The following is a 68,884-nucleotide window of genomic DNA, read 5'->3' on the forward strand; positions in this document are numbered from 1 at the left end:
GCCCCTACCCTGGGGGTCTTTAAGAGGAGGCTGGATGTACACCTTGCTGGGGTCATTTGACCCCAGTACTCTTTCCTGCCACAGCAGGGGGTTGGACTCGATGATCTGCTCAGGTCCCTTCCGACCCCAGAAACTATGAAACTATGAATCTGACATAATGGAGAAGGGGACTGGTGGTTTAATATGACAGCACTTCTTCCTGCTCTCCCTTTCTTCCCTGCCTACCCTTCACCTCTATTTCCTCTTCTCTCTCTCACTATCTAATTAGTATCGTGTCTTTTTCTATTGTTTACAATCTGCAGTCATTCTCTCTCTGTCTCTCTCTTTTTCAAGATATAGTCTCCATCAAGCAAAACACCAGTGTTGAGGGAAGATTGGGTTATCTCATCGCTTCTGTAGTTTCCCTGGGGCTTCAGTCTCTGAAGAACTTCCCAGGAATGCTGAAAATGGACACAGCGGGGTTTCTTGGGAAGCCAGTGGAAGAGGTTGAAGTGCTAGTCTAAGGAACAATGATTTATGCTCCCCTCTGGCAGTTCTGCCAAGTTACACATCAAACTTCACATATTTAGCTCATGCTGAAATTCTGATAATTTTTAAATTTTTTTCTCTGTCCCTTTCCCTCCCCTCCCCTCCCCTCCCCCAAATTCTACCTAAAACCCATGGAATTGAACGAAAAAAATTGGATGGACCTCAGTTCGCCTGCTTCATGTCTTTGAGCTCTCAGAGGAGCAATTCCCATCAGGCTAACACCCATTATTAACAGGCACTATCATGATTAGAGGCTGTCAAATATTACATAGTATTTGTAATACAAATTACTGTTAAGTTTCATCCTATTTGTACAATTTTCCTCCGATTTTTGGTAAATTAGCACAAGACGCACACAGGGTACATTTGACCAGAACCTGAGTTTTATTTCTTTTTGTGTGTCATTAAATTAAATAAGTTTATTACATTCAAAATGATTTGTTTTAAATCAGCGGTCACCAACCAGTTGATCGTGATTGACTGGTGGATCCCAGAGTCTCTTCAAGTTGATCCTGGACTGGGGGGTGGGGCTGAGCATGCATGTGAGCGGGGACGGAGAGCACACAGTGAACACAAGTCAATCCTGGGCTTGGGGAGCTGAGAGCGCACAGCAGGTCATTTTGTGGGAGAGGGAAGGGGCAGAGGCCTGTGGGGCACATGCAGTGGGGCTCAGGGTGCAAAGTCCAGCCCACAGCTGCAGCTGCCTCCGCCGTGAACAGGTCAGGGGGCAACGTGTCTCCCCCGCAAAATGCGGGGCAGCACCAATGGATTCAGGTAAGGAGTGGGGGCAAGCCATGCACAGCCAGGGCAGGGTTGGGGATGGAGTCATGAGTGCCTTATCGGGGTGGGGAGAACAGCCTGGGAGGGCATAGGCAGGGCACGTGCCCCTGGATCTACATGTGCAGTGGAGCAGAGCAGAGCAGGGCAGGGCAGGGGCAGGGGCTGTGGCATGGTTTGTTGATCCTAATTTCATGCTGTCTTCAGCATCCTGTCCCACCACAAACCTAGTTCAAAGCCCTGTGTAGGAGATCAGCCAATCTGTAAGAGAACAGACACTTACCTTTTGAAGAGAGATGTAGACCATCATATCCCAGCATGGGTGACTAGTGCCTTTTGAGTCAGGGGGGGCATGTGCCCACCCTAACACCTATCAGCGACTGGAGGGGGGGGATCCCCAGGGCAGCCAGTGACACTGACTGGGGGGGTGTCCCCCTGTGGCTGATCGCGCTGACCAAAAAGAAGCCATGCTGCTTCTGGAAGTTCTGCAGCCACTTCCGGAAGTAGCGTGGCCACTGTTGCTGGCAGCCCCACTCCCCAGCTGGCACTCGCGGGGGGGACACTGGTGTTCCTGCCTGCCACCCTGCCCGCCAGCTCAACAGGGAGCACCACAACTCTCACGGGGTGCACGTGCACTCCTGTGCACCCCCTATGCATCATCACTGCATCCCAGTATGCCCCTTTCATGGACGTGTGGATTGTGGTTGAAGCATGCGTGATGGCACCAACTCCCATGCAGCTGCTGTGATGCTGGCTGCAACTGCTGACCAGGAGGATAGACGAGAGGACTACTTGTACTCCCAAACTCCTAAGCCTGGCCCCCAGGCCCATGTAGTCACTCATGACCTGGCTTGGACTACTCTGGGCCATATCATTTGTATCCACATTGATGAGGACCATGGGATAGTAGTTGGAGGTTTGGATAAGGTCCAGAATCCTTCAAGTGATGTCCTGAATCCAGGGTCCAGGAGGGCAGTATACCTCTCGTGGAAAAAATCAAACTTCGCATTGTGGTTGAGTCAGAACTGACAGAGCTAGCTGTTCTTTATTTAAGGCTATGCTGTGATCACAGGGAGGATTCCATACAGCAAGGGGAATCACCCACTTGTCTGTTTCAAAGGATTTCTCAGACTCTCTAAGTTTACAAATGTATTTATACTTAAGACAGAGAAAGAGATAAAAAATACACCTTGGAGAAACAAAACAATAGTCAATTACACAGAAATTTAGGAAGTTTACTTAAACAAACTATCTATGCACAGGGCAAAATATCAAGATAACCTAAGAATAACCCAAGGTGTGCAGGATTCCTTATCTCAGAACATTTAACTGAATTAAGCAGTATCAAAGACTTCTGGTCTTTGTCTGTTTTTCTAGTCAAGTAAGCTAATTACTTCTACACTCCCATACCATGGGATCCAGGTGATAGATGACTCCCTCTGTTCCTCTCAGGAGGGAGTCACCCACCACAATAACCCGGAGTTTTTTCCTCCAGCTGCCAGTTGACACGCAGTCCTGCACTCTCCCCCAGTGACACCAGGGCCTCATATCTGTTTCCCAACTGCACTGGAAAAGTTGTCCCAGCAGTGCAATGTCTGGCTCTGGAGGTAACTGTCTTCCATCCATCTATGCCAGGTCCCTCCCATGTTGTCTTCCCACTAGGTGTGAGGTCCTACAGAGAATGGAAGTACCCATCAATTTCATTCTCAGCAGCCCTGATCCCCTCCAGCCCACTAACCTCTACCTGGAGTTCCCTCACCTGACCCTCAAAGACCTCAAGCTGGGCACATGTGGGACTCCTGGTCTCCCTTCCCCCCATAGACCCCAGAGGACCTGCCAGGCAACCCTGCCATCAGGGGGCCAGAGTGCCACCAGCCCCTCCAAGGGCTCCATCTGGGTGGAGGCCTCAGAGGAGCTCCGGCTGGGAGGCGCACCAGGGCAGGGTCTCTGGCCGTGCACTGTATCTTTATCATGATTGAAGACACCTTCTCTTCTACTCACCTGAAGACTCTGTCTGGGGCTGGCAACATCTAGAGTTCAGGACCCCCTGTGTGCCCTACTGTGCGAACTCCTGCGCAAACTCTACCATGTCCCAGAATAACGCACCTGTTTGCACAGTCTGTTTCTACCTCTATTCTGTTCTATCTCTACATATCTACATATATTCATATCTCTACCCTATATCTATGTATCTATTTTTCTCTCACGGGTGGTGTCTCCCATGAGAGACCTTCCATCACTTGAGCCTGGCCCTGCTCTCTGGTTAGTTGGGGGTGTGTCCTGGCCTACCTCTCATGGTGGGCATCCTTTCCTTTTGGCCACTCTGGTCCTGGCCCCAGCTTGGCCATTTGGGAGCCACAGGACCAGAGAGGCCTGTGTAGTTGCAAGTTTTATACCTCCCAGAGGAAGTATAAAACTACATCTTCTTCCCAGAATTGTCCTCTAACTACCAGATTTCAAGGCATTTAGTACCCAGCCCTTTCTTCAGTCTTCCTTTGGAAATTAGATCCCACTGAGGAAACATCTACATGAGATGCTTAACTGTGGAGTAGCCTAGTTTACTGCACAGTACATGCATATATCCACATGTGCACATGCTTACTATGCAGTAAATGACCCTAACTGACAGTCCATTTGCTATCTGCAAATACAGGTAGCAAATTTACACATGATTAATTACTGTGCAATAACGCATGTGTAGATGTGACCTAGGGACATGTTTGCTTCCATGTCAGCCCTGCCACTAGGGGGGTGCTAGCCTGAGGCTAGCCCCAGAGCTCTGGGCTGGGAGCCTCTCCTCCAACAGGGTTGCCCTGCCTCTATGGAAGCCCCTGCCATAGGCTCTTCAAAGCATGAAGGCATTTTGAGCCCTGGGGCACATAAGCAGGGATCTGGTGTCATTCCAGGCCCCTGTGGCCCCCTGGACAGGCCACAGACTATCTGTGCTAGCCTGCTTGTATCTTAGTGCCACTGCCTGTCACTGCAGTGCTGTGTGGTTGCCAGGCCCAAACCATCCAGGCCTGCAGGGTGCTTCACACTGTAGCAGGTTATTGCAGGCTCCAGCCAGCCAGGCCTGTCAGGACCCAGGCCCAACTGCAGGCAGCTTCTGGCTCCTGGGGTCAGTTCCGGGTCCCCATAACCCATCACCAGCAGCCTGCCCTGAGCATGCAGGTGCTGTGGGGCATTGCTTAAGCTGTGCTTCTGTCAGTCCCATGCTGGGCCTTGTGCTGGGCACTGCATGCAGCTAGCCAGGCCCGAAAGCACACGGATAGTCACAGGGAGATCCTAGACCCAGCATGGAACCGTCAATGATGCCATCTTTGTGCACGCCCAGGCCCATGCCCACCACCCAGAGACCCAAGTGGCGGCAAGAGAAGACTGGCAACCTGATGGCACTATGGGACAAGGTGGAAGTGCAGCAACAGTTCAAGCAGGGCACTTACGCCAATGCCCACTTTTATGAGATGCTGTCAGGCTGGATGTGGGAGCATGCACAAAATCTGTAGGCACGGCAGTACCACATAAAGATCTAGGCCTTGTGGGCACAATGGGTTGACATCACCAACCACAATTGTCAGTGTGGGAGTGTCCATAAGTCCATGCCCTTTGTGCAGCAACTGACAGAGATCCTTGCACCCTGAAACACAGGCCACAGGTGTACTATTTACAGCATCATCAGTGGTCTGCACCCCAGCCTGGAACTCACATTGACAAGTCACTAGAGGCGGTCCCCTCTGGCCTGCAGCCATCCATCCCACCCAGCTTCCACCTAAAGCCTCCACCAGCACCTCTGAGAGCCTGAGCCAGTAACTACCTCAACAACTCCGCAGCCTCAGCCCCCACCATGAGGCATGTCTGGCCATGTCACCAGCACCTGGCAGCAGCACCTGCTCCTTCTCATGGGGGACCCCCGGCTGGGTGTGCCCACCATCTGAGGATACTGCCTGCTGCTACCCACCATTGCTGACAACCAGGACAATGTGAAGCCTCCAGCCTTGCTAGCCCTGCAATGAGAAGGCCCTCCCTGCACTGGCACCTACCCCTCCCTCAGACCTCTACCCCTGCTAATGCTCTACATCCCAACTTGGTCCTCCCACATTCCACTGGTCCCAGGTTCCCCACCACAGAACAAAGAGAGATGGGAGACAGTGCTAAAGCTTACTGAGCAGCTTGTGCCCATGCAGCTAGGTTGGCATGGGTCTCTCACACACCGAGAAATGCACTGATACCAGCAGTAATTTCCTTTTCAGCAGTGTGGGGCAGGTATGTGTAGCACAAGCACAAGTAGCCCTCCAGGCAGTGGTAGAGGTTTGGGGTAGCCTAGGTTCCCCCCCTGCACTGTCATAGCTCAAGGTTTCATGCCAGGTATGCAGGTTTGTGAAGGCCACCATGGCCTTCAGTAGAAGCAGGGTGTACTGGGTTGGCATGAGGTTGGACTTGATGATTTGCTCAGGTCCCTTCTGACCCTACCAACTATGAAACTATGAGATATGTGTGCTTGTTTTTATGAGCAAATTGCTGTGTGTGTGTCGGGGGGGGAGGAGTCTGTGAGCAGCTTTTCAGCTGGGCTAGAGGGGAGCTCCCCTCTAGATCAAGAAAGGGCAGGGGCAGTTTGTGTCTGTGCCCACTTCCAGGAACAGGGCCAGGAGGCAAGGACAGCAGTGCCCCTCTGTGGGCCACACACAAGGCACCCAGACATCTGGAGGGGAGGTGGGACACTCATACGTGGTGGCCCTGCCCACTGCTGCTGCACCCCACACTGCTTGCCTGTGGAGCCATGTGGACATGGAGCTTGCCTGTGGAGCCATGTGGCTGGCTGTGGGAAGGCAGTGCGGGCTGCGGCAGCAGTGGCAGCAGTGAGGCGGCGGTGGCTCTGTAGGCAAGTGATGCAGGGCACACAAGCCATCTGGCCAGCCTGATGGGAGTGGGGGCTCACACACGGCAGCTGCCACCACCACCACACCAACTCCAGGCTTGGCAGGGAACTGTCCCCAAGCAGGGAGTTCTCTGCTAGTGATTGAGGAGCAGGGTCTGGAAGATTTCCCTGCTTCCAGGGTAGGGTGGGGGCTGGGTAACTTATTTCCCACCCAGCTCTGTGAGTGCAGAGTGGCAGGGGAACAGGCTGGGGAGCTTCCCCCTCCCCCCAAGACAGCTGCACACTTGCAGACCTGGGCAGAGAACAAGCTCCTCAGCCCCCACCAGCAGGAAGTTCCCAGCACCAGCTCCAGGACTGTGGAGAAACTGCTGGGGGATGCTTATCTCCCAGCCCTAGTTCTGCGGTCATGGGGATCAAGGTGAGAGACTCTTGTCTATCAGCCCAAGCTCCTTGATGATGGAGCTCAAGTTGGGAGATAAAGATCTCCCACCCCTCATTCCCCCATCATGTTATGGGAGCAGAGGGTTTGGAGCTGCCTACTGCTGGGGCAGGGGGACATTCATCTGTAGGTAGCAAATTTACCCAGGATTAGGGAGATTTACTGTGAAGTAAGCATGTGCATCTATACATGCACAATAAACTATGCTAGTTTGCCATTAAGCATCTTGTGTAGACTCACCCTTTTACTTTATCTTTTGATATCTCATCCCTCAGCCTGTCCACTTCCTTATCCAAATAATCCTTTTTTAGTTATTTGGCTGAAGCTTGGTTTATCTGTGACGATTGAGGCAAAGTTATTGTTATGTAGCTTCACCATCTTTGCATCTTCTGTTAAGACTTCCACCTAGCTATTTAACAGTGGGTCCAGAGTTTCCGTGGTCTTTCTTTTATGGCTAAAATATTTCTAGAACCTCTTCTCCTTGTCTTTAGCCCCCTGACCGGGTGTAGGTCTTTCCTTATTTTTGCCTTCCTGGTTTTGTCCCTGGAGGTTATTGTAATTTCCTGGTATGCTTCCTTGGTGACCTGTCCATTCTTTAATTGCCTGCATGCTTTTCTTTTGCATTTCAGCCATCATAGAAGCTACTTGTGCAGCCATATTTGTCTCTTACATTTTTTCTTGGGTTTCCATTTTGTTGGAATCATTTCTTATTGTGCCTTTTAGAAGCTCCCAGTCCACCTGAGCACCTTTATCCTTCAGTCTGTATTCCCATGGCACCATGCCTATTAATTCTTGAGTTTGATGAAATCTGCCTTTTTTTGAAATCTAGCATCTTAATGTTTTCTGACCGCACCTTATGATCTGGAATTCTATCATATCATGACTGCTACCTCCAAAGCTGCTCATCACCTTCACATCCTTCACCACTTCTTCCCTGTTGGTTAGGACAAAATCCAAGATCCATGATAGATGATCCCATAGATGTATCCTCCATCTTATGGACACTGAACGTTGTCCCCCCTGCAAGTTGGGAACCAGCTCAATGTTTTTAGTTGGGCTCTATTGTTTTTTCCAGCAGGCGTCCACAAAATTGAAAGCACAAAATTGAATATCATTCCATAGCTTTTGGATCAATTTATCACCTCTTTGAAGAGTGCCTCATATGCCTCTTCTTCCTAGCTTGGTGACCAGCATTATACCAGTGCTGCATCTTTTACCTTTCATTTTTAACGTCTTTAACCAATTCTTCACCTCCGTTTTCTTGTGCAGGGACCAGGACTTCCCCACCATGATGCAAGATGGACTTGAGGGGAACGCCTCCAGACCTCAGGTTGGGGAGGACCGGGTTAGAGAACTTCGGGAGGGGCTGGATGTGTTCAAATCAGTGGTTCCAGATGCTCTCCACTCCAGGGTGTTGAGGGAGCTAGCAGGAGTTATTGCAGGGCCCTTGGCATGGCTTTATGAGTGCTTGTGGTGCTCAGGCCAGGTGTAAGATGATTGGAAGATAGTCAACATGGTCCCCATCTTTAAAAAAGGGAGGAGGGAAGACCCAGGCAACTATAGGCCCATCAGTCTTACCTCAATCCTAGGGAAACTCTTTGAGAAGATCATCAAGGAGCACATCTGTGATGGACCGGCTTCAGGGAAGATGCTCAAGAGCAACCAGCACAGTTTCATTAGGGGCAGGTCATGTCAGACCAACCTGATTGCCTTTTATGATCAAGTCACAAAAGTATTGGATGCAGGTGTCGCCATGGACGTAGTCTTTCTGGACTTCAGCAAGCCCTTTGACACTGTCTCCCACCCCATCCTCATTAAAAAACTAGGCAACTGTGGCATTGATGCCTACACAGTCAGATGGATTGCAGATTGGCTGAAGGGTCATACTCAGAGAGTGGTGGTGGATGGGTCATATTTGTCCTGGGGGGAAGTGATAAGCGGAGTCCCCCAGGGCTTGGTCCTTGGGCCCGCACTGTTCAATTTCTTTATCAGTGATTTGGATGACGGGGTGAAAAGCAACCTGTTTTAATTTGCTGATGATACCAAAATTTGGGGTGAGATGAACAGGCTAGTAGGGATGGAAAGACTGCAGCAAGACCTGGATAGGTTACAGGGGTGAGCTACCAAAAACAGGATGCGTTTCAATACTGACTGTCAGGTATTGCAGTCCCTTGTGGACCTGAAGGACCCCGCCTGCCACTTGACTAGGATGTTATAAGCACTAATTGAGGATCTTACACGCGTATGTTTCACCTGCCACAACTTGATGTTAATGGAGTTGGTTCATAAACCTTCACGTGTAGTCCAATTATTAGTCTCACCGGCGTCCTGCGAGGTCCCAAGTTTCTGAGGGCTCCGCCACCCCTACACCCTCGCCCGTTCCACCGGGTGGTGGCCAGCCATTTGGTCCAGCCATGTGTCCTCAGTTCCTCTCGAACAGTCAACAAAAGGAAGGTCAAAAAGAAAACATGAAAACAGAGAAGGCTCTCCCGGCCTGTGTCGCTGCTCCGGCTGTTTGCAGCCACACTTGAAACCAACCTGACCTTCGTGGGTCAGTCTCTCTTTGTTGGCTCTCTCTCTTTCTCTGAAAGCCCCTTGTAGAGCTTGCCACAATTCCTTTTAACAGCTTAAGTCCATACTATTGGCTTGTGCCACTATTACATGTACTATGGTACCCCAAAGTCAATAGTACTTGATATTGACTTTATAGTCAACTTTATTGACTATAGTCAATATCCTTCTATTAGGGTTATTATGGTATCCTTCTCACGCGGAGCTCAGCCAGCTCCTGGCCGGTAAACAAACAGTTCTACTCCCTGCAGGGGCCAGTCAACTGGGTTCCAAAACCCCGCTGGGGTTTTTCTTTCTGCCAGAGGCTCCTACCAGCACTCAACGTCACTTTTAGAGTTCCCTGCAGCGTGTACTGGCGTGCTCCACCTCCTCCTCCTCCTCTTTCCAGTTCTGTGTTGTTGCCTCTTGCCTCCCTGGCTCTTCTTTATACCGGCAGGGGAATTCTCGGCCCCTCCCTTCCCGATACACCTGGGTAAGGGGAATTTCTGCCGGGCTCGCTGGGGCTGTGGACCTGGGGCCGCTGAACCTTTGATTAGCCTGGGAGCCTTGGAGCCTGGTGGCTCCTTCTCTCTCTCACACTGACAAGTGCAGGGTGCTGCACGTGGGCAGTAGTAACCAGCAGCACACTTATAAGATGGGAAACTCCCTTCTTGAGAGCATGGAGGCAGAAAGGGATCTTGGAGTCATTATTGACTCCAAGATGAACATGGGCTGACAATGTGAGGTCACGGTTGGCAAGGCTAACCGGACCTTGTCGTGCATCCACAGGTGCATCTCAGGTAGGGCCAAGGAGGTGATTCTCTCCATCTATGCACCACTGGTCAGGCCACAGCTGGAGTACTGCGTTCAGTTCTGGGCACCGCACTTCAGGAGGGACGTGGGCAACATGGAGAGGGTCCAGAGGAGGCCACCCACATGATCCGGGGACAACAGGGCAGACCCTACAATGAGAGACTGCGGGACCTGAACCTGTTCAGCCTTCACAAGAGAAGGCTGAGGGGGTACCATCTATAAACTCACTAGTGGGGACCAGAAGGGTTTGGGAGAGACCTTGTTTCCCCTAGTGCCCCCTGGCATAGCAAGGAATAATGGCCACAAGTTGTTGGAGAGGAGGTTTAGATTAGACATCCATAAGAACTACCTCATGGTCAGGGTGGCTAGGATCTGGAACCAACTTCCAAGGGAAGTCGTGCTTGCTCCTACCCTGGGGGTCTTTAAGAAGAGGCTTGATGTCTACCTGGCTGCAGTCATTTGATCCCAGTTTTTCTCCTGCCCAGGTGGGGCGTCAGACTTTAAGATCTACACGGTCCCTTCCAACCCTACTTCTATGATTCTATGATTCTATGTTTTTCAGCCATATGCACTCTGCTTTGCTGTCTTCTTCCTTCTGACTCAGGGAACTAGTATACTACTATCAGGGAACAGTGTGCTATTTTTGGCATACACTGAGGCAGTCAGGGAAGCCAATCCTCTGAGGCTACAGGCAACAAGCTCTATATGCAACAGCCTTTAAATGCTAGGCTAAGCATAATGTAATAGATTACTGTGCATTGACCATTACTAAAAAGGCATTCAAATGCACTACTGTGCAGTACTGCATCATAGAAGACATTAATTTAGTACTTCTGATTGGACGTATTAAATTTAATGCACATTAAGGGTGCATTCATGTATGTGTAGATGCACAATGAGTGTCATTCTTTTCTACACTGCTCAAGACTCTGAAAAACAGTAAGTGCAAAACAGGGGGGTGGTCTGCCTTCTCGCTACTTTTTTAGGACTCAGTCTTAGAGGCCTGATAATGATGTATCACAGAAGCAGATTTATTAATTGATTTTCAGGACTTGGAAAAGGTGAAAAGGAATTTTGCTTAGGAACTTAATTCCACCTACATGCCCAAAAGGTAGGACAGAATCCCTAGCTGGGTGCAATCCTATTCCACTGCACTTAAATCCCAGAAAAGCCATCAGCATGTTTACTTTTGTAATAATAGTCATTCATCCTAGTCTGAAGACTAAATCACCAACATGTTCCAGGAACCAACAACAATTTGTTTTGACGTTCTTTGGGGGACTTGAGCATTTCAATTTTTATAGTCTCATTATCAGTAGAGTCTCATATTAGGTATTCCATTTTTGTGGCTTTCATCAAAGTCAAGCTAACCAAACGAAATGTTCTCAGGTACTCTTTTACTGTTAACTAACCCTAACTTTAACCCTAACCCAAACCCTAACCCTACTCTTTTACTGCTTTTCACATACTGGGACAAAATTAAGTCTTCCAGTCCTCTGGAATTTCCCTGTCTTACAACATTTGTTAAAAATTAACATGAAAGACCCTTGGAGACTTTCATCTAACTCATTTAAATTTACTTGATGATGTATTTAGTAAGTTAAAATTCTATGCTGCCAACTATCATTGCAATGTCAGATTCCATGTAAAATGACTCTGGGGCCTGGGTTGGGAGACACCTCCCAGCCTAAGCCCTACAGTCATAGAACTCAGGCTGGGAGATAAGGGTCCCCCATCCTGAACCCCACAGGCATGGAGCTCAGGCTTAGATATAAGGGTCTCCCAGCCCAAGCACAGTGGTTGCAGAGCTTAGACTGGGAGATAACAGTGTCTCAGTCTAAGCCCCACAGCTGCAGAGCTTGGGGTTCAAGATAAGGGTCTTCCAGCCCCCAGTTTCTTGATCATGATAGTAGAGCAGGGGCATGGGAGATAAGGATCTCCCAGGCAACACTCACCAATTGTGATCTGGGAGCAGGGGGCTTGAATCTCCCTGCTGCCAGGGAAAGGTGACATAGTACCTGCCCAGGCTCTTGTAGTGGAGTCCACCTCAGCAGGATGCAGCTTCCAGGGGGAGAGTGCAAACTCCCGCTCCCTTGATGGATAGCTGCCTGGGAGCAGATTTTGCTCCCAGTCAGGGGTCTACATGAGTGCTACAGCACCATTACTAATCCCAGGTACATTTGCTACTTGCATTTGCAAATTTACTCAGGTTTAGGGAGGTTTACTGCAAATTCAGCATGTGCACATATGGATGCACATGCTTACTTTGCAGTAAACTATGCTAATGTGAAGTTAAGCATCTTTTGTGGATGCACATTATGTTCACTTATTTTCCTTGGAAATAGAATAATGAAAATATAATCATGTGCTATGGAATACACTGCAAAAGGCTTCCTTCACCTCCCTGTTTCTCAGAGCATAAATGAAAGGATTTAGCAAGGGTGTCACAATAGTATTCAAGATGGTGACTATTTTGGTCAGCTCCAATGAACTCCGGGCAGATGGCTTGACGAAAAGAAAAATAGTGGAGCCGTACCATATAATCACAACAGAGAGATGGGAAGAACAAGTGGAAAAGGCTTTCTGTCGTCCTTTGGCTGATGGGATTCTCAGTATGGTAGATATGATATAGATGTATGAAAGTAGAGTAATCATGCATGAGCCAAGGATGACAAATGCTGCGATGATGAAGGCTACTGTCTCAACTGTGTGCGTGTCTGTGCAAGATAGTACTATCCAGGAATCCATGTTGCACCAAAAATGGTTAATGACATTAGGACCACAGAAGAATAACCGGCTGATTAGAATGATTGGTACCAAGACAACCAGAAAACCACCCACCCAACATGTAATTGCCAACTGAGTAGACAAGGTGTTGTTCATAATAGAGCTATAGCGCAGTGGGTGGCAAATGGCCAAATAGCAATCATAGGCCATGACTGCCAAGAGGAAATGTTCTGTGCAACCAAAAGAGAAAATTAAATACAGCTGCAGGAGGCAGCCATGGAAGGAGATAGTTTTGCTTTTCCCTAGGATAATTGCAAGGGTCTTGGGAACAGAAGCTGTTGTGTACCATATTTCAAGGAAAGAGAGGTTGCAGAGAAAAAAGTACATGGGGGTGTGGAGGCGGTGATTGGTCATCACAAGGGTTATGATAGCCATGTTTCCGGTGACTGTTAGGATGTACATGAGGAGGAAGAGCATGAAGATGGAGATCTGTAAAGAGAGGGATCCAGGAAATCCCAAGAGAATGAATTCCATCACCGTGGTTTCATTTTGTTTTCCCATTTGGTCCTTTTACTTGCTGAAATCCATAAAGTTAAGAGAGAGAAATTATTACAGTTGACAAGCTATTGTTTCCCAGTGATCTATGGGGTCATTTCTGGCACTTACCTGCCCAGAAGAATTGTATCCCTAGACAACTAGGACAAATCTATATCAGTGCAGACAAGCAAAGAATAAGGGAGAGGATCTTTTGAGATTCTCAATATTGTATCTTTTGTCCAATGCAGCTGAATGATTGGGACCTTTATCCTGGAAGCCAGGGACCCTAGGTTTTAGTCCCCCTTATGCAGAGAAGATGGGATTTGCATCTCTCTGGCTTCCAATATAGCACTCTAAGCAGAAATCATCACCAGATACCTTTTCTGGCACACCTTTTGAAACTAAGCCACAAACATCATCATTAAAGGAAGAAAAAAGAATAGAGGGGTAAACTTTTAAATCCCTAGGAAAAGAATATCCATGTTAAAACCTAGGCATTTCTCCCTTAAATTCAGCAGTTATTTTGCTTAGCTGTGCACTCTCTGACTTAATTTTGTGTGCTCCCCCATCCAATAGCTTCAATATACCTTGTGTTCATGGCTATCAAGTGGACTAGCTTCACGAGTGCCAGCAAAAGCAGGGCGCAATGGCTGAACTGTGTTGTGGTGGTTAGAGCACTGCTCTAGGAAATCATTTGAAACCCAAATTCAAGGCTCTGTTATGTGTCCAACGAGACAATGTCACTGGGCATTAAATGCTGATGAAATAAATGACCATTTACACAGTCAGGGAACAGAATGCTAATTTAAATTACTCGTGCTTTGCATTTATGCACCCACTGATTCTTCTTGGACCTTCAATAGTAAGTTAGTTAGTTGCCACAAAGCTGTGACTAGAAAGTAGACATTAATACTCCTAATTTCCTGGTTAAAAGAGACATGAAAGCACTCCCCCTGGAAATTGCAATAGAGTCCTGGACTGGCATTTTCTAGGAAGCACAATTAATTAGATAGCCTGGTCCTTTGTGTTAGGAGTAAGAGTTGGGAAACTAACTGCCTAAGTCTTCTTTGGCAATCCAAGCCTAGGAACAGCTAGAGCCCATTTACAGAACCAAGTAGAACACAAGTCGCCTGACTTGCAGTTTGAGAAGTAGAATAAATGTGTTCATATTTTCACATTTGCTTTGTGCCAGGGCTAGATTTTCCATGTTTAGAAAACATACTTTTCTAAAAGAGTGAAAATTTGTGTCAGTGTATACAAACCAGCAGGGGACAAAATACTTTCAACCAATACATTGTGGAAATGCAGAATTAAAGAGCAGCCCCTTTTCAGTTGCTTTTGTAAGCTAGCATCCTGAAAATCAGCCCGCCAGACTAAATTTATCACCAGGAAAATAATTACAGTCATTATGTTATTAGACCATGCATCAGTCCACCGTTTTCAGATTATAATCTCACGAGACTATTACAAACTGATTACATTCTGCATGTGCAACTGATTGAAGCATGGGACATAGTTCAGCCACATTGTCTTTCTCTCTTGAATTCCTAGGGCCAATAGAAAGGACAATTGGTGAACTTTTCTCCACCATATTTCCTCTCCCTCCTGTCTGACTATCTATGGAGAGCAAATCTGAGGAGGGAAAGAGGAATGAATTACATCCTCACTGCTTGAAAAGAGCCCTTACTTTGTTATAACTGATAACAGTTAGATACTGTCAGATACTGTATCTGAAGTAATACACTATATCGACTATAATGAACCAAGCAAGTACTTTTGTGGCACAAGACGTATTTAAAAATGCACAGTCACTTTACAAATGCATTTACTCTAATGTAAATAGACACTAGACTGGCATGTATAGAATTTCTGGGATGGAAGCTAATATCTTAGAGAATATACTCACATTTGGATGGGTTTGCTGAGCAGTGGTAACATCTTGAACTGGAAAGGTATTTGCTTGGACAAAAAAACATATGTAAGGAGCTGATCTGCCAGTGTTAACTGTGAGTGGATAACATTATTTTTAAACAAAATATTGATTTATGAATATACTAACCTTTAAATAAGACAAAAGCTTTGGGCTCTATAGTTATCACCATAACAGTTCTTTTCTGACATATTACAAATAATAGAAAAAATAAAAATCTCTCTCTTTCCTTCTGTTGCCCTTTCCATGTATCTCTGTCTTTGCTTTCATTCTTTGATTCATAAAGCAAGAAGAGGATGGCTTTCATTTCCATTCAAAGTTAGTAAATTCAAAAAGAAATAGAAGAAAATACATCTTCACCCATGCTATTATCAAACTACAGGAAGCCATGAAGTCCAAGAATGTAGTGAAACTCCCAAAACAGGCATCCATATGGTTAGTAGGAAGAACTGGTTATACGTAAAGATAACAGACATTTTGGGGAAGAAGTATTGAAGCACATGGTTTCTATTTAATGGAGATCTGTAATCAATTCTAATGCCAAGTGGAGGAGCAGACTACCACACACTGGCTACCACTGGCAACACGTAGCGGGTGCATGTGCACCCCCAGAGATTGGCGGTGCATCCCATCAGAGAAGTACTGCTGACAGTGCCAGCAGCACCTGCGAGAGCTCCCCGCTTGGCCCACCCTTGACACTGACACCACCCACAGCTGCCTGCAGGACCTCCCTACTCACCGCTGCCACCACTGCCGCCACCTGTGGGTGGTCTCTGTACCCCCACCACAGCCTCCGGGGGCACACGTGGTTCATGGAGGCTACTGCAGGCCTCTCACATTTTCTGCTGGAACTTCTCACCACTCTACAGACATGAGCAGCAAGAAACTGACCTTGCATCTGCATCAATATGACAGTGCTTCTTCCTCCCCTCCCTTTCGGTCCAGGCTACCCCTTACCTCTTCCATCTTCCCTCTCTCTCTCTCCCTCCCTAGGTAGAACTTTGTGTTTCTATATTGCTCACTATGTGCCTTCTCTCTCTGTCTCTCTCTGTCTCTCCTTCTCTTTTCACGTTAATAAAGCCTCCTTCAGTATGACATCATGCAAAACACCAGCGTTGAAGGAAGATTGGGTTAGTTCATCACTTCAGAAGCTTCCCTCGGGATTCTGTCTCCAAAGAACTTCCCAGCAATTCTGACAATGTACAGAGGGGTTTCGTGGGATGCCATTAAAAGAGTCTGAAGGGCTAGTGTCAGGAACAACTATTTATGCTCCTCTGTGGAAGTTCTGTCAAATCATTCATCTTAAGGCACATATTCAGCTTGTACTGAACTTCTGATAATTCTCAGATTCTCTCTGTTCTCCCTCCCCTCCCCCCCGCCAAATGTCTCCTAAAGCCCATGGATACGAAAGGGAAAAATTCAGTGAATCACAGTTTGCCTTGGATCATGTCTTTGAACCCTCTGAGGAGTTCCTCCAATCCAGCTTACACCCATTAGAAAGGTGCTGTCTTGAGTAGAATCTGTCAAATAGTGCATAGTGTTTCTAATGATGTTTTTCCTGTTGCAAATAACTGTTCACTTGCATCCTATTTATACAATTTTCATCTAATTTTTGGTAAATTAGCAAAGCACACTCACATACACAGAGGACACAATGGGCCAGAGCCTGAATTCTATTTCCTTCTGCATGTCTAAAGGGAAGTTTCCTAGCCATCTTCTTCACAGTATGCTGTGGATGCCTAAGTGTTCGGGCTGTGCAAAACGTCACCGTTCCATTTCGACTTGCATTTTGACAGAACAGAGTTTCATTCAGAATTTTGTTTTGATGCAAAACTGCTGTTTCATTTCGTTTCGTTGAAACAGTCTTGCTGTTTCAACGCTGTTTTGATGTTTTGCCCATAGGCTATAATGGGGAAGCTCAAAACAGCCGATAACCTGTCATTTCTGGCCTGATTTGGATGAAACTTACAGGAATGATAGCCCCTTCTGAGGGCGTGAGGCCTGCCAAGTTTCCAAGATAGGTGCTGGGCTTTCAGGGAAACGGCACCTCAAAATCTTGAAAGCAAAAAACTCATGTCACGCGTACGTGTTAAGCCACAGTGGGATCAAAACTACAGGGGTGGTAGCTCCTGCTGAGGTCACAAAGCCTGCCAAGTTTCAAGGAGATCGGTTCAGGGGTTTGGGGGAAATTGCACTTCAAGCTGCGGACAAGCAAAACTCGTGACACGTGTGACACTGTGAACGTTAAGGCGCAGCAGGGTGAAAGCTGCAGGCTTGCTAGCCCCTGCTGAGGCCACAGAGCCTGGTGGCTTTCAAGGTACAGGGGCTTCTGGATTCTGGCGCCTGCACCTCTGGCTGCTGACAGGCAAAACTCATGACACTGGTGCTGTGGGACTGTGTCTGTCTTGGGGCACGGGGGTGGGTGAAAACTGAAGGCGTGCTAGGCCCTGCTGTGGCCATAAAGCCTGCCAGCTGCCAAGGAAGTAGGTGCAGGGGGAGTCTGGTTTCTGGGTTCCTGCACCTCTGGCTGCTGACAGGCAAAATTTGTGACATGGGTGGGTGACACTGTGTGTGTGTTAAGGTGTGCCCTCACTCAGCTGACACCAAGGCAGAAAGCAGGGCAGTTCAAACAATGCTGCCTTTTAAGCAGTTTTTTCATCCGTCTCATAGAGCACTCGGATTGGAAGAGACCTCAGGAAAGGATGACAGTCACTGGTTAGCTACACAGTCAGTAATGAGAGCAGTCATCCCCCCCCAACTCCCTTCTTCTTACTTTAGTTTCCGTTTCCTTACAGGGAAGCCCAGCTTGAGCTTTGAAACTTGAAACATTTAGAAAATTTTGAAATGTTTTGACTTGCCTCATTTCGTTTTGAGGCTGTTTCAAAATTCTCTGTTTCATTTTGATTTTGCTGTTTTGAGCTCAAAACGAGTCGAAACAGCGTTGAAGCGAAACTGCCATTGAAATTTCACACAGCCCTAATAAGTGTGCATGGGTAACATATAGGGCACATCCACACATGCATTTAAGTGTGACTAAATTTAATGTGCATTAAGCTAATGTTCATTAAGCAATTTTTGGCAAGTGTCTACACAGGCAAGGACTTGGCACTAAAGTTAGTCCCAAGTCCCTGCAACCTTGCCATGTGCCTCTGTGGCCACCAGGGGGAGCTCAAGTCCCTGGCCACATGGCTGCCAGCACTTTTTAGCCACAGCCAGAGCCAGCTACCAGCACTTGTCAGCCATCTTGGAAACAGCCCCACCCTTTGATCCCTGGCCTGCCGCTTCTCTTCCCAGGAACTGTGTACCAAGTGCAGGGGCAGCATATGGCAGCTCCCTCCACACCCACCCTGCCTCCCCATGACAGGGCTGCTCCAGCCCCTGCCCCTGCCCCTATCCCTGCCCCTGCCAGTGATGCCCACCACCCCACACTCCTGCCCACCATGGTACTGGCTCTGCTGGCCCCAGGAGATTCCCTCTACCCAAGCCCCAAGACAGCTGCACATCCACCAATGGGGACCAGTGCACTGGCTGTGGCAGGCCCTGCCTGACCTCCTCCTCCTGCAGTGGCACCTCCAGCCTGCCTGCCTCACAGCCCACACACCCCTTACCCCCTGGTCACCCCTAGCAACACTCTTAGGATGTGCACATGGGTGAAACAAAACAAAAAACATGATTACCTTCACAATGCTCACCTCCATCCCTCCTCCCTCTCCTCTCAACAAATAGCCCCCTCCCCCCCTGCTGCTTCAACCCACATCTTTCTCTCTCTCTGGGATGTCAAGGTGTTGAGAAGTTCGTGACCCCTTGCGGAGCTATTCCCAAAGACACAGAGTCGGTGTCAATCTCAAAATTTATTCAGCATGCTGGGCACCCTGAGTGAACTCAGAGGCCCCAAATAAAACTGTTAGAGGTGATTTATAGTTTACAGACAAGATGTGCGGGCAGGTGGGAATTTTCCACTGTGAATATCAGGTTAGTGTGGGAAAACCCTTAATTATTTCAAAACTGGTTTTTGGCTACATGTTTGTTTTGAAATGGTAACTAATAGGGAGGAAACTTACTTCAGACTTCAAAGTGAATAGGATTTGGTCATTGCAGAGTCTTATCAGCCTGTCCTTGGAGGCTGAGTCTGCTGTAGAAGTTAACTGCTACACTATTATTTATGATCTTGTTAGTAAATTTCTACAAAGGTGATACTTGTTCAAAAAAAACATTACTAAGGAAACTGGAAAATGTTAAGCCTGGTGGTTAGAGTACTCTATGGGGAAGTCAAAGTGATACCTGTGTCACTAAAATCACATCTTCCACTTGATGGATGATTGTAGTAACCACTCAGCTATTAGGGTTTAAATCTGAAATTACTTGCATTCTCTTCTCGGATCTAACACAGTGCTTTTCAACCTCATCATATTCAAAGCACACCTCAAAAATGCCCACACCTACTTTCACACATTTTTTAATGCAAAAAAATAGTTGCATTATTCAGTTGCAAAGACTGCAGAAAGCCACAGCAGGCCAGAATGTCCTTGACGCTGTTGATCCTGATTTAGAGTCTCCGGGTTTATCTTTTAAATCATGTTTTCACCCCCAACAGTACTAAGATTGCATGGTACCCTGCAGCAACACTGAAAGGATTCCAGGGCATCCTGAGGTGCTGTGGCACCCCAGTTGGTCAGAATCATTTGTCTAACATCAGGCAGGCAAGGTTATTTGGGTAGATGTGATATCTTTTATTAGACCAACTAAATGGTCTAACATAATCTATTCATGGGTTTCTGGCTGGCTATGTCTTGTTGACTTAATCACAGGCTGAAAATTAGAACCAGAGCATGAAGGCAGCTGTGTATACGCATAACCCTCAGTATGTTGTATGTGAATCTTGTAGTGTTAAAGTGAGGCCATTTCCTTTTCTTTTCTTTCGCCATTCCATGAAAGCGGACACAGCACTTACAAGACGGCTGGAAGGAGAGAGGTGCTGTGTAAGGGCTACTAATAAGATACGAAACTAGCTGAATCCGGTCAACAAAGGAACCTTGAAAGCAGTACAAGGACTGTATTTTTAAGATAAGATACATCTTGGCAAGAATATATGGAGTATGCAGTCATGAGAGTTAAACTTTGGTGTTCACGCGCACAGTGCCACTTGATTAGATAGAATAGTAATTTAGTTAGTAGATATTTGGGTATTCTTATGAGCACGAGCTAATCACAAACTAATGCTGATGTACTAACAAGGTATAAAATAGTATTGTATCTGGTAGGTGGGTTCCCTCTCTGGAGGCACCTCGCTGCAGCGAATAAAGACTCTATATCTGATTCTAGGTGTCTGCTCTGCGTAATCATTGCCCCAGCCTAGAGTGAACTGCACGTGGCTTAAAAGAGTGTAATTCATAACAGTACACGTTCAGTCTACACATGCCAGCCAATGTGTGAGAAGGTAAATGGGCACCTAGGCTTGGGATGATGCTAGCAAGGGAGGAAAGAAGGCCCATCTATTATCCTAGAATCTGTAAGATCTAGATTTCATTTCATGCCCTACAACCAGCACCATGCGTGACCTTGGGAAAGTTAGGTAGGGCTAGGTTCTATTATATGTGGTGGAGGGGTAAGTGAACTTGATATTACTTTTCTTAATGACATATGTGCAAAACACCACCATTTCATTTCAACTTTTGTTTCACCATTTTGACAGGACAGTGTTTTGTTTTGAGTTTCATTTCATTTTGAAGCACTGTTCCGTTTTGTTTCATCAAAACTGTTTCGCTGTTTCGATGCTGTTTCAATGTTTCACCCATAGGCTATAATGCGGAAGCACAGAACTGCCTGTAACTTTGACATTTCTTGCCTGATTCAGATAAAACTTGCAGGGATGATAGCCCCGTCTGAGGCCATGAAGCTGGACAGGTTTCAAGGATATAGTGTAGGGGTTTCAGGGAAACTGCACCTCAAAGTCTTGAAACCCAAACTCATGTCACGTGTGTATGTTAAGGCACAGTGGAGTGAAAATTGCACGATTGGTAGCACCTGCTGAGGCCATAAAACCTGACAGCTTTGAAGGAGATAGGTATAGAGGTTTCTGGGAACCTGCACGTCAGGCTGCTGATGAGCAAAACTCATGACGTGTGACTTTGTGTGTGTGTTAAGGCATGCTCTTACTGGCACTAGGGCCTCTACACAACATAGTCATTAACCAGCTACACATTCAGTGTCAGAGCAGTCCTTCCCCGCTCTTCCCCCTGCCTGTCCTTACTTTCTGTTTCCCTACAAGCAAGCCCAGCTTCAGCTTCAGCTTCAAAACTTGAAATGTTTTGAAAAGTTTGAAAAGCCAGCAGCCCTGGAGCCTTCCTTGTAGCTCCTGAGCTGTGCATGATGCATGCTGGGGAAAGGGCGATGTTTGGAGCCGCCTATGGCCGCTTCTTGCAGGGCACACTCCTGTCTGTGAAGGGGTTGAATTTTTTAATTTTTTTTTAAATGTGGGCCTGAGGTCAGGTGGGTAATTCTATGGATGTGACTGCAGTGAAGAGAGGAGGTTTGGTAGAAAGCATGCCATTATCCTACTTGTGTGCCATAAGGGACAATCCCCCAATTCTGTGGCCTCAGAGGCACAAATTGCTGCCTGGGTGTGTGCCTGTGAGGTTTCGTCCAGGATATTGTTGTTGTTGGTTTTTTTGCACCACGACACATGGAGGCTGTCCCGGTCCCCAGAACCGAATGGAGTAGTGGCCGGGCTCCAGGGTGGAAACAGGGCCTCAACATTCCACACCATGGACCAGATTTAAGCCCTTGCTTCAATTGGAGTACTCAAAGTGTAGTTAGGAAGGCCAAGGCAGAGATGGAACTGGGGCTAGCTTCCCAGATTAAGGACAATAAGAAGTCCTTTTTTAAATACGTAGGGGGTAAAAAGAAGGTCCCGGGTAATGTGGGGCCCTTGCAGGACGCCATGGGAAACTTGGTCATCACACCAGACGGCAAAGCTAACATGTTTAATGATTTCTTTGCCTCCATCTTCCTAAGTAGGGACCAGAACAGCCACCTCCCTGCTGGGCCCCCCTCAGGCCCCGGGGGAGGCACACCTGGGCCACGGGTTAGCGAGGATTTAGTTAGGGAGCTTCTGGAGGGGTTGGACACATTCACGTCAGCTGGCCCGGATGATCTCCACCCTAGAGTTCTAAAGGAACTGGCCGAGGTCATTGCAAGTCCCCTGGCACAACTTTATGAGCACTCGTGGTGCTCTGGTGAGGTACCGGAGGACTGGAAGAGGGCCAACGTGCTCCCCATCATCAAAAAAGGCAGGAAGGAGGACCAGGGAAACTATAGGCCAGTTAGTCTCACCTCGATCCTAGGCAAGCTGTTCAAGAAAATTATGCTGGCACACATCCATGAGGGGCCCGCAGGGGACTGCATGCTTAGGGGCAACCAACATGGGTTCATCAGTGGCATGTCCTGTCAGACCAACCTGGTGGCCTTTTACGATCAGATCACCAGATCATTAGACGCAGGGGTAGCAGTGGATATAGTCTTCCTGGACTTCTGGAAGGCCTTTGACACTGTCTCTCACCCCATTCTCATTAAGAAATTGGGGGGCTGTGGTGTAGACACCCACACAGTCAAATGGGTCGCCAACTGGCTGGAGGGCTGCACCCAGAGGGTGGTAGTGGATGGGTCCTTCTCAACCTGGAGGGACGTGGGCAGTGGGGTCCCGCAGGGCTCGGTCCTCGGGCCCACACTGTTCAACATCTTCATCAGTGATTTGGACGAGGGGGTAAAAAGCACCTGTTCAAATTTGCTGATGACACTAAGATGTGGGGGACGTGGGCACACTGGAAGGATGCAACAGGCTACAATCAGACCTAGACAGGTTACAAGGGTGGGCGGACGAGAATAGGATGGGCTTCAACACAGACAAGTGCAAGGTGATGCACCTTGGGAGGAACAACCGGCACCATACCTACAGGTTGGGGAACTCCCCTCTTGTCAGCAAGGAGGCGGAAAGGGATCTGGGGGTCATCACTGACTCCAAGATGAACATGGGCCGGCAGTGTGGGGAGGCAGTCAGGAAGGCCAACCGCACCTTGGCATGCATCCACAGATGCATCTCGAGCAGGTCCAAGGAGGTGATCCTCCCCCTCTATGCGGCACTGGTCAGGCCGCAGCTGGAGTATTGCGTCCAGTTCTGGGCGCTGCACTTCAAGAGGGATGTTGACAGCATGGAGTGGGTCCAGAGGAGGACACCTGTATGATCAGGGGGCAGCAGGGCAGGCCCTACGAGGAGAGGTGACGGGACCTGAACCTGTTCAGCCTCCACAAGAGAAGGCTGAGGGGGGATCTTGTGGCCTGTTATAAACTAGTCAGGGGGGATCAGCAGGCATTGGGGGAGTCACTGTTCCCCCGAACACTGCCAGGAGTGACCAGGAATAACGGTCACAAGCTGGCAGAGGATAGGTTTAGGTTAGATATCAGGAGGCGCCACTTCACAGTCAGGGCAGCTAGGGTCTGGAACCAGCTTCCAAGAGAAGTGGTGCTGGCTCCTACCCTGGGGGTCTTTAAAAGGAGGTTAGATGAACATCTTGCTGGAGTCGTTTGACCCCAGTACTCTTTCCTGCCATGGCGGGGGGTTGGACTAGATGATCTGCTCAGGTCCCTTCCGACCCTAGAAACTATAAACTATGAAACTAAGTGTGTGTGAGGAAGGGGAAGTTGAGGGGGCCGAAATGGGTTTTTTTGGTCGTTTCTGATTCTGGGGTATCTGAGAGTTCTGAGGCCTGAGCAGCAAAAAGCCTGCAGCCCTGGAGAATTCCTTGTAGCTCCTGAGCTCTGCATGATTTTGGCTGGGGAAAGGGGGATCTTCGCGGCCACCAATGGCTGGTTCTGGCAGGACACAGGTCCCTCTGTGAATGGCTTGAATTTTTAATTATTTTTTTAAATGTGGGCCTGATGTCAGATGTGTAATTCACTGGATGTGACTGCAGTGAAGACAATGGACGTTTGGTAGAAAGCATGCCACTCTCCTACTTGTGTGCCGTAAGGGACAGACTCTGCGGCCTCAGAGGCACAAGATGGTGCCTGTGTGTGTCCTGTGAGCTTGTGTCCAGGACTTTTTTGTTGTTGTTTTTTTTGCACCATGAAATATGGAGGCTGCCACGGTCCCCAGAACCAAATGATGTAGCGGCTAGGCTCCGGGGCAGAAAGTTTTTATACTTACAGGCTTGGCAGTGCTACACTTACTAGCATCACGACCGAAAGGAACTGGGGGGTCATGGATGACCACAAAATGAACATGAACTGCCAGTGTGATGCTGCAGCCAGCAAAGCAAATCAAATGGGTTTGCATCTACCGATGCATCTCAAGCCAGACCCAATAAGTCATCCTCCAGCTTTACTCCGCCTTGGTGAGGCTGTGGCTAGAGTACTGCATCCAATTCTGGGCTCCACACTTTAGAAAAGGACATGGAGAAGCTTGAGAGAGCACAGAGGAGAGCCACATGCGTGATCAGAGGTCAAGAGGACAGGCCTGATGAGGAGAGGCTGGGGGACTTGGGACTCTTCAGCCTGGAGAAGAGAAGGCTCATGGGTGACTTGGTGGCAGCCTAGAAGTATACAAGGGGTTTGCATCAGGAGCTGGAGAAGGTCTGTTCACCAGGGCACCCCAAGGGAAAACAAGGTCTAATGGTCACAAACTGCTGGAAGACTGTTTTAGGCTGGACATAAGGAAAAACTTCTTTACCGTTTGAATTTCCAGTCTAGAATAGGTTCCCCCCAGAAGTGGTGCAAGCACCTACTCTGGATACCTTTAAAAATGCCTGGATGCTGATCTTGCTTGAGTGATCTGACCCCAGCTGACTTCCTGCCCCTTGGGCAGGGGGCTGGAGCAAATGATCTCAGGAGGTCCCTTCCAGCCCTAATGCCTATGAAATCTATGAAATACAGGCCCCTCGGCTTGCCTGTTACTAGTCTGAGAGAAGCCAGGAGATGAAGCCATGCTGCAGTCAAGGCAGCTGAGATGGGGCGGGGGAGGGTCTCCAGTCTAGAGGCAAGGCCAGAAGGATTCTCTTTTCTCCCAGGAGGATCCAGGTGACCAGGAAATGGCACCAATGTCAGAGGTTGGAGTGGAAAAGACCCTAGCAAGGAAAAGGGGGTGGATGAGAGGCCGACAGACAAAAAGAGGATTTGCAATTCCCTCCTTTCCTTGCAGTGGCAGGGCACTGGCAGTGCCCTCAGCCAGCCCCCTGCTTGACCTGGGGCAAGTGAGGGTGATGGTGATGGGCACCATGCCCAGCAGGGGCTGGTGAGAGTTTCTTGTGCAGCTGTAGAGAACAGGCTGGTGCTATGGCGGTCCCAGGCTCCATGGACGCACGACTCCAGACACAAGAATGGGAAAGTGCTGCCAGGCACCGAGTACAGGGTAGGGGGAGCGTAAAGCAAAACGATGCACTCGGCGCCCTTAGCAGATTCAGCAGGAAGAAACTTTAGATTCTCTTGTGCTCATTCAGCATTTTCCCATAGCGCAGGTTGGCAAACGTGTCCATCCCTTCCTCCCTTCTCTTGCCATCCATCCATCCTTCCTTGTGTCCGTCTGCCCACCTGTCCATCCATCCAACAATTCATCTGCCCAACTAGCTATCCATCCATCCGCCCGTCCTCCCTTCTGTCCTTCCACCCACCCACACACTCTTGCATAGAGAATACACGGGAAACAAAGCAAAACGATGTATCCAGTGCCATTAGCAGATTCAACAGAGAGTGACTTCAGATTCTCCTGGTCCTATTCAGCATCTTCCCACCGCGCACTTATGTAAAATGTCCATCCCTCCCCCTTTACCTTGTCATCTAGCCTCCCGCCCTGCACGCTCTTGCCCGCAGGTTCTCAGGGCTCAGGGCAGGAAGGGGCAGGTCACCCATCGACCCCTCTCAGCAGGGGCGTGTCCTCCGAATCATCTATCACGACTTCCCCCTCACCTGCAGTGCCCTTGCTGTAGTGCGCCGTGGCTTTTTGGGTCTCTCTTTTGGCAATAGCCCCCCCCACTCCAGCACCCACCCCAGCACCAATGGCACCCAGGCCTCCAGCGCCCACCGCTGCCCCAATCGCCACGATAGCTGCCTCTGCTGCAAACACCCCTGCGGCCACCCCCACTCCAATGCCCCCGCCAGCCAAGGCCAGGGCACTGCCCCCTGCGGCTAAACCTGCCAGCGCAGCCTTCTTCTGGTAGCGCTTCTGGTACTTCTCCAGGAATGCCTCCATCTTCCCCCCCAGGTCTTTCTCCAGCTCCCCCAGGATCTCCTGTTTCTGGGCCTCCTCTCCCTCCAGTTCAGTGTCACATTCCTGCTTCAAGTCCTGGAGTTTCTGCTCCAGGTGCTGCCTCATTTTGCTGGGTTTCACCTTCAAGCATTGCACCATGGTCTGGGTGCTGTCATCCTGGTATTTGGGGAGAGGTACTGGCCATTCCCACTGGCCCCTGCAGGTCCCCTTCAAACCTCCAGCCCTGGGCTCCTCACCCAGCCCTGTGGCTGCCCCCCACATTGACCCAGAGCCCCCTGCCCACATTGCACCACCCAGCCCTACCAAGCCCTCGCTCCCAACCCTGGCGCTGGACTCTCTTAGCTCTGCTGGTGCCCCTCAAGTCTATCAATCCCTTGTCACCAAGCACTGGGCTGCCCCCAGTCGTGATGAGGCCGCTCACTCCTGAACCATGGGCCCCTACTATGAAAGCCACATTCCCTTGACCCCAGCTAATGCCTTTCACTCCTGACTCCCAGGCTTTGCTCCTTGCCTAGCCCTGGTCTCCCTTGTGCCCAGGCAGTGTCCTTCCTTCCTGGCCTGCAGGGATCTGCCTTCCTTGGCCCTGCCAGTGCCCTTCCCTCCCAGCCTGGAGCCCCACACACTCACCTGCTCCTGCTGAAATTCAGAATACTTGTCCTTAATTCTTTGCACTGTTCTTATATTTGCAAATGACTCTGCCATCTGGAGAAGGGAGGGAGGGGCAGAGAACAGGGAACGGGTTGTGGATCCAGCCAGAAGATGGGACCCATGCTCAGGAACTCTACAGCCCCTGTAGCCAAGTGATGCCACCCCTTTGCTTCCAAAATGGAGCCCCCATGCCCCATCCTTTATATCTACCCTCTCCCCCGGTGGCATCTTCCAGGCCTGCTCTCCCCACTAACCGTGCCCTGTGGCCTTGCTGGAGCCAGCCAGATGGGGGCAGACACGGCTCTTGGCAGGGTGCAGGGAGTGGGGGACCCCAGAGCCTATCGAATGACTCCCTCTGGCACATATGGCCCCTCTTCCCCCACTTCCAGCACCTCATTTTGGTGGGACTTTGGTGGGGCGATGGAGCGGAGGTTTGAAGGGGACGTGTGTTACCGTGGAAGGGGAGCTGAAGCCGTAATTCTTATTGTTCAGGTACTGAGAGATGCGCTGTTAGGAAGAGATACATGGGGGTAGAGTCAGGGCAATGGCCGCTGTGTTTTGTGGCATCCACTGCCGAGCCCGGAAGCCAGGCCAAAGAGCATCCATGGGGTAGTGGATGACAGACTCAGTGCATCTCAGCAAGCTGAAGCAGAGGGCAGCTGAGTGAGGTGCAAGACCTGGGAGGTGACCTCCCTCGCGACCCAGCGCCAGTCAGGCCTCATGGAGGGGCTGCAGGTCTGGCCTCGCAGTTTAAGAAGGGCATCCAGAAGTCAGAGCAGGAAAGTCAGGGGCTGCTGAGGCAAGGGACAGCACGATGATGGGCGGGAAGGCAGCTCGTGCAAGGAGGGTTGAGACCGTGGCACATCTAGCTTGCTGGGATACTACAAGTCCGGAGCTGGGAGAGCACACCCAGTTCTGTTCAGCCCCCAGCTCAGCAAGGGCAAAGATCTAGACACGGTCCTATCATCCTTTCTGCCCTTCTTTGGACCTTGTCTAGCTCTGCACTAGCTCTAGCTCTGTCTCTGAGCGGCACGGAGGTGCCTCCCTGTGAGGAGAGGCTGGGGTGGGCAAAGCACAGCCTGCGGGCCATATCCAGCCCACCAACTGATCCTAACCAGCCCTCCAGCCATGGCTGGGAGCCTGAGGAGGGAGAGTGCCCAGCTGGGGCCAGGCTAGGCCACGCAGCATGCAGACCTCTCCACCTCCCGCCCCCCTGCGCACATCCGTGCCCCCTGGCCCGGCTTCCTGTTGGTCTGGGGCTGCAGAGGCCTGGCACCGTGGCTGCTGGCAGTAGGGCCCACACAGGATGGGGCACGATGCAGCATGCCAAGTAGCCATCCTGCCTTTCTGCTGCGATGAGCCACTGTCACCGCAGTGCTACTAGTCCATGCTGGCCATGGTGGGGACTTGGCCTGGGGCAGCAGCCCCCGACCCTCCCAGTGTCGTGCAGCAGCAGAGGCTCATCATGGCAGGCAGCTGGGCAGGCAAGGATGGCTCCTTGGCATGCTGCATCATGCCCCATCCCGTGCAAGCCCATCTTCTGGCAGCTCTGGTGCCAGGAAAGTGCAGCCCCAGCAGGAAGCTAGACATGGGGGTGGAGGCAGGGGCGAAGGAGTCTGCGTGTTGCCCAGCCTGGCCTGGCCCAGCCCCAGCTGCAGCTCTCCTCCTCAGGCTCCCGGGGTGTTGGCCCATCCAGGGTGCTGTGCGGCAAAGGGTTTCCTTAGGCAGCACTGGCCCTTTGGTCCCAGGCTGGTGGCAAGAGCCACCCATGGCGCTGGCCATCACTGTGCTATGCAGTGCAGGGTGGGGCACAGACTAGTAGGAACGTAAAACCTGCCATTTACTGGGTCAGACCCAGGTCCATCCTGCCCAGTCTCCTGTGTCCCATGGGGCAAACAGCGGAGGCTGGAACGGCGAGTGACAGGGTCTGAGCAGGGTTTTGCCCTGCTCCTCTCTCCCTTGCAGCTGGCAACACTGAGGGTCCAGGCAGCTCTGACGCAGAGGCCGTGCCCCTCACTTTCTGCTCCAGAGATGCCCATGCCTCTTTCCTTCAAGCGGGTGTCCCCTCCCTGGGTGAACCTGGCTGGACTCAGCCTCCACCACATCTGATGGCCAGCACTAATGGTCACCTTGATCCTCTCCATCAGTTGCCCTCCAGTCAGCATGTTTCCTTTTGAGTCCGTCCGAAAGCTCGTGGCAGCTGAGTCCACCACGCCAGTGACGTAGGCCCTCAGGTGGTGCCTGAATGGCTCACTCATGTCTGCACGAGGGAGGGAAAGGATCCAAGCGTCTAGGAGTGCTCAGGGGACGGGGCCCTCCCAGAAACAATACGAGCATGATGCTGACAGCAGAGAAAAGATACATCAGCCCCCACATGGGGTATCAGAGCTAGGGCAGAGGACAGGCTCAGTTGCCCTCAGCTGGACCTGGCTGCCTCAGTGGGCCTGGATGCTCCCAGCTGGCCTGCAGGATCCTGGTCCCTGCTGATCTGCCGTGGCCCCGTCAGTGCCCAGCAGTCTGCCCGGCAGGGCAGAGGTCTGGGGCTTCTGGCTCTTTGCCCCTGGAGCCATGGCTCCTACTTTGGATGCCTTGTTCAGCCATCCCCGGGCTGGCCTGTGTCCTGGGTCCTCTCCGGGTGCCCACTGGCTGACTCCAGCCCAGGCCCCTGTGCTCTGCTCTCACTTGCCGGCTCGCTGACCCCCAAGCCCCATGCCGCTGACTCCAGTTCAGACCCCTCTCCTATGGCGGCCGGCTGCTCGCGCTTAGCCTGACTTGGTGACGTCCCAGCCCCTGCAGCCCCAGCTGCCTGCTCTGCCCCCCGGCGAGTGACGCTGCTCTAGACCTCTCCCTCCTGGCCTTGGCCTGAGCTTGCGGCACCACCTGGGGTGACTGCCAGTCCATGGTAAGCCTCCGTCTCCTGCTCAAGCTGCTCCTGCTCTCCTGACTCTCACCAGGATTTTTCTTCTCTGACCTTGTCTCTTCCCAGTCCCCTGGGTTGTTACCCTCTAGGGACAAGCTCTGGTTGTACCCCTGCCAGGGGTCCAGTGGGAGCCACGTAGGATCCCAACAGCACTCAAACCTTAGAGTAGTCAAGAAAGAGGAGGCAGACAAGGAGATGGGGTCAGACTCAGGGTCTCTTACCAGCTAAAGTCCCTTCACTCTTTTCAACGAACTGCGTGCCAGGGTGGGGCAAAAGGTAACACCGAGTTGTTTCTGCCTGTAGGACTTGCAGGACCCTGTCATGGTCAGGACTTCGCTCGAGATCCTGTGGATCAAGACAGGAGACAATAAGGTCACTCAGAAAAATGTTCAATGGGGCAAAGAAGCAACGTTTTTGAGGGGAGAGAGGTGGGGTGGAGATTAGGAGTCCATGAAAGCAGGCAGCCAGCTCTTCCCATTACGTCTTGGATATGGCCCAGATATTTCCTTCCTCCTTCAGCTCCATTGTCATGAGAAAGTTGGTAATCCCGAACCAGGAGGTCCAGATGCTGGAATAGAGAGTGGAGAATAATGGGGGCTGAGGGCACTGTCACTGTCCTGCCACTTCCTGATCTGCAATTTGGCAACTGGGCTGACCACGAGCAGAGGGGTAAGACCCTCTAGCCAGGACCCTCCAGGCTTGCTAAGCCCCAGCAGAAGCATTGGCACAGCCCAGTCACAATTCCCAGCCCTGGCTGCAGCTAACACCCACACCCATCATTGCTGAGGAATGAAAAACATCTCAGGCATCTGAAACAAATAGGTGAGGAATCCTTTTCTTTCCAGTCCCATGAGGCAAGCAGGAAAGCCCTGAAGCAGCAGGACTCACCTGAAGTAGACTGAGATCGCATGTCTTGCCAATCTCTCTTGTGGCCTTAATGAACATCTGAGATGGGGGAGAGAGAGAAGGAAAACATGTCTGTCTAAGGCAGGACCTCGCCACCTGGTGGCAATAGTTGACCAGTTTGGGTTGAGGACACAAGCTCAAGACTCAAGTTGAGTAAATACTGGAGGTAGATCATGAGAAATACACTGAATATCTATGGCAGAAGAGTAACAAGCAAGTTGAAATGACGACCCAGAGACTGAGAACTCATTCACTGTAACTAGGCCTGGAAAGCACAGGAGAGGACAACCAGGAAGAGAGCTGTCTGATGGCATCTCTTCCTCCAGGGTGGAAACCATGCACATCGAAGGAAAACCCCGTGGATATTTTGTCCCATGTTTCTTTATTATATCTCCCCCACAAACCCTGGGCTCTGTTCTTCATGTACTGACCGAGGCAGAAAGGCTGAAAGATCTAGGTTTATTTTGTCTGCAGAAAAGAAGACAGGGGATTTGATAACAGTCTTCATATAACCAAAGGGTCATTATAAAGCAGATGGAGATGGACTTTTCTCTGTGGCTGTAGGTGTCAGGACTAGGAGCAGTGGTCTCAAGCTGCAGAAGAGGAAATTTAGGTTGGAAATGATGACGTTTCTTACTGAAGGGTCGAGCACTAGACCAGCTGCCTAGCGAGGGTGTGCAATCTCCATGCCTGGAAGTTTTCAAGAGCAGATTGGACTGATACTTGGCTTGAATAGCTAAATAGAGTGGGATGGTTTAGGTTCCTGAGGTCCCTTGCAGCCTGACTTTCCTATGATTGTTTTCTCACAGTAAAATGTGAGTGAGCTCAAATTCCCTTGACTTACAGCCCAGCCACAAGGCAGATACAGCATCCCATGTGGCAGTGTTGCGGGTGACTTTCCAATGAACTCCTCTTGCTCATTGCTGGGCTTCACAAGTCAAGAACTGACACGGTGATGCAGATTTCATGGCAACACGGTAGCAGGTCTAAGCTTTCTAATACCTCATTTCCCAAGTCAGTATCCATCAGAAAAACTGAGATATGTGTAAGGAAGACGTATGAGAAAGCCAGGATGTAGTTTTGGCAGCATTTCAAATGTGGAAGAAGAAGCAGGAGAGCATGGAAAAAGAGAAGCACTGAGCACAGCCATAGATCACCCAGCACACCATGAGAAACAATGGTATCCAACCCTTCTTGTCTCACTCAAGATCCTTTGCACGCTTCCTGTACCTACAGTGATGCAGAAGCAGGTTTTTCTTCTATGCAGAGAACTGCGGGTGAAGGGCAGCTCAGACACTGGCCATACTGAACTTTACTCAGTGGCCTGGGGCTCCCTGGGGTGCCCTGTCCTCTTGCTTAAGAAATCAAGACTTTGTGTCACAAATATGAGCAAGAGATGAATATTTAATTCTGATGATGACGCCACTAATAAAAAACCCCAACTTTTGATAATTGTCTTGTTTCTTTTGTTTTACCCAACAAGAATGTATTTCCTTGATGTAGACTCTTAAAAACCTCCAAGGTGGAATATCCCTTCTTGGAGGTTTTTAAGACCCGGGTCGTCAAAGCCTTGGCTGGGATGATGTAGTTGGACTAGATGTGACCTCCTGAGGTCCCCTCAACCCTCATTTTCTATGAGTCTATGAATAATGCAAATGAATGGACATTCCAAACAACCTGTATTTCTTTTTGATCAGAAACTGAAGGCTATAGCCCTAGCATCTGGTTTTCTTTTAACTGGAGGGAAATTTTGTGTTGTATTATACATGAAGATGCACCCTCCCCCATTTTTCAAATCCTAGAATCTAGATCCACCCATACTTGGACACCATAGCCAATATCAGGAAACCAGGATTCAAAGACACAAACCCAGACAGCCAGAATCAAGGAGAGCAGCATTTAAAGACAGAAACCTAACAGGCAAAGCCAAGGAAGCTCAAGTTCAAAGACACTTACTCAAGAGCCAATGGCAAGAACCAGGCCCCATTGCCAAAGTCAAGGAGACTAGTGTTCAAAGGCACAAACCCAATAACCAAGGTTGAGGAAATGAGGGTTCAAATACATGAACCCTATAGCCAAAGTCAGGAAAACAAGGTTCAAAGATACAGAGCCTCCCCCCCTCCTCCCCCTGTAGCAGTTAATAATTAATCATTAACACTTCATTACATTTCCTAGCTGCCCAGTTACTGAAAGTGGAGTGAACATACCTCCCTTCCCAGGCAGTCAGATGTCTCAGAGTTACTAACCTACAGGAGGGGCCCCCTATGACCCCAGGCCCATCACCCCCCAAATTCTCGCACCTGCCAGGCTCCTGCCTCCACCCTGCAATGACATGCCCCATGTGTCTTTGGAGTCTCCCACCTGACTCACCTCCAAGTAGTTCTCTTCTGAGCGTTTGAATTGGGAGGAGATATTGAATATCTAGGGCAAATCAGCAGAAAAAAATGGCAGTGATGTGCCTGGGCAAAAATAACCCACACCAGATCAGCCCTGTGATGGGCTTCCCAAGAGCTGCTATCCCAAAGGAAAGAGATCCGGGAAGCATTGTGGATATTTTGCTAAAAACATCAGCTCCATGGGCTCAGTAGCCATGAAAAAGACAACAGCATGTTAGTGATGAATCGTGATGATGAAGGGAGTTGTGAACACAACAGAAAGTATCATGATGACCTTTTTTAAAGCCACATTATGTCCACACCTTGACGGCTGCACCCAGTTCTGGTCCCTGCACCTCCAAAAGGATATAGAGGAACTAGAGAAGGTCCAGAAAAGGGCAATAGGGATGATGAGTGCTACAGAGGGGCTTCCCTATGAGGAGACACTAATGAGGCCAGGCCTACTCAGCTGAGAAGAGACACTTGAAAGGGGTATGAAAAGGGTTTACAGTGAAATGGGGAAGACAGGTCAGTAGGGATTTACTACTGACTGTCTCTCACCAGACAAGAGCAAGGTGTCACGGCATGAAACAAGCAGGTTATCAGTTTTAAATGAGGACAAGATAGTTTGTTCCCCGCCCAGTGCATAATTAAAGGGTGGAAGCTGACAGTTCAGCCACCAGATGTGGCCACCAGATGTGGTGGAAGCTGAGAGTTCAGCCAGATTCTCTATGGGATCGGATCCAGTATTGGGGGAAAGGGACATCAGTGGTTATGGAGCAGGGAGTGAGGGGCACGGCCTCTGCATCACAGCTGCCTGGACCCTTAATGCTGGAGGCTGGAAGGGAGCGAGGAACGGGGAAAGCCCTGCTCAAACCCAGTCGCTCTGCCTTTCAGCCTCCGCTCTCTGCTGCCCTGGGACACAGGAGACTGGGCAGGATGGACCCAGGTCTGACCCAGGACAAGGCAGCTCTGACTTAAAAAGCCAGTGGCTCCTGGCCGCACTCCTGCCCCAGTCCCTGCTCTACAGCACCCTCCTGGACCCCCCACCCCGTCACACCCGCAGCATGACACCCCTTATTGCACCTCCCCCTCTGACCCTGCTCCCTGCATCATAGCCTCCCTGCACCTGGTAGGAGCTGAGCAAGATGCTGAACACACAGAGCTTGATACTAGTCTCCATGTGCCGCTGCAGGTCCAGGGAGCCCTTGGTGTCCACCAGGAATACGGCGACCTGAAGGGATGGACAGACAGATGCAGCCAGCCCCACTGTGAGTCCCTGCGGCCTTTGCCCCCTGCCCCCACACCACTCCAATGCCCCACTGGGCTTGGCTGTGCTGGAGGGATGGCAAGAGACAACCCCCTCCCAGCCCTCAGCCCAGGCAAGGCTGTCATCCCCGCAACCACCTCCTCTTCCCACCCCATTACCTTCCCCTCTGGGCCCTGGACCCAAAGGGGCTTGGGCCACATCCACACCCCCTTGGTCACAGTGTCCATTCCACCTCGGAAAGGAAAGCTGCTGTCAGCTGCTTCCTCCCAGGTCATCCAGGAGTCATCCAATGCCTCCTATGGGGAGAGAGGGGCAGGGGTTAATTGGGGTTCCCAGAGCAAGGGAAGGAAGTCCCAGTTCTTTGCCAGGTGGAGCCCAGAAGCCTGGCTTGTCGGGGATGGGAGGGGAGTCTGGTGGGGGAGAGGAGGGGCCGGGGTCCCAAGAACCGGGGCACCTGGGCTCTTCTCAGCTCCAGGGGGGGAGTGGGGTCTGGGGGGGCCTCTGCTGGGAGCCAGGACTCCTGATCACGGGGCAGGTGCGGGATCCTGTCACCACTCACCTGGTGATGCAGCCGGCGCAGCAGGTGGCTCATGACGAAAGACTTGCCACTGCGCTGCTCTCCGATGACGGAGATGAGGCAGACGGGGCTGCTCCGCACTGGCCCCTGCTCCAGGCAGCTGCTCAGTGCTTCCTCATTTAGCAGCAGGTGCTGGTCTTTGTCCACACCCATGACCTGCACCACTTTGTTGGGCTGTGGAAGAGCCGGCGGTGCCTTCTGCAGGGGACAGATGGGTTAGACCTGGGGTCTCCGGTGCCCCTGCATCAGGCCTGGATTGGGTCCCCTGCCCTATGCCAGCCCCTGAACCAGGCAGTGGCTCTGCAGGGGCCCAGAGCAGGGTTGCTGGGAGGGGAGGGATGCCTGTGGCCTCACCTGCTCCATCTCTATGACCTTCTCTACCACACTTCTCAGACGTGTGTCGGGCATCATGTGGTGCCTGGCACACGGCTGTCGGCACTCAGGGCACTGGGTTACCTCACCCTGTGCCAGGACCTTCCCCCAGTACTTGGAGAGGCATTGGCGGCAGAAGTTGTGCCCACACTCGATGGACACAGGGTCGTCCAGGATGTCCAGGCAGATGGAGCAGGACACGTCCTCCCAGAGACCCTCCATCCTGCTGGGCTCTGCAGCCTGGGGCCTGAGAACAGGAGCTCAAGTAAAACCCTTCTCAGACCCCGGTCACCCTCCCATCCACCCTCTGCTCTCTACTGCTGCGGGACACAGGGGCCTGGGCACAACGGACAGATGATCTGACCCAGGAAGTGGCCGTTCTGATGTTAGTGCAAGGGAGGCTGGGAGCCTGGGTTAATTGGGAGGGAAGTGCAGTCAGGTGGGTTGGAGCAAGGGGTGGTAGGAGGCAGGTCTTATAAAGGGCAGGGTCTCATGCTCACAGGTGTCCGTGTTTGTTTCCCATAATCCTTTGGGAGCAGGACAGCAGCACCACGGGGAGGGTTCACCTAGGATGGACCAAGATGGTGGGTCAGGATGGCACTCTTCCTTCACCTTCTGTCACAGGTCAGCCGGGCACTGTGAGTGTATCAGTTTAGTTGCAGGCTGACTGAGTGCTGAAACTGTATCATCCACTGGGCTGTTTAGTTTGGGATCGGGGAGGTGGAGTTGGGAGTGAAGTTTCACTTATAACAGTAAAAATATAGTTTACACATATAACAGTAAAACGGTTAAGTTAATAAACAGACAACATAACAATAAAAGTTAAAAATTGGCAGTGATAAAAACAAACAAATTGATAAAAAGTTCCCACTTGGTTAGCAACTTATCAATAGTCCCTCAGTGTCAGGTACACGTCAAGTTAATCCAGTGAAGTCAGGTGTCCTCTATCCATGCTGTCGGAGGAAATACCGGGGAAAGTCCCTCAGTCAGGATCTGGTCCTTGCTCACACTGGGAGTAAGGGATCCAGGGGCGTGGGACAGCAATGGCCATTCTGCTCCATCCTTCTTGCCGGTCACTTAACGTGTGTGTTCCTTTATATCCTGCTCTATGCTAATCTGCTGGCTTTACAGCCACTCACAATCTTACCCTACAGCTGTTACCCTATATGGTTAAAAGCTGTTAGAAATTATTATAATAGGTTACTGCCCAAGCTTGGGTTTACCCAATAAGCAAATTATACCACATTACTTTGGGGTCTGAGATTAGCATTTTTCCTGCCCAAGTCCAACCTACTTAAAATATTTTTAAGATATGTTAATTATATCTTGTGGTTCGGTTTGTTTATCTTTTTGACCTTCAAGCAAAAATTTATTAAATCAGCTAAGTCTGCAGTTTCATTTTTTTAGTTCTGCTTTTTGAAACTTATGTCAGACTTCTTAGCAGTTAAATATATGACCTTACAGTTATACTCCAGACAGGCAGGAGGCATCTGCAGAAAGCAGTTTCATAAAGTTATCTTAGCCAATATTTATTATGTGGCTTTATCAGATACTCTCAAAAAGCAGATTTCTTTTTTGCTATAAGTTGGTCATTAACCCTTTTGGCTCTGGCCATCACAACCTTCCCAAAATGCTTCCCAAAAGCTGAGACCAGTGGGTTTGCCAGGGCCATGATTCCCATGGTGGAGGGGGAACAACACAGGTTTGGGACAGCAAGTGGGGTAGGGTGAGGGCTGGCTGGGAAAAGATGATCCCAGAAGTCAGGTTCTGTGCATGAGGAAGCCAGGACATTCATGTTGTCAGATGATGCCTTGGACTCTGCTCTTTCCAGCTTCCTCTTTCCTCCAGCTGGCACCAGAAAGGGGAAGGGAACTGGGGTCCAGCCATCTCAGCTGCTGGATTTAATCCCCGGGAGCCTGCCCTCCTCCCGGTGAATCAAGGGGTTTCCCCTTTCCCCCTCCAACCCACCAAGTGGGGTTTTTCCCTCCCCCCACTTCAGCACACCAGATCCCACCTCTCTCCCAAAGGCAGCATTGAACCCAGGCAGCCAGGCTCCCAGCCCCACCACTCTAACCCCCAGACCCCACTTCTCTTCCAACAAGCCCAGCTTTTGGGCTTCCTGTTCATTTTCTCTTTCCCATCTCTGCCTCTCCCTAGTGACACTTTACTTCAAGGTCTGGATCCACTGCTGCTTCATTAATAGCTCATCGCATGCCAGGAGAAGCACCCAGCACTGGGACCGGGGTGCTGTGGGCAAGATAGAGCAGGGGCCCAAGACTGTAGGCCTGAAAGCCACATTAACAAAATGCTTAGCAGAAACAACATCATTTTGTGCCTTGACAGAACTAACGCCATGAACCGAAAGCAAAGCCAGAGGGTCATAGCTTAATAACCCACATCAGCAAAAAAGTTAGAAGAGGATGTAGTTTAGCTGTCTGAGACAGCAGGATGCTTACAGCAGCGTGACAGGAAAACAGCTGGGAGGAGCTTGCCCTGCCCCTGCTCGGAGCCCCTGGACCTGATTGAAGACAGTGCTTTGCAGGTCTGGCAGCCTTCAGGTCTGGTGTAAATTAAAGCCCAGCATGCTCAGCATGCCGTCCCATCCGGTTGAGAATAGGGCACACCCTTGGGTGTACCTGGCTTACATTCATGACAGAACCGTGTATGGGACATACAGAGGAAAACTGTAACCCACAGCCCTCTGTTTTTGCCATTGCCTCTCCCTCCCAACCTGCAGCCCTCACTCCCCCCAAGTGTCCCAGAGCCAGCCCCCCACCTCCCGCAGTTCCCACGGGAGGCAGGAGCTGCCGTTGCTCAAACAGTGTGGCGTGTGGACAGCATGGCTGGAGCAGAGCCCATGGTGGGGGGAGGGTACAGGCTGCCTGCTGTGGGCCTGGGGCTTCCTGCCCTGCTGCCCTCCGCTTAGGTGGCCCCAGGGCCCAGCACCCACCGTGGCCACTAAGCTGAGGCGCTCCATGCCCCCCCGGCCCCACTCAGGGCACAACTGATCCCTGTTTATCGCAGCCACAACCACTGATGTCGCGACCCCATTTGGGGCCACAGCCCACAATGTGGGGACCACTGATTTAGAGCCTTGCTTAAATACCAGTATTGCTTGTATTCAGTAAAGTAGGATTTGAGACCACAATAAACTAACGGATCAGTTCATTTCTGTTCACCCCACCCCTTCACTAAATGTAGGACAACAGGACACCTGGGAGCTGGAGGGTAGAGGGGCAGGACCTGGGCGCCAGGACACCTGGGGTCTCTGGGAGGGTAGTTGGACCCCTCCATCTCCAGACCCCACTGTGCCCCATTCCTTTCCCAGTTCTCACCCAGGCATCCAGGTTCCCAGCACCTTCCCCACCACACTCACTCCCCTCCTTTCCCAGAAACCCCAGGTGTCCTGGCTTCCTGCCCTCACTCCTGTGGTGGGTGAGAAGGGCTTGGGGGGCTGGGGGAACAGCCATCGCTTACCAGCGTCCAGCCTCCAGTCACTGCCACAGACAGACAGATGAATGCTGAGACGGCATCTGCAGCCCGGGGCCACCCGGGAGAACTGAAACTGCACAGGAAAACTTAGATGCCTGGTTTCCTTTCCCTCACATGGGACAAAGTCCTCCCACCACCAGATAGGGCTTATCAAAGGTGAAGAACCATTGGGCTTTAGCTAGGATGGCCAGCCTGTCATCCATTCAAGGTAGGGGGTAGGCACTCTTAGACAGCAGCATTATTCAGTCTATGTTGAGCCACACAAACCTCCACACCTCCTCCTTTTGCTAGCCTAAAATAAGGGCCTCTTGACATAAGTAGCTTGACTCTCATCCAGCAGTGGGAGTCATGTGTGTGAAATGCAGTTTTTGCTAAGTCAGGATGAATAACGAATATTAAGAAAAAACAACATACAAGATCTGAGGTTGCTATGGAAATGTGTGACATAAATAACTGTAGAGAAATGTGTGTTAAGATAAGCCATTGAGTTATGTAGCTAAGACGGGAATAAAACTGGGAAAGTAGCCTTGGTTCCTGGGCAGCCCGCTCTGACTATCTTCAACACTGATCCTCTGACCAAGGCAGCCTACTCTGCGCAGACCTTCGATGTAGGAGCTGGGAACCCCCCAACGAGACCTCACAGAGTGATCAACCACTGATGTCTCGTTCATTATTTCTTAGGGCGGTAAGCATCTACTTTGACTTGATTACACTGCAGTAGACAGTATCCATAATGCTTGATATTTGTATGAGTTTTGAAAGGATTAGAAACTTAGCCTTTATGCCAAGCCTGACTGTTTGTGGAGCTTCCTGACCGGGTAAAAGGCCCATCTATTGCAAGGAGAAAATCCTCACTGTTTGATACACAGAGGTATCTTCTGTACTAACACCACAGGGGCAGACCATGGGCTGAAGAAGGCCGCAGGATGTCTCTTTCCTGCATCTCTTGCAGCTGCTGCTCAAACGGCCACTGGAAATGGCTGGGTTCTCTTTGAGGTCCCCTTTTGACAGGTCTGGCATTGCTGGTGTTGATTCTGTATGCTCCGGTGGGACTTCTTTCCGTGCCCTCATAGAGACTTGGTAATTTTTTAGGACACCATGATGAGTGACTTCCATCAATTACTACCCCCTGGGTCTGACCACGGAGCCAATTTCCCAGCCAGTGGATCATGGTGGACCCAAGGCCACAATTGGCCAGTTTTGCCAAGAGGTGATCATGGGATACCAGATCGAAGGCTTTTTTGAAGTGAAGATATATGACATCAATCTCTTCTCCCTTGTCCAGATGATAGGTCACCTGGTTCTAGAAGGAAATGAGATTGGTCAAGCAAGACCTACCCGCAACAAACCTGTGCTGGCTATCCCTCAGGATGTTGGCGTTGGTCAGTCCATTAAGGATGGCCTCTTTAATAAACTTTTCTAAGATCTTCCCCAGGATAGAAGTCAGGCTGATGGGCCTATAGTTTGCTGGATCCACTCTCCTCCCTTTCTTGAAGATAGGCACCACATTGGCCTTCTTCCAGTCTTCAGGCACCGCACCAGAGCGCCAGGAGTTTTATGTCTCAAATTAAGAATTTGTTAATCAATACTGCTCCTTCCCATCTGCGTACCCATGTATCCCTCCAACTGGCGGAATGATGGGGAAAAACGGTCAGGGACATAGCTGCCAAACCGTTAGCAAGTACTCCTCGGGTGGAGGCTGGGGGTTCACAAATGTGGGCGGTTCAGAAGCAAACAGACAAGGAGCAGGGAGGGAATAAAAAGCTGTTAACTGGATGGAATTTATGGGTCTGGCCCAAAGAAGAAATTGATGGGCAACCCACAAAGGTTTTGGTGCAGAAGTATTAGCTCTTGAGTAAATAGAGATCCCCTATGGAGGGAGTCCTATACCCTGACTTGAAGCAGTTTCGTACTCCCCAGCTGCAATGACACGATGGCCAAGGTCCCTCCTGCGGGAGTGTGAGTGTCCCCTGGCCGGGAGACCGGAGGCCATATGCCCGAGTGACAGTGGAATGGCCGGCTGGAGGAGTTCAAACTTTTATAGGATTATTAAATACTGGCTCTGAAATTACCATTATACCAGGAGACCTGACTAACTTGAAGGGGGACAAGACGCTTTTAGGAGGATATGGAAATGTGTCCATGACTGGGTTTCTGGTGACTGTGTATATTACTGTGGGACCCACCAAACGCAGATTAATGCAGGTAGCGGTATCGCTTATTCCTGAATGTATTGTAGGGATTGATGTTCTAGGGGAATGGGAAAATATCCGGGTAAGCACCCCGAACACTGTTAGACACTTATTAGTGGGTTGTGCTAAGTGGGAACCACCATTGCCCAAACTGAAGTCCTGATAACAACCCAGCACGGTGAACTACTAAGAATTGCCCAAGAAGAGCACGACCTTACAGTGCATCATTGGTGGGACATTTTTAAAGGGTGGTGCCCTAAAGCAAATGTTGTATTAAATCTTCTATTGCATCCTATCGTTGTTATTTGTATTGTAGCTGTATGCTTGTTATTATGAACATGCTTTTTGTATCTGCGCATTCGGTCCCTCGCCCATTTGTGTACCATTCAGCATATACAAACTGCTTAGGAGGATTGCGAGTTAGACCTCAAATTCTTAGTGGTCTGTCTTACAATCGAGGGACTGTAATAGTAAGAGCTTTGCTATAGCAAGAGTTTTGCACGCTGATTCCATAGGAGGCCAGTGAAGTGGCACGTAGCTTCCTGCTCTGAGCATGACTGAACCATGAACCTAGATAGCAGAACGTTGTAAGACAGTGGAGCGTGGTAAACACCGGGTGGGTTGGATCATGACTCATCCTCAGATTTCTAGCTTGAGATAACCAAATCCTTAGCTCAAGATAACATTGTTTATTTCAGACTATATAAGCTGTACATTCTTAAATTACATTGGGTTCCTCAGCTCTGGCAAGAGTCCCGACTTGCGCAGAGCCCCGGCACAGGCTATTGCAACCCCGGGATCGGGACACTCCGGGGCCAGGGGAGCCATGCGGGGTAGTGGCTGCTGCCTAAGGCCGATGTGAGGTGCCCGTCCTCTCTGCTCTGTTCTATTGCCTGCTTCTGGGAGTATCCTTAAAAAAAGCTTTGCAAGGGTGAAAACAACTGCGAGTACATCCTTTGTTCAAGCGCGGGGAATCTTCTGAACCCAATAGTTCATTCTAAGATGGGATCACAACAACAAGTCTAACGAGCTCAAACACAGAACACGCTGGTGTCCTCTATACTTCACTGACATCAAAGCAGTGAACAGGGAACAAAGTCCAAGTCAATCTGATGAGTCTGAGCCGAGTCCAGGAGAGGCCATCCAAATCCAGCTGATGCAGAAAGATCTCCGAAGAAGATGGCGGGAGATTGGGCTTTAGTGAACGGTATCTCACTCCCTCCACAGCCATGAGTGACCTGCTGTGCTGTTGCTCACAAGCTATCACCACTCACAAGCCACATCACGGAGCAGCCAGATTCACCGTCGAGCCATACAGAATCCACCATGCAATCTGGCAACCACCACAAATTCAAAACCAGCCCACAAATCACCTTACTCCACACACCCTACAAAGTTCATGCTTGAACCCCACTCTCGAACATATCTAGAACAATAAAATAATAGAAAAGGAGATTTGGGAGGGACCTCAGGGTCCAATTCCCAGCTCAAAGCAGGACCAGCCCCAACTACATCATCCCAGCCAGGGCTTTGTCTGGCTGGGTCTTAAACATCTCCAAGGACTGAGACCCCACAACCCCTCTGGATAGCCTGTTCCAGTGATTTACTTTATGAACATACTCACACTAATACCACACTTATAAATAGGGCCTGGATTCAATTGTGATTGCACATTTTTTCATGAAAATTGTGAAATTATGTGATTTTCATGCAAAATGCGCTTTGCAGCAAAATGCCATGATATGGCCGCTTGCTTGGGAGTTCCCCAGCCGGTGGGCATATCATGGCATATCGTTGCAACAAGATGACTTCTGTGGGGCTGGGGGGAAGAGGTTGCAAAAGGCACGGGTGGAGGAGTGCTCGGGGACATGTAGGGGAGGGGCTGATTTAAAGCAGGCCCTGCATATAAACTCCAAAGTCACACACTCCTCCTCACATGAACGCCCCCTTCTCATTGCAACCTCACTACGTGAGCACACCAAATGAATGCAAACCAGTGCCAAATTCCCCGTTCTCAACATGCAGTCCTTGGAGGCAGAGGTCCTGTCACTCAAAGCCAGTCACGCCAAGTCGCAGCACATCACTCGGGGCACTCTCCCAAGTGACACATTCTGCTGTCAGTCACCCTCTTTTCTCACCTCTACCTCTGAGCACACACACGTCTTTCCTGCCAACACATACTCCTTCCACCACATGTCCCCCAGGTGGTAAAATGGTAGAAAAGTTCACTTTTTCCAGAGGCTTTGGAAAAAATGCTGTTTCTGCCCATTTTTCACTGCTTCATATATTAGCAGTACAATACAATGTCTGTGTCTACATGTCTACATGCACAGTAGACTAATCTAATGTGAAGTAAAGAGTCAGTGTCTACATGTGCGGGCATGTACTGCATAGTAATTTAGTCTATTGTGCAGTAAATTTACTGTCCGCATAAATTTACTGCACAGAAATCCTAATAGCATAAATTAATACATTTACAACCTGCATACATTTACTCCAAAGCAAGTGCAAAGAGCATTAATTGCACATGTAGATGTGCCCAATGTAACTATACAATTAATGGAATGAACTTCCACCTCTAACAGTAGTGCTCGTGGGCAGATCTAGGATTTTGGAAAGGAGGGCACAGCTGGCTTGACAAATCGGCGTGTAGTATCCAATACAGGTTACTGTCCGTTTAAAGAGAAACTAGAAGCTTTACTAGTAACTTATGAGGTCAGGTCTATAGTATCCAGTTTAATATCAAAGCAAAGCAGAAATATAACTATTGGAAGGTGTGCTCACTTATTATGTGACGGGCTGGCTGGCAGTGACCTAGCCCATGGGTTTTGAAAGGGCAAAAGATGATTGGAGGACTTGGGATTCCCTTTCCACACCAATCAGGCCCCAGAGACTCACCCCCCGTGTCCCGATTGGCCCCTTGGGTCACCTGGAGGGGGATACAAGGGGCAGCGTGGGCTGACTCGGGGGACACCAGCGAGGGACAACAAGGAAGGGGCTTCACAGAGCTGGCAAGAGCTGAGCCAGCGGGGCAGGAGCAGGGCTCCGGAAGAGCCTGAAGGAGCGGGACCTGCAGGCAGCAGTGGGACCCTCAGCAGCGCGGCGTGCGGCGGGCAGGAGAGGCCCCCGCCGGGCTCCAGGATCCCCGAGGAGAGGCTGCAGCCAGCAGGAAAGCTCCCCTGCTCCAGGAAGGATCTGAGCAGAGACCTGAGAGGCTCCCTGCTCTGCTTCCAGCTCCCCCAGTAAGAGGCCGGGAGCTCGACGTGAGGCTGGGGCTCCGGGAAGGTCAAGACCCCTCGCAGGCTGGAGCAGTGCCCCCAGTGGTGGCTGTGTGGCTCCTGTATTTTTCTAGAACTGATGTCAAATTGGTGTCTGTTCCCCCTGGCGCATGGGGTTTGACAGCAGAGGGGCACTAGCAGCGGGTGATGGCGCAGTGCAGGAGGTAGAGGAGCAGGTGAATGACCCCCCGGATTGCGTTCGTGGTGCTTCTCTCCGGAGTGACCAGAGCCTGAGTACAGGAGCAGCCATCAGCTCACAGTTGTATCTGGCTGGGAATGGGCAGTGCTGCCTCTGCCCTTTCCTCAGTGCTGCCCCCCAGGAGTGCCACCCGGGTTACAGGTAGAATCCATGTAAAGCTGAAAATAAGAAAACAACATATTAAAGAGTACTCTGGGTGCGATCAGAGCCAGTTCCCTAGCCATCAGACCGCAAGGTTGTCTAAACCTGAAAAGCTACAAAAATGGAAGAACAGTGTCAGGGTTAGAGCAGGGAGGTAGCGGACTAGACGTGGGAGCCAAGCAAAGAGAGAACTGCTGTTGTTGGCCCCGAGCTCGCGGGGACCCCGGTGCTGGCATCACCATTCGCACTGGGCTTCAGCCACCTGAACAGAGGGGGCTGTCCCAACGGCCCACCCCACAGCGACTCCCGATGGGGGTCTCCAGGGCAGCCTGTCCCCCCCGGCAGATGTGACCTGCTCCTGGGTCACTGAAGGAGGAGGAGGTGAAGCGGAGTCTCGTCTCCCGCTGGAAGCTCTGCTCACCTGTGCAAGGGGCGGCGGAGCCAGTGTCAACGCTGTCCCCAGCTGAGTCCTGCTGGACCACGGCAGCATGTGTCAGGCCCCTCCTGAGCCAGGTCACGATGATCAGCCCCCAGGACTTAGCAGCCCGGTGCTGTGGCACCTGAGGGTGACTCTGCTCCCCCCGGAGAAGGTCAGCGCCCAGCAGAGTCCAGCAGCGTCGGGGTGACCGGCAGCGGAGCGGGGCTGCTGCCAGCGCCTCTCACTGCCCGCGCCCCCCCGCCCCAACAGGCCCCGCGCCGGCTGCCGGCTCCGGTCGAGGCGGTGCCGGGACGTGCGGTCGCGCGCGGGGCCGCCCTCGCCGGGCTGGGCCGGGCCGGGAAAGCGAAAGGGAAAGCGGGGCGGAGGAGGGGAAGCCCAGCCGCGCCGCGCCGCGCCGCCGGCAGCCGATGGCGGCCCCGCAGCACCGGAGGGTCTGTCCCCCCGGGGGGCGCCCAGGTGGGGCCCCAGCCGAGCCTCGCCCGTCCGGGCTCGCGGGAGTCGGGGGGCGGCGGGGAGCCGCGGGGGGCGGCGGGCCCCGCGGGGGGGGGGCAGTGCGGGGGCGGCAGTGCGGGGCCCCGCGGGGGGGGGGCAGTGCGGGGGCGGCAGTGCGGGGCCCCGCGGGGGGGCGGGGGAGGTCCCGAGCGGGGCCGGCGGCCGGGGCGGGGAAGCGAAAACGAAAGCGAAAGGGGCGGGCGCGGCCATGGCGTCGGGGCAGCAGCGGGCGGCGGGCGAGCGGCCCCGGGGACTCGCCCCGCGGGGGGACGCGGCTGAGACCCGCCGAGCGCGCCGGGCCGCGGGGGGCAGTGCGGGGGCGGGCCCGGCGGGGGGGCGCGGGGAAGCGAAAGGGGAATCCCGGCGGGGCGGCGGCACAGGCGGGGGCGGGCGGGGTCGGGGCCGGGCCGGGCCCCGCCGGCCTCACCGGCTCCTCGCTGCAGGGGCGGGCGCGGGCGGCCGCGCGTCCTGCGGGCACTGGGTGAGCGCGGCCGAGCTGCAGCCGTGGGTGCGGGCGCTGCTGCAGCAGGTACGGCCGGGCCGGGGGGGCGGGCCGGGCCGGGGGCGGGACGGCGGGCGGGGGGGTGCCAGGCGAGTGTTGCTGTGCTCCTGGCCCCGGGGGCAGGAGGGGTGGGGTCTGTGGGGAGCGGGGCTGGTGCTGAGGGCAGCAGGGTGGGGGCTGGCCCTGGCTCAGCCAGACCCCGCCTGAGCACAGCTCCCCTGCTGCGTCTCATAGGGCATCACCTCCTGGCGCTGCCCGCGCTGCCCAGATACCCTGTGGCTCTGGCAGGAGCTCCGGGACCTCGGTCTCTTCTCGTACCAGGATAGGGCCCGGCTGGAGGCCAGGATCCTGGCACAGGAGAGTGCCAAGAGCAGCTACCGCCAGGTGAGCCTGGCTGGGAGGCTCTGGGGGCACCAGGCGAGCAGGAAGCAGGGGGATTCCCGGGGGAGTAGCAGGCAGAGCCGAGCGGTGGAGGGGGAGCTTCCAGGCCTTGAGGACCCCGGGCCGTGCTGGGAGGAGCTCAGCTGCCTTGGGAACTGCAGGGAGGAGTTCACCTGCCTCCGGGATTCCCCGTCCCGCAGGGGGGAGCTGACCTGTGTCGGGGCTCCCGAGCTCTGACACCTGCCCGTTGTTCCCCAGTGCCCGCGCTGCCAGCTCCTGGTGCAGCGCCCAGCGCCTGGGCCCCTGCGCACTGCCTGCCCGCCCTGCTCCCGGCAGTCTGGCCAGCTGTGCTACTTCTGCTGGGGCTGCCGCCAGGCCTGGGACGAGACCCCATCCCCCGGCGATGCCAGCCACGGCACCCGGTGCATGCTGCTGACGGTGCTGCACGACGCCCCTGCGATCCAGGCCCCCGAGTCGTCGGTCCACGGCTGCCCCTCACTGCGGGCCTGTCCTTTGTGCTGCACGCTGGTGACGCACAGCAAGCAGGGCTGCTCCTCGGTGCAGTGCCCGCAATGCCAGGCCTTCTTCTGCTACCGCTGCCTGCGCGACCACGACTATGACGGCCACGATGATGACGACAACTATGACGACGCCTATGACGACTACTATGATGACCCCTGGCCCTGGAGCTGCCCCATCACTGCCCAGCAGGAGCTCCCCTAGAGCGGGGTCAGCTGGGGGGGTCTGTACCCCTTCCCCAAATACATGACCCTGTGCCACAAGCCTGGGGGTGACTCCTCTGTGTCCGTGGCGCTGGCAGCCAGGGTGGTGTCCAGCGGGTGGCAGTGTGGCCCAGCAGCCAGGGGCCTGGTGCCCAGTGGGGAGGGGCACCCTGGAGCCAATTGGCTGAAACACCTGTCATGTCGAGGGGTGGGGGTTAGTGATTGGCTGTGCCACTTGTCAGGGTGGAAAGGGATCTGCTTTCCCTGCCAGTCAGTGAGAAGGGAGCTGTGGTTGGCTAGACCTCACACCAGTCAGGGGAAGGGGTCTAGTGATTGCCTGATGCCCCTGTCCATCACCTGGAGGTGGATTGGCGATTGGCCGCACCCCGCACCATCAGCCAGAGGGTGACTGCGCCCACCTGTGGTTCCATGGCAACCTCTGGCACCAGGAGACCCCCTTGAAAGAAACTGGGTGGGTGGCACCAAGGGAGGGTCTCCAGCTGGAGAGCAGAGGCAGTGGTCTCCAGCTTGGGGAGGGTCTCCAGCTGGGGGTGGGGCTAGCTGGAGGTGGGGCCAGGACATCAATGGAGGGTCTCCAGCTGGGGCCAGGGCCAGGGAAGAGTCTTCAGCTTGGGGGTGGGGCCAGGGGTGGGTCTAGCTGGGATGGGACGGGGAGGGGGGTCTGCAGCTGGGGACAGGGCCAACGAAGGGTCTTCAGCTGGGGGCAGACCTGTGCCAGGAGGGGCATTAGCAGCTCAGGTAGGGTAGTAGGGGAGCCCTGGGGGTGGCAGGTCCTGCTGCCATGGGGCGCCAGAGCTGGGGCACAGGCTTCGGGGACAGGCAGCAGCACCACCTTGCACAGCTGGTTCCTGGAGCAAGGAAACCCCCACCTGCAGCACCTCACCCTGGCAGTAGGGTGCTGCCTCAGTCCTAGCTACCTTCCACCTGCCCGGCTGCCTGGGGACACCTGCTCAAGGCAGATGGTGTGGCTGGGGAAGCTCTCTTGGCCTGGCCGCGTGGTTTCCCTGCCCAGAGCTGCAACGGCTCAGTTAACCAGGGGCCACGTGGCAGGGGAAGCTCCATTGTGCCTCAGTTCCCCTGACCCTGCTAATGCTCTGCCCAGGCATGTGCTTTGTGAAAATTGCATAGGGAGGGGGGAACTCACTCTTCCTTTGTTCTGAGTTTTTCCCGATGAAAAACCTGTGTGACCCTGGTCTCTACCTGAGGATGCTGATGACTTTTAAAAGGATTGGCATGCATCCAATGCTGCCTGTTTCTGGCTGGGACTTAGTGATGAAGACACAAAGGTTTTAAAAGGGGTCACTCCATTTTGAGGGGGGAAAGTCATCTTTGGGACCCTGAAACTAGCAACAAGCCTCCAGAACTCCATCGGTGTCTGGACGGACATGTGAGTAACTTACCTGAAATGTAGCCGGTAATTTAGGATCGAATGAACTAGGTGTGTAGCAAAAGGGCCAACAAGCCCATTCTTTTTTTCTCAGGTAGGGTTTCTTTCAATTTTCCATTGTTTGATATTCCTTCCTCACTCTCTCCCCCTTTGATCAGTAAAGCTATCTGTTATAGTATGCCTTGCTGTAAATGTGTATGAGGGTGAGACTAGTCTTTAAAGCCCTCTTTGCTTGGCTGGTGAGGGTGGGCGTGGCTTTTCACTTTCCTCCTGTACAGGGGGCTACTTGTGAATGCTTCAGGCTAAAAGACATACAAAAAACTAGATGTCTTGGTTCAAAAATGATACCTAGAAGCCCCCCAAAATGCCACGGTGGGATGTGCATCCCCAAGGTCAACAGGGTCTGTGTACCCCAAGCTGCACAGAGCCCTAACAAAGACCAAGGTTCAGGTGGTGGCAGCGTTGCCCCAGGCTTGCAGGTATGCTCCAGGAAGGGGGTTGGCTGGATGTAGGAGCCTCAGAAGGGACACCCAAAGCGTGGTTTTTGGTCAGGCACAGTGAGACAGGTGGCTCAGCACAGGAGCACCCCCTAGTGTTCCACCACAACCCCGAGGTGACTGAATAGCTAATGGGCAGGCTATGGAAACAGGCACAGCCAGAGGTCAGATTCAGAGGCACATGCACCCATGGTTAAAGCCTGGCCCTGGGCCAAGGGCAGAGTGTGAGCAAAAGGGTGCAGACAGAAGTGCAGCTCCCAGCTCTAACTCACAGCAGTTCATAGAAGTTGCCACGAGTTAGACAAATCCCCCGATCCAACAGACGTTCGCTGTTAGCTTGGGAGGGTGGAGGATGGACTGTGTTTTATAAAGCCAGGGTTCATGGAAAAGGTGGCAGTGTCACTTTTTATGTCAAAAATCTTCTCACTTGTTCCCTGGTTTAGGTGAAAGGAGGTAATAGATTGGAAGGTATTTGGGTGAAGTTAATAGGGAAAAGGCAGAGTAATGGCATCATGGTGGGGATTTATTAGAGACCGATAAGTCAAGAAAAGAGGTGGATGAAGCAGTCTTCAAAGAAATGACAAAATTATCCCAAAGTTATAAGGTGGAAGTGATGGGGGACTTCAGTTTTTTGGACATCTGCTGGGAGAGCAATACAGCCAAACAAATGGTCAAGCTGGTTCCTAACTTGTGGGGAGGGCAACTGTCTGAATCAAAAAGTGGTTACATGTTCCAAAAAGCTGAGGATATGACCAAAAGACTATCCCTTTAGAAACGTGTCCCAATCACCCCCTTGGGAAGATTTGGTTGAAGATGTGAAGGTGATGGAAAGTGGTTGTGATGAGAGAGAATGTATAATCTGGAGACAGGAGTGCTGAACTTTGATACTGGAGATCAAAAGGGGTGGAGTATAACTGACTCAAGGAGAGAGGAGACAAGGCTGTGGGAGGGCAAACTGAAGGATACAGGCACCCAGGATGGCTGGCAGCTTCTAAATGGTCCAATATTAAAAGCCCAACAAGAAACTATACCAAATCAATGGAAATACAAGAAGAATGGCAAGAGACCAATGTGTCTGCACAAGGAGTTTCGCGGATACCTCAAATGCCTAAGGGAAGTGTACAGCGTTGGAAGAAGGGCAGGTCATGGTGGAAGCAGGAAACAGCAAGAGCCGGCAGGGACAAAATCAGGAACAGAAAGATACAGAACGAGCTGCACCTGGAGAAGGAGATTAAAAGACAGCGAGAAGAGGTTGGTCAGCAAAAGCCCAAGGAAGCTGTGGGTCTACTGCTATATAGCCAAGGTGAACCCTTACTACAAAATGCAAAGAAGTTACTTTGCCTCTGTCTTCATAACACAGCTGCAACTTGACAGCTAATAAGGATTATTTGTATAAGGAAGGGGACAAGCTGAGGGTTGGCTGAGCACAGCACAAACCTGAATTGCAATAGGATGTTGAAGCTTGAATTTTGGCCATAAGCAGTACTATGGAAATGTAAAATAAGGTCTGTTGGTCAAGACTACAGGTATTGGTGCCAGGCACTGATGACTGTTTTTTGGAAAATGTTAATAGTAAGAGGCAGCACATGTTGTTTTATCTTTTGATGAGAAAAATTGATTTAAGTGCAGCTAATTAGACTCCTATTAAAAGACAGAGTGCTTTTATTAACTGAATGTGAAATGGTAGATATATACAGTCACTTGTTGCCAGCATATATCATTTTCAACAAGCCTACAAAAGCTACAAAAAGATCATTTCTTTTGAAGAATGGAGCCAACAGCACTAGGGAGTGCAACACGGGGAAGATGTCAGGATGAAGTCCCATGCCAGGGGACTCTAAGGGGGACTGTGGATCAGCAGGGTCAGGACATGGTAGGAGCTCCAAACCCACAGCCTCCAAAACCTACACAAATTCCCCCCCACACACAAACCCCACCCCTACCCCCACCACAAACATACAAAGTACCTGCATAATTTTGAATTTTTCTACGCATAATTTTGAGTTTTTATCTGTGTGAATAAAATCTCAATTAATTGCAACTATTTTTTTTTAATTACACAATTAATCGGGATCTGTTTTTTAAATTTTAACTGTTTCATATGCCTACCACAGCCAATAAAACAATGTTTTATGATTACTAAAGGTTTTGATATTGTTTTAATACAGTCTGTTGCCTATGTGTCTGAAAAATTTGCTGGTGTTACTTAAGGTGTCATCATTTTAAATTGGAGGTATGCCATCTGTCAAAGTTTAGGAAACGCTGATCTAGGCCTATATTGCACTATGGGCATTTCCCAGGCTTCTGGGCTTTGCCAGTTGCCCCTGACCCCTTTCTACTCCGTGTGTCTGGGGTATTTTTAGCCTCTGTCAGAGGCACTGGGTGGGGATGGGGACTGGGCTGTGCCAATGCTCCTGCAGAGACTTGAACCCAGAGGGTCCTGCCTAGAGGGTCTTGCCCTTCTGCTCAAGGTGAGATGCCTGCCAGATTTGGCGTCAGGAAGGAATCTTCCCCCAGGTTGGGGGTTGCCTTCATTTAGAGGCATGGCCTCTAAATAGGATCTCTCACATGAATATTAGCAACTTTTTACAGGATGTTGGCTGCTGTTGTCACCCTGCTCTTCCTGGGGCCATGTTCAATGTAGTGTCTTGATGGTAGTTTTACTAAGAGCTTGGATGTGTCTAGGCTGCTTTGGACAGGGATGATCTTGCCTCAGGGGGGTTGGACATCTGGGGGTCCCTGCCAGCCCCACTCCTCCAATTCTATGATTCTCTGAAAGAACCATTTCCTTCCTTGCATGCACGTTGCGTGCCTCCTGAGGCTGGTGGGGCACGGTGACCACCCACAGGTGGCGGCAGCGAGCGGGGAGCTCCTGCAGGCGGCTGCACTGGTGTTGGCAGTGGGGTAGGGGTTGGTGAGTGCTGACCACCCGCAGGCACTGCCAGCAGCATCGGTGGTGGCCAATCGCATGGGATGCACATGCACCTGCGTGTGCCCCCTATGCATCACCACTGCTTCCTTGCTTTTCAGACTCCTTCAGGAGAGGCAGGGCCTTCAAGCTGCGTACCTAAGAGTCACTGAATGCAAAAGGTCCCCTTGCCAGGAAGGGAACAACAGTTCTGATGAAACTCTGAATGACAGGGCTGGCACAACACGGATGAAGCAACCAGGCTCCATCCCTGACCTCAGCTGCAAGCGGGAAGTCCTGGGGTGGGAAAAGGAGCTACAGCAGCGGAGAGCACCAGAACTGTCTCCCTCCAAGCTGCTCCTCTTTCTCCTCTTCATCTGCACGTCACCAGGGCCAGGAGAAACTTCTTCACGCCACTGATCTGAGGTGGGGGGCATGGAGGGGCCAAAGAGGTCCCTTCTCCTGGAGATTCTCACTGGGCTGAGACACAATGAGCTCCAGCTACTTAAGGATGTGCTGTGTGAAGTTCAGCTGAAGGAGGGGCAAGAATGCATCCCCTTACAGAGGCTACAAGATGCTTCTCCAGCCCAGCTTGTGGACTTTCTGATCAGCTCCTACGGGGAGAGGGAGAGTGCGGAGATGACTGCAGAGGCCCTGAGACTCATAGGCCATGAAGCCCTAGCAGAGAGACTCATGGAGACCCCATGAGCTGGTAAGGAAGGAGCCACCAGGGCCCCAAACCATCCCCTTTCCCTGCTGCCCCTAAAAAGAGAGAGGAAACATCCACATGCAGCACAGTCCTGGATATAATAGGCACCTTCTTCTGGAAAGGCAAAACAAAGGTTTTTCTCCCTCTGCCCCTCAAACAGTGCTGGCTGCAGAAAGCAGGGCCAGTGTCTCATCTCCCCCTTCCCCCCACTCCCTTTCCCAGCTGGATGCCTTGCTAGGAGAAGCTGGGGTGGCACAAGGGGGCTAGGAGGTGCTGTCTGGGGTAACACACCTTGGCCCCAGCTGGGAAACATCACCCAGGCTGTGCCATCCCTGTTTCATGTGACCCTGTCTGGGTAATCAAGGAGCAGCTCCCTGCTTGATATAAACAGTGTCTTTTATTATAGCAGTTTCTTACAGCACTGTTACAGGGCTGCTCTTCTCCCCCAGCCTCAATGACTCTCTTCCTCATCCTGTCTCCTCCCCTCACATCCTGTTCCTCCTTCAGACTCCTCCTTTCTGCTGCTGCTGGTTTTGCCTCTGAGATCTGTACATATTGGTACATCTTTCCTTTCAACAGTTCAAAACAGATGAGTAACTTATTCCCCTGGTTGGGCCAGGGGTTGCTTGGACATAGCCCACCGTGGAGACCGAGCCTTTACCACTGGTCTGTTATGATTTTTAGGGTACAAGGTCACCCAGGTGTGCTGGTCATCGTACCAGCCTCCTGCTTCTTGTTTGGTTGATTTTTGTGGGTGTTACGTCTGCTTCTGCTCTGTCTGTGTCTTTGTTTTGCGGGCTGGACTCTGCTTGTGTACCTCTTTCCTTTCTGGAGTCCATGGCGACTTTCTCCTCTATCTGGGGCTCACTGATGACTGACCAGTTGGCAAAGTTGTCTTCATCCTCATCCTGCAATTTTTTGCTAACTTGTATTTCTGCTCTGCCAGCTCTCCACAGTTTCTTCTTATTACATCTCAGTCGCTGTCCACTATCTGTGACAACTTCGTAGGATCTATCTCCCACTGCACCCTCAACGGTGGCCTTCTGCCATTCTTTCACACGTGGACTTACTGGCTGTACCCAGACCTTTTCCCCTCTGCACAGTGGTCTCCAGTCCCTGGCTTCTGTGTTATACTGTGATACTTGCTGGGACTGTTCCTTTTTTAGCTGCTTCCATGTACTGTCAACCCTTCCCCCTGGGGCTGTAGCAAACAGTCTCTCATGGGGAGTAATGTCTTAGTTCTTCGGCCCATTAATCTTTGGGTTGGGCTACTGTCCGTTCCTTGGGAGGGTGTACTGCAGTGGTCCAACAGAGCCAGGTAGGGATCCCCTGCAGTCTTATTTGCATTCAACAAGAGTCTCTTGGTTGTCCTTACCACTGACTCAGACCTCCCATTGCTTTGGGGGTACCCAGGGGATGATGTCTTGTGCTGGACTTCCCATCTAGTGCAGAAGTGTTTGAATTCTCTTGAGGTGTATTGTGGGCCATTGTCTGAGAACAGTGTCAGGTATCCCATGCCGCACAAAATGGGCCTTCATCATCCTGATCACCATTCTTGCCTGCGTGTCTTCAAGGTAATCCACCTCCCAAAAATTGGAATAGTAGTCTACGGTGACCATATAGTTTCTGTCATTGCCATTGGACAAGTGAGTCCCTACTTTCTCCCAGGGCCGAGAGGGGATGTCATGAGGGTTCAAGGTCTCTTTTTGCTGTTTGTCACTGTATTCTTTGTACACCTCATACTGCTCCATGTATGTCCTCAAGTGGGTGTTCATGCCTGGCCAGTAGATGCACTCCCATGCTCTCCTCAGGCATGACTCTATTTCCATGTGTGAAGCACAGAGTGGGTTCATGATGTCTCGCCGCTGGGATCACTGCCCTGTCTCCCTTGAACAGAAGTCCATCCTGTGTACTTAGTTCATCCCTCCATTGGTAGTATGCGGCAACTTCTGGTGGTACTTGTGCCTTGTGCTGTGGCCAACTCTCTAGGATGGATCGTTTAACTGCTGGTAGCACACCATCCTGGTCTGTACTCTGTTGTATTGCTTTGCGACTGCTTTTGGAGATGGGTAAGTCTTGTACCATATTAGTGGACTCTAGTTCCTGTTCTACACATCCATCTGTGCTGCACTCTGGAAGGTATGCTCTACTTAGTACGTCTGCCACTTCCAGGGACTTCCCTGTGTAGTATTTTATACTCACATCATAGGCCTGGAGTCTCAGCAGCATGCACTGAAGTCTCTTAGGAGCTCTCAGCAAGGGCTTTTTCATTATGATCTCTAATGGTTTGTGATCTGATTGCACATCTATTCTCTGTCCAAATGTGAACTGATGGAGCCGTTTCAGTCCAAACAATACCGCTAGTAACTCCTTTTCTATCTGTCTGTATCTCCTTTCTGTTTCAGTCATTGATCTACTAGGAGAAGCTCCGGGCTGCTGGTTCTGCATCAGTACTGCTCCCAGACCTCCTTCTGATGCATCACATCATAGTACTAGTTGCTCAGCTGTGTTGTAGTACTTCAGTGTTGGGGCCTTGACGATGAGATTTTTAATTCTTTTGAATGCCTCCTCGTGGATCTGGGCCCATTCACAGGCTGCATCATTGTGTGTTACTGTGGTGGGCCAGTAGGGGGTGCTCCTGTGTTGAGCCACCCACCTCTCTGCGCCCAACCATCTTCCAGGCTCTGAGCGCCTCCCTGGGTGTCTCGTGTCTGGCTGACCCCCTTCCTGGAGCACACTCAGTAGCCTAGGGGTAACATAAGTTGCCACCACCCTGAGAAGGGACTGTCTTGGCCCTGTGTCCTTGGGAAAACACAGGCCTAATAGTCCTACAGGTACTCAACTCAGTACAGGCACTTGGGGCACTTCCCCAAATTGGGGGCCAAAAAGGAAAGTCCCTCTTAGTCTGCAGACCTAAGGGACTCCTAGGCATAATTTAGACCCACCCCTCAATAAGTCTTCTACACTGCTCACAAAGGAGAACTGTATTGATCGCAGGGGTAGGGTGAAAATAGGGTACAAGATAGAGCAATATCATAGAAAACCCATAGAGCAAAACAGTCTGGCTGAGGTAGCCTTTTGATCACGCATCTGCGTTACTGCCAGCTAGATGTCTAACCGGGTCTCAAGTAGCTTACTCACAAGCATCATCCCGAGGCTGTTAGAGAACCCCTCTGGAGGCAGGCCGCTCCTCACTCATGAGTTATGGGGGAGAGAGCCAGTTTCAGATGATAAAGCTCCTGTCTAAGTCTGAGTCCCCTGCATGGCTGCCACCCCCTCCTCCTGGGCAGTCTTAACTTATACAGCCCCTGTGAACTCACTCACCTGGTACAATGGAGGCCAGTACCTGTTGGCTGTCAGCCAAACAATTTGAAATACATCACCAGTTGCCGGGCAGACTCTAGCCCACCAGGTAGATGCCCCTCACCCAGGTAGCTGATACCAGTCATGTAGGCAGAGGGAGCAGGTTTCTCCCTTCCCTCAGGACTGTAGCCAGCTCAGGTTACCTAAAGAGATACGGTAAGGGTGTGTGTCGCAGGAGTATCATTTCCGGAGCCTCTCCGGACGTGCAGCTCCGACCTCCTGCAATGGGCCCACCGCCCACCTATTCTCGCCTGCCGCGTCTTGATCTTGTTCATAATTAAGGAATGATGAAATCTAGCGGGAAGCTGCCCATTTGTATATGCCCCAATGGCAGGGGGTGTTGTCTGCGGCTCCTTTCCTTCCCTGCACCGCAGCCCAAGCCTCGCAGTTGTTGCTGAAGTCATCTTTCTCCAGAACATGGTATTGGGTCTCGGCCCTTTGCTTGCCTTCTGGGGCTCCTCAACGCCCTTCTCACTCTTGGGGCCCCTTATTGCCCCCCCCACACTGTAGGTTCCTCACTACCCTCACTGTCGGGCTCTTCACCGCCCCCTCATTAGGGTTTTCTCCACCGCCCCCTTCTAGGGCCTTTGCCGCGCTCCTCGCGCTTCTCGCCCCCTCTCGGGCCTGAGCGTCCTTTCGCAGCTGAGGCTACAACCTCCCCGCACCGAGTACCCCTCCGGTACTCGTCACGCTGTGCACCCTGTGGCACTGCTCACTGTGCCCCCGCTGGGCACCGGGAACCCCCAAGCTACTGGGGAGCCCCCGTGAGGCCTCCTCTCACCCCTATAGCCTCACCCGGTCCTCCGGTATAATGATAACCAAATCACAAGCCAAACGGCTGATAACTAGATCATGAGACAAATGGCCGTGACAAAACAACAAGGAGCCTCCTGGCTCATAACATAAACTGCATGCCATGCTGGCTCTTAGTTCGTACCTCCCATAGAGTGCTCTCTTCCCCGCATCATTGCAGTCGGTCAGAGCGCCCAGGCTGCAACCCTCGACCGGGTCTGCTCAGCTCTCCCGCAGAGCTCCTGCTCCTGCGGCTGCCAGAAGGGGACTGCTCTCCGGGCCTTCTGCCTGGGCTTAAGAAGGGCTAAGCCCCGCCCCTTCCTGGCTCTAGGCTTCCCTGGTTGCTAAGGCAACCCACACCTGCGCAGTCTTGGGGACGGACAGTTACGCTTCCCCCTTCCCGCCACCAGAGGTCTCTTCTGAGCCAATTCCACCCTCCAGTCGCAGAGCACCTAAGAGCCCTGCGACGGTGTGTCTCCTCTGCTGGGCCCATCCTAATCACACTGTCACAGAGGAGATTTTGTGGAGAGACAAAGGTGGTTTCCTGTCACAGTTACCAACCTGAGAAGGTCACAAGCATTAGACAAGTGTGTACAAAATTTGGACAGATAGTTTACCATCCCAATAAGGCTTTGGACTCCTTTGACATCTTATGACCTTGGCATCTCCATAATGGCTCTCACCTTCTCTGCCTCTGACCGTGGTCCTTCTGAAGTCAGCAGATGTCCACTGTAGGGTACTTCTGTTCTTCTCAGCTGTATTTTGTCGTCATTCAGTTTAATGATCCTCTTCCGGCATCTGTTAAGGAGTTGTTGAGTTTGGCATTATGGTCACGGGTCATCTCTTCCTTATCATCCCCTTCTCCTATGACAAGAATATCATCAGCCACAATCTTGATACCCGGAAAACCTTCTGGCTCGTGGTTCAGCTTCCACTGGAAAACTTCTGGAGCTGGACTGATCCCCATGGGCATGCTTAACCAGCGATATCTGCTAAAGGGCGCACTAAAGGTTGTCAGGTGGCTGGAAGATTCGTGTAGCTCCACATGCCAAAATCGACTCTTGACATCTCAAACTGTGAACACTTTTGCCCTTGACAGGCCAAGTAGTACATCCTCAGTCATTGGCAATGAGTAGTGGCTTCTTCTGAGTGCCCCGTTAAGTTGTTTCAGATCAATGCAGATTCTCAGCTTGCCTGACGGCTTCCTTACTAGTACTGGGCTGCTGATGCAGTCAGTGCTTTTTTCAACTGGTGTGAGGATGCCTTTTTTCTGCAGGTTTGTCAGTTCTCTCTTCAGTGGCTCCAGCAGGTCTAGCAGAACTCTGCGCTTTGGTAGTCGTACCAGTTTCATAGTTTCTAGGGTCGGAAGGGACCTGAACAGATCATCTAGTCCGACCCCCTACCATGGCAAGAAAGAGTACTGGGGTCAAACGACCCCAGCAAGATGTTCATCTAACCTCCTCTTAAAGCCCCCCAGGGTAGGAGCCAGCACCACTTCTCTTGGAAGCTGGTTCCAGACCCTAGCCGCCCTGACCGTGAAGTCGCGCCTCCTGATATCTAACCTAAACCTACCCTCTGCCAGCTTGTGAACGTTATTCCTGGTCACTCCTGGCAGTGCTCGGGGGAACAGGGACTCCCCCAATGCCTGCTGATCCCCCCTGACTAGTTTATAACAGGCCACTAGATCCCCCTCAGCCTTCTCTTTTGGAGGCTGAACAGGTTCAGGTCCCGTAACCTCTCCTCATAGGGCCTGCCCTGTTGTCCCCTGATCATACGAGTGGCCTCCTCTGGACCCTCTCCATGCTGTCCACATCCGTCTTGAAGTGCGGCGCCCAGAACTGGACGCAGTGCTCCAGCTGTGGCCTGACAAGTGCCGCATAGAGGGGGAGGATCACCTCCTTGGACCTGCTCGAGATGCATCTGTGGATGCATGACAAAGTGCAGTTGGCCTTCCTAACTGCCTCCCCACACTGCCGACCCATGTTCATCTTGGAGTCAATGATGACCCCAAGGTCCTTTTCCACATCTGTGCTGACAAGAGGGGAGTTCCCCAACCTGTAGGTATGGTGCCGGTTGTTCCGCCCGAGGTGCATCACCTTGCACTTGTCAATGCTGAATCCCATCCTGTTCTCATCCGCCCGCCCCTGTAACCTGTCTAGGTCTGATTGTAGCCTGTTGCATCCTTCCAGTGTGCTCACATCCCCCCACATCTTAGTGTCATCAGCAAATTTGAACATCTAGCTGGGGTCATTTGACCCCAGTACTCTTTCCTGCCATGGCAGGGGGTGGGACTAGATGATCTGCTCAGGTCCCTTCCGACCCTACAAACTATGCAACTATGAAACTATAGGGTGCTTTTTACCCCCTCATCCAAATCACTGATGAAGATGTTGAACAGTGTGGGCCCGAGGACCGAGTCCTGGAGGACCCCACTGCCCACGTCCCTCCAGGTTGAGAAGGACCCATCCACTACCACCCTCTGGGTGCGGCCCTCCAGCCAGTTGGCGACCCAATTGACTGTGTGGGTGTCTGCACCACAGCCCCACAGTTTCTTAATGAGAACAGGGTGAGAGACAGTGTCAAAAGCCTTCCGGAAGTCCAGGAAGACGATGTCCACTGCTACCCCTGCATCTAATGATCTGGTGATCTGATCGTAAAAGGCCATCAGGTTGGTCTGACAGGACCTGCCACTGATGAACCCGTGTTGGTTGCCCCTAAGCATGCAGTCCCCTGCTGGCCCCTCCTGGATGTGTGCCAGCTTAATTTTCTCGAACATCTTGCCTAGGATCGAGGTAAGACTAACCGGCCTATAATTTCCCGGGTCCTCCTTCCTGCCTTTTTTGAAGATGGGAACCACATTGGCCCTCTTCCAGTCCTCTGGCACCTCACCAGAGCACCACGAGTGCTCGTAAAGCCGTGCCAGGGGACTTGCACTGGTGGATCTGTTTCTAACTTCAGGTTGCCTTCCAAGAGTCCAGTGCCCTGGACTATGTCTCCATATCTTAACAGAAGGTTAGGTAGTGAGCCTCATGACCATTCTTGCTCCTCTGTGACCAGGGGGAAGTTGTGGTGTTGCACTCTAATTAAATCTATGGCCTGTGCTGCCTGGCTGCCCAACAGTGGATGGGTGTCCGCCCTCTCCAGCACTATAAATTCCAGGCAGTGTTGTTTCTTGTTGGGTGGATTTCTTATAGTCAGCCGGCACGTTGCCAGTGGCCCTCACAGTTGTTTTGTTATACACTAACAGCACTTGGTGAAATTTTTCCAAAAGATTCACAGGAAGGACAGTGCAAGTGGCTCCACAATCCATCGGGACTCTTATAAGTCTTTGCTCTAGCATCATAGTTGCAAATATGGCTGCATTGTTGCCCACTTTTTTCTGTAATGTGTGTATCCGTGAATCTGTCAAATTTACACTGAAACCTTCCTCCTCATCTGTAGTCTCATCATTGCGTGGACTGTTTTTTTTTCTATTTGAGTGACTACAACACTGACCCCTGCAATGATTCCTTTTTCCACATGTTTTGCACTCTTTTCCGTTGGCTGGGCATCTGTCCTTCCATCTTCCATGTAGATTCCCACAGTACATGCCCTGAATGACATTGTAGGCATTTGCAGCTGGCCTGTCAGGTTCCTGCTTTCCAGAGTCCTTTAGGTTGAGCCTGTGAACTGCTCTGTACATGTGGCTGTTGATATAATTTTGATCCTTTGTTTAGACAGCTCTGCTGCCCTTGCAATTTGGTGACACTTTTCCAGGGTTACATCTACCTCTCTTAGTAGTCTGTCCCTCAGGACAGAGTCCCATGTGCCACACTCAATCCTATCCCTGATTAGGGAGTCTTTTATGTTTCTAAAGTTACATCAGGATGCCGGAGTTTTCAGTGCCGTGATATAGGCCTCTATTCCTTCCTCTTCCTCTTTGTTTTGGGTGAAAAACTGATATCTCTCTACACTCTCATGCATCAAACGCTGCTATTAACTGTTCTGGTGTATCCGGGTTCCCTGGTATCGGTGTTGCACGTACTCCATGGCCTTTCCCCCCCATTAGATAGTAAAACAGCTTTACCTTAATTTTTTCTTCTTTATCAGCCATGGTTAACTTTATATACAAACTGAATTCTTGCTTCCATTGTGTCCATGTCTGTGCCAGGCTCTTTGTGTTGAAATCCAGCTGTCCTGGGGGATTGTTACAATCCCTGGCCTTGCTGCTCATGCTCTGGTGTCTGGTCTCACTTCCCCTCTGCCCCTGCTCTTGCCAAAACCATAGGCAAGTGGAACTAGCAGGGACCTCAGCATTAATTCAGTGCCCTACTCAAGGCAGGATCTCACCCCAAACTAAAGCAGCCCAGGCAAGTGTGTGTCCAACTTGTGCAGGAAATCCCAAGTCAGTAGGGGAATCTCAGGGAAAGATTCCTCAGGACGGTGCCCGGCACTTCAAACACTTCTGTCTTCCCATTTTCCCTCTGGTTTCACTTCCACTCCCTTCCCTTCTCCCCCACACATAACTTTCTCCCTGAGTTTGCTCTGGCCACAACCCTCCTGTATTTCTGCAAACAGAAACTCTAAGCTGAGGTTTGCATGGAGCTGGTCTCGGGCACGGAGCAGCCAAGACAAAGCACTGCCATCCCTCTACCCTCACTGCCTGGCAGTGGTTTGCAACCATGTTAGACTCCATGCCCCCTTTTAGATTCCTGGAAAATGTCATCTCTTCACTTCCAGGCCTTTTTTGAGTACAAGAAAACACTCGAGCTGTTTTTTTCTGTTGCAAAGGACTGAGAAGGACCAAAAAGAGCAGAATGTTCCTAACACCACAAATTTCCAACTAAAATCCTTGGTTTATTGTATGAATCCTGGTTGAATGTCTGAATCCTGTCAGCACTCCACCATGCTGTTGAAAAGATCTCAGAGCACCCCAGGGGGTGAATGTCTGCTCAGTGGATATCACAACTCAGCTGCCAAAGTCTGTTCGGTGTTAGGGCCAGGACTGGGCCCTGCCTTTGCTATGTGTGCCTAGTATTTCACAGTAGTTTGGGGTCAGAAGGGACCTGAACAGATCATCTAGTCTAACCCCCTGCCACTGGTTGGAGCACACGCTGGGATCACACGACCCTAGACAGGTGTTCATCCAACCTCTTTTTGAATTTACCCAAGGTAGGAGCAAGGACCACTTCCCTAGGAAGTTGGTTCCAGATCCTAGCTACCCTGACAGTGAAATAGTACCTCCTAATCTCTAACCTGAACCATTCTCCAGCAGCTTCTGGCCATTGTTCTTCATCACCCCAAGTGGTGCTGGGGGGAATAGGACCCTTCTTATTTCCTGCTGATCTCCCCTAATGAGTTTGTAGGCAGCCACCAAATCCCCCCCTCAACCTCCTCTTGCTGAGGCTGAACAGGTTCAGGTCCCTCAACCTCTCCTCATAGGGCCTGTCCTGTTGCCCTCTGTGAGGGGGCCAGGACCACAGGGGACCTGGCCCGAGGGAGGAAGCCCGGGTTTCCGTCCAGCTTCCGGGTCGGGACTTTGGAGTCTCCCGGAACGTAAACCGGGCCGGCATGGGACCGGCCCGGGCAAATAAAAGGAGCACCCCTACCCCGTGCAGAGGAGGACGGAGGCTCCGGCGGGAGCCAGCTTCAGGAGCAGCAGAGCTGGGAGCGGCGCGAGAGACGCCGACGGCAGCGGAGCCAGCGGCGGCAGCTCCAGGAGCAGAGGAGTTGGGGGCGGCGCGTGAGACCCGGACTGCGGCGGAGCCGGCAGCGGCGGTACCGGTAGCAGCGAAGCCGGGAAGCACGGAACCGGTAAGCACGGAACCGGGAGCAGAGGAGCCGGCGCCAGCAGGGCGCGCAGCAGCGGGATCGGAAGCCACGCGGCGAACCCCGGCTGCAGCAGAGCGGACCGCAGCGGAGCCGGGAGCAGCGAGGCATCCCGCCAAGCCACAGGTAGCACAGGGACCGGTGGCGGTTCCGACGGAGGGTCCCGGAAAGGGAACCTTGGCCGGAGGGACCCTCCTCCGGCGGCTGGTGGCTGGTTGGTCACGGAAGAAGACCTGCGGGCAGGGCGGCAGACTTTCTAGCCACCCCCGGGTCTAGAGACTCAGGCCCGTTAGGGCCGGAAAAATCCGGACTCGAGGAGCCCTCAGTATCAGGGACACTAGGTACTGGGGGGGACTCCGAGGCGGGCCCGTCAGTGGGCGGGTACTCCGCCGGACTATTCCGTCAGTAGGGGCACCCCAGCGGGGCCCCCTATCCCGGAGGCTTGGGCGAGGGTGTAGGGGAGGAGGAGCCCTTGGGACCCCTGGACTTTGGAGTCGGGGTACCCTGTTACGTGGACCGTCAGCGCACCACCCGGGTGAACCCCTTTTTTTCCATCAAGTCGTGGCAGGAGAGATTGGCGGCGACACGGGCGGTCCGGCGCATACCCTCTCCTCTCCAGGGGCCATTCGGGGAATTGGGGAACTCACTTTCGGGTGACCTACCCCTACCCCCCACACCCTCCAACCAAGTGGGTGGCCTCCTCTGAACCATCTCAAGGCAGGCCACGTCCTTGTTAAAGTGCGGTGCCCAGTACTGGATGCAGTACTCCAATTGAGGCTGGACCAATGTTGCATAGAGGGGGAGTATCACCACTCTGGACCGGCTTGAGATGCATCTTTGGATGCACGACAAGGTGCAGTTGGCTTTGCTGGCTGCGGTCTGGCATTGGTGGCTCACTTTCATTTTGGAGTCAGTAATGACTACAAGATCCCTTTCCGCCTCTGTGCTCTCACGGGGGCAGCTCCCCAGGTTGTATGTATGCTGTGGATTCCTTCTCAGGTGCAGCACCCTGCATTTATCTACATTGAAGCCCATCCTATCACCATCCGCCCACTTCTGTAGTCTGTCTAAGTCTAATTGCAGCCTCTCTCTCCCTTCGAGTGTGCCTACCTCTCCCTACATCTTGGTGTCATCGGCAAACTTGGACAATGTGTTTTCCACCCCTTCATCCAAGTCGCTGATGAAGACATTGAACAGTGTGGGCCCCAGAACTGATCTCTGGGGGATCCCACTATTCACATCCCGCCAGGTCAAGTATGACCCATCCACCACCACTCTCTGGTTCACCTCAGCAGCCAATTTTTGACTTATCCAACTGTGTAGGCATCAATGCCACATTCACTCAGTTTATTAATAAGAATGGGGTGAGAGACAGTGTCAAAGACTTCCTTAAAGTCCAGAAACACTACATCCATGGTGACACCATCGTCCAGGGATTTAGTTACCTGGCCATAAAAGGCCATCAGGTTGGTCTGGCAGGACCTGCCTTTGATGAATCCATGTTGATTTCCCCTGGGCATGATATCCCCTGCTGGCCCCTCACAGATGTGATCCTTGATAATTTTTTCAAGGATTTTCCCCAAGACCGATGTGGGGTTTACGGGCCTATAGTTTCCTGTGTACTCCTTTCTCCCTTTCTTATAGATGGGGACCGCATTAGCTAGTTTCCAGTCTCCGGGCATCTGGCTCATGGACCACGATTGCTTGTACAGCTGGGCCAAGGGCACAGCAATGACCCCCCCCAGCTCCCTCAACACCCATGGGTAGAGGGCATCAGGGCCCGCAGATTTAAAAACATCCAGCCCTTCCAGAAGATCCCTAACTACTTCTGTGCAGGCCCGAGGCCTGGCAGTGCTATCCCCGAGATTGCCCCTACCTGTGGTGGGAGAGCTGTCCTGTTCCCTGTCCAAGGAAACAGAGGCAAAGAACTTGTTAAAGATTTCGGCTTTCTCATCTGGCATAGCCACCAGATTACCATTTGAGTCTTGCAGGGGTCCTACATTACCTGGTGCCTGCTTCTTACTCCCAATGTATTTGAAGAAGGACTTTTTGTTGTCCTTAATCCTGGTTGCTAGTCTGAGCTCCACCCCCGCCTTGGCCTTCCTAATGGCCCTCCTACTCTCACGGGCCTCTCTTCCAGCAGGTGTATGACTCCCTTTTGGCCCGCATGCATTCTTGAATGCCTTTGCTGAGCCAAGGGGGTTTCAGAGCACTCTTACTCCCCTTCTTTCTCTTGGGGACTGTCACACTCTGAGCCTGAAGGATCATCCCCTTAAGGTATGACCATCCCTCATGGATTCCCATATGCTCTACATTTTGGGCCCTCAGCATCTCCCCCACTAATTTCCTAAGTTTGTTGAAGTTGGCCCTTCTGAAGTCAATGGCTTTAGTCTTGGTATAAGCCCTTGAGACCCCGCGCTGGATGATGAATTCCAGCAGGCAATGATCACTGTCACCCAGGTGGTCAAGGACCTGCTGTCCCCTCACCAGGTCATCCCCAGTGGCCAAGGCCAGGTCCAGCAAGGCATCTCTCCTGGATAAGGTGGAGGTCTGAAGGGAGGTGACAGCCTGCTCATTAATGCATTGAAGGGAGGTGACAGCCTGTTCCCTTTGGGGGTCACTCACCTCAGCATGGTGCCCCCAGGCCAGTAGTAACATGGCCGGAGAAGAATCCTGCCTCATAGACACTTATGCATTTCCAGCCCTGTCAGGTCAACTTTGCTCTTCTCCCTTTCTGACTTGCTGGTATTTCTGGCAGGTCACTGGGATTAAAAAAAAGACGAAAAGAAAAATATCATATTTTCTGACATACAGCATGCCCCTGGATATAATCGACACCTTATTTTGGAAAGGCAGAATAAAGGCACTTCTCTTTTTTCTATAGTGATGGCTGCAGGAAGCAGGGACAGAGTCTCAGTTGCCGCTGGCTCACCCTCCCTTTCCTGCTTAACTATAACCCTAGCTGCTGCTGAAGACTGGTCTCCATGGGTGAATCTCTCGTTTTGAAAAAAGCTAACGAGCTGTGAAATAGGAGGCCAGGAGCAGCTAGCAGGGAGCAAAATTGCTGTAAGAAAGGCTAGCTTGATTAGTGCAACATCAAGACCATTAAATAGGAGAGGTGGTCATTGATACCTGTGGAGTAAAGACCACATGTCAGGCTGCAGTCTTGATCCGGGTGCCTTGGTGTAACAGTATGGCCATTCATCTTCACTTGCTGCTCCATGGCTATCCCCCTATACTGGTCAAAGCTGGTGTGAAGCCTCCAGTAGGGCCTAATAGGTGACTACATATAAACTCCTGACCAAGAAGAGGAAGCATCTGGGCAAGCCTGATCCAAGACTGCTCTGGTACTCCCTCCAGTTGGCTCCTTAGCTTTGCTTCTTGTCTGATCTTGTGGTGTCTTGACTTAGTTCATCCTTGAACTTCACTCCTGGATTAACCTCCTGGCTTCAGACACAGGTTGATTTCCCATCCTACTTGCCTCTCCATGTCTTAGCCCATGCCTTGTTTCACAGGCCCAGTTTATTTATGAGAAGGTCATGTGGAACCTTGTGACAAGCTCTGCTAAAATCCAGATACACGATATCCACAGCATCTCCGTCATCCACCCAAAGAGATGCTGCACTGGGAAGCAGGAATGTGAAGCTTCTGTCCCAGGCAGAAAATCAGTTTCCTTGCTAGAGACATGCACCCTGATCAGCTGGGGGAGATTTTAGGAGGTAAATGGTGCATGTTGTATGTGAGAACAAACAGTACATTTGTATGAGGCCTTCTCTTCTCATCTGCACCAGGCAAGGACTGGGAACAATTCTAGCCCTGCTTCCTTTAGGACTCTACCCTTGCTGTGACTCTGGGCCTCAATTCACCCCAGAAGAGTGGGGCAGGACCACAAGGTGCCATGACCTGATCTGGCTTCCACTGGCCTGTTGGGATGTCCCAATGCAGAGCGAAGAGCCAGCTGCCCAGGGAGAGAGGCAGGTGTTGGGAATAAATTGGCTACCCCTGATGTGAAGTTGTTTCTGGAGCTCCCCCTGGCAACTTTGTTCCAGTCACTCTCCTGGAGAGTCATGAACACCGCACACCCCTCATTTCTGTGCTGGGCATTTCCCACATTCCTCTACAGATCCTCTGATCCCAGCAGCAGCTCAGCCTCAGTCACAACAATCAGCATCTGAGAGCTGCAGATTGTGAGGAGCAGTCTCAAGGGAAATGAGATAGAGAGGCCAAGGATGACACCCCATGCTAATATGGCAACCCCAGGAAAGAACAAGGGTCTGTTTGTGTATTCTCTGTTGCATGTAGCTGCTCTGGGTCATGTTACCCCATAGGCTATCCCAATAAAGATGTGTATCATTTGGAGGACCTTGCTTTGCCTTTTCTTGTACTTGTACAGATAAAATAAAAGCCCCCAGTGTTGCCCCTGAGGGTCATGCCGCTACCTGGCTTGGCCACTCCAATCCCTGCTGCAAAGGAAATTTTCTCAATGTCTCGTTCTCTCAGGAGAACCTTCTGTCAATCAGCATCAGGAGTGGCTGAACCAAAGATCCTACCTTATGCACATAGGCTGTTTTAACATGTGCCAAGGTCTGCTGGGCCAGAACTAATAGTGGGGTACCATGCAGGGGCAACCAGAGGAGGATTCAGGGGCTGTATGAGCTGGTGCCCAGCTGGGACACTGGACAGAAGGACCGTCTCTACCAGGTCTTGGAGGAAACAAATTCCCCCCTTGTCTGAGAGCTGGAGGGTACATGTCCTCTGGAAGGGGCCAACTCTGAGCTCACCCTGAAGGATCTGCTCTTTGCCTGTGATGGAGGTCAAAGCCTTTCCCACTCCCTGTGACTCCTCTTGCCAACCTGGTCCTGCTTCAGCACTGTGTCTATAAAGAATGAGAGAATCAGAGAAAATGAGGGTGGGAAGGTCATGAAGTCTCCCCTCAAACTTAATTCATCACACTCACAAGGCAGCAATGGGAGAAAGGGGGGACATGGGACCCCAGGGAGACGCAGGGCTGTGAATGACTACAGGAAGGAAGCAGATGCTGAAGCTGGGGGATGTCATGGAGCAGAGGCGTAGCGAGCTCAAACAATGCCTGGGGGTGAGAACCATTGCAAGGATTGCAAGCCAGGTAGGGAGGGGAAGGGGAGTCTTCCCTGCCTCCATGCTCTGCACCTTGAAGGCAGCTGTGTGGTGTCAGCTTCCTGGGAGCTGTCCTGGTGCCCCATTCTCCCCTCCCCACACTGATATGCTATGGGGCAAAGGGCAAGTACTCCTTTAGTGTCACCCCACAGATACTTGGCTCTGGCTGTGCTACCTGGCTTCTCTGGTTGGGCAGTGCAGGGCTTCCCCTGCAGTGGTAAAGACCCCTGGGATGAGAAGGAGATTATAGACTTCTCTTTCCCGAGTCCCTCCAGGTGTGCTCCTGGTTTGGAGAGGCATATTCCTCCCCCTCCTAGCACCCCGTTCCTCCAAAACACCTAGCTCCACTCTGCCACTTCCTTCTCAGACTCCCTCTTGTCTTCTCCAGGTATCAGGAAAAAGAAGGTGGAGAAGAAGAGGGTCGTATCAGGTGAGTGAGCCATGGTCCAGCTGCAGGGACCCAAAGCTCATACACCCGCTCTGGAAAGGACCAGAGCCCAGCTTCTGCCTTCCCTGGGAAATGCTGTGGATCCAACATCCTGCCCCATATGACCCCCTCACAGCACATCCAACCCCATACACTCATCTCTGCTGTTCTCCCTCTCACCTTCTTTGGTCCCTTTCTCAATCCGCCCTCCAAAAGGGAAATATGAGTCCCATGCAGGTTTGATTTTCACATTTCCCCATCACAAGCAAAAAGTGTTCTCACCATGTGTCTTTGTACGTGACCGTGCCATTCACCAGAGCACCTGGTGTGTGCTGGTCTATAGGATGTTACCATTGTCAGTGGGAGAGATAGTCAATGATCAAAACAGCTTCAGGAGGGTCCTCAGTGGTTCTTTCATGCCATGGCTTTGCTGAAATAAATTTAGTTAATAGGGAGGAAGATGTATGCTCCGTCCTGCCTGATCCCCTCCTTCGAT

The 68,884-nt window shown here is 51.6% G+C and overlaps 5 protein-coding genes across 7 annotated transcripts in view; 2 read left to right on the forward strand and 3 right to left on the reverse strand.

Moving 5' to 3' along the window:
* Positions 1-12,344: 12,344 nt before the first annotated feature.
* On the reverse strand, positions 12,345-13,271 carry LOC149861549 (olfactory receptor 6F1-like). Its single transcript, XM_090053768.1, has one exon. The coding sequence runs from the start codon at positions 13,269-13,271 to the stop codon at positions 12,345-12,347; it is 927 nt and encodes a 308-aa protein (XP_089909894.1).
* Positions 13,272-26,068: 12,797 nt separating this feature from the next.
* On the reverse strand, positions 26,069-30,368 carry LOC149861550 (uncharacterized). The gene is made up of 5 exons (XM_090053769.1): positions 30,224-30,368; positions 29,212-29,342; positions 27,536-27,589; positions 27,062-27,136; positions 26,069-26,590 (listed from the first exon to the last, which is right to left on the reverse strand). Exons 2-5 carry the CDS (start codon positions 29,338-29,340, stop codon positions 26,069-26,071), a joined length of 780 nt encoding a protein of 259 aa, XP_089909895.1. The 5' UTR covers positions 29,341-29,342; positions 30,224-30,368.
* Positions 30,368-39,103, reverse strand: LOC149861551 (RING finger protein 112-like). 3 transcript variants are annotated; one of them, XM_090052550.1, is made up of 10 exons: positions 38,980-39,047; positions 37,959-38,062; positions 36,003-36,068; positions 35,485-35,749; positions 35,113-35,328; positions 34,712-34,849; positions 34,413-34,517; positions 33,279-33,329; positions 30,891-30,947; positions 30,368-30,570 (listed from the first exon to the last, which is right to left on the reverse strand). In XM_090052550.1, exons 3-10 carry the CDS (start codon positions 36,023-36,025, stop codon positions 30,376-30,378), a joined length of 1,050 nt encoding a protein of 349 aa, XP_089908676.1. In that variant the 5' UTR covers positions 36,026-36,068; positions 37,959-38,062; positions 38,980-39,047; the 3' UTR covers positions 30,368-30,375. The 3 variants fall into 3 exon arrangements, with proteins under 3 accessions (XP_089908676.1, XP_089908677.1, XP_089908678.1); XM_090052551.1 differs by lacking the exon at positions 37,959-38,062 and having other exon boundaries at positions 38,980-39,103; XM_090052552.1 differs by lacking the exons at positions 37,959-38,062; positions 38,980-39,047 and adding an exon at positions 36,374-36,551.
* Positions 39,104-45,535: 6,432 nt separating this feature from the next.
* LOC149861552 (E3 ubiquitin-protein ligase RNF19B-like) lies at positions 45,536-47,400 on the forward strand. Its single transcript, XM_090052580.1, has 4 exons — positions 45,536-45,699; positions 46,179-46,264; positions 46,472-46,621; positions 46,877-47,400. The coding sequence occupies exons 1-4, from the start codon at positions 45,651-45,653 to the stop codon at positions 47,339-47,341; spliced, it is 750 nt and encodes a 249-aa protein (XP_089908706.1). The 5' UTR covers positions 45,536-45,650; the 3' UTR covers positions 47,342-47,400.
* Positions 47,401-67,910: 20,510 nt separating this feature from the next.
* The window catches only part of LOC149861553 (NACHT, LRR and PYD domains-containing protein 1b allele 2-like), a 12,218-nt gene continuing 11,244 nt past the window's right edge, over positions 67,911-68,884 (forward strand). Inside the window, 2 exon segments of the mRNA XM_090053770.1 lie at positions 67,911-67,950; positions 68,350-68,391. Of these exon segments, the coding sequence (XP_089909896.1) occupies positions 67,911-67,950; positions 68,350-68,391 (82 nt within the window).

This window comes from Crocodylus siamensis, chromosome 6 (assembly GCF_052110815.1).
Source record: "Crocodylus siamensis isolate JL-2025a chromosome 6, ASM5211081v1, whole genome shotgun sequence".
Lineage (NCBI taxonomy): Eukaryota > Metazoa > Chordata > Crocodylia > Crocodylidae > Crocodylus > Crocodylus siamensis.

What these genes read in the sequence shown, in the direction of transcription:
- LOC149861552 (XM_090052580.1), top strand. Translation starts at nt 45,651, where the DNA reads ATGGCGGCCCCGCAGCACCGGAGGGTCTGTCCCCCCGGGGGGCGCCCA. An exon ending in TCCCCCCGGGGGGCGCCCAG is followed by an intron (nt 45,700 to 46,178) that starts GTGGGGCCCCAG and finishes TCCTCGCTGCAG; the next exon opens with GGGCGGGCGCGGGCGGCCGC. An exon ending in TGCGGGCGCTGCTGCAGCAG is followed by an intron (nt 46,265 to 46,471) that starts GTACGGCCGGGC and finishes TGCGTCTCATAG; the next exon opens with GGCATCACCTCCTGGCGCTG.
- LOC149861549 (XM_090053768.1), bottom strand. Translation starts at nt 13,271, where the DNA reads ATGGGAAAACAAAATGAAACCACGGTGATGGAATTCATTCTCTTGGGA.
- LOC149861551 (XM_090052551.1), bottom strand. Translation starts at nt 36,025, where the DNA reads ATGGGAAACAAACACGGACACCT. An exon ending in AGGTCATAGAGATGGAGCAG is followed by an intron (nt 35,329 to 35,484) that starts GTGAGGCCACAG and finishes TGTCCCCTGCAG; the next exon opens with AAGGCACCGCCGGCTCTTCC. An exon ending in TCTTGCTCAGCTCCTACCAG is followed by an intron (nt 33,330 to 34,412) that starts GTGCAGGGAGGC and finishes GATTTGCCCTAG; the next exon opens with ATATTCAATATCTCCTCCCA.
- LOC149861550 (XM_090053769.1), bottom strand. Translation starts at nt 29,340, where the DNA reads ATGAGTGAGCCATTCAGGCACCACCTGAGGGCCTACGTCACTGGCGTG. An exon ending in GCTTCAGCTCCCCTTCCACG is followed by an intron (nt 27,137 to 27,535) that starts GTAACACACGTC and finishes TCCCTTCTCCAG; the next exon opens with ATGGCAGAGTCATTTGCAAA. An exon ending in CTGAATTTCAGCAGGAGCAG is followed by an intron (nt 26,591 to 27,061) that starts GTGAGTGTGTGG and finishes CCCAAATACCAG; the next exon opens with GATGACAGCACCCAGACCAT.